At 37.6% G+C, this 55,724-nt stretch overlaps 3 protein-coding genes across 7 annotated transcripts; 1 reads left to right on the top strand and 2 right to left on the bottom strand.

Moving 5' to 3' along the window:
• Positions 1–3,652: 3,652 nt before the first annotated feature.
• Positions 3,653–4,597, bottom strand: LOC119231310 (olfactory receptor 1E5). The gene has a single exon (XM_037493068.1). It carries the CDS (start codon positions 4,595–4,597, stop codon positions 3,653–3,655), a length of 945 nt encoding a protein of 314 aa, XP_037348965.1.
• A 5,926-nt stretch (positions 4,598–10,523) lies between these two features.
• SPATA22 (spermatogenesis associated 22) lies at positions 10,524–34,706 on the bottom strand. Its single transcript, XM_037494442.2, has 9 exons — positions 34,600–34,706; positions 32,816–32,925; positions 31,743–31,871; positions 28,854–28,914; positions 28,618–28,719; positions 24,968–25,310; positions 22,841–22,970; positions 13,591–13,688; positions 10,524–10,814 (listed from the first exon to the last, which is right to left on the bottom strand). The coding sequence occupies exons 2-9, from the start codon at positions 32,856–32,858 to the stop codon at positions 10,623–10,625; spliced, it is 1,098 nt and encodes a 365-aa protein (XP_037350339.1). The 5' UTR covers positions 32,859–32,925; positions 34,600–34,706; the 3' UTR covers positions 10,524–10,622.
• Positions 34,707–34,763: 57 nt separating this feature from the next.
• Positions 34,764–53,566, top strand: ASPA (aspartoacylase). Of its 5 annotated transcripts, XM_037494186.2 has the most exons (9): positions 34,764–34,875; positions 38,104–38,247; positions 39,353–39,390; positions 41,383–41,649; positions 44,783–44,978; positions 46,419–46,512; positions 49,516–49,623; positions 49,836–49,945; positions 51,993–53,566. In XM_037494186.2, exons 4-9 carry the CDS (start codon positions 41,414–41,416, stop codon positions 52,188–52,190), a joined length of 942 nt encoding a protein of 313 aa, XP_037350083.1. In that variant the 5' UTR covers positions 34,764–34,875; positions 38,104–38,247; positions 39,353–39,390; positions 41,383–41,413; the 3' UTR covers positions 52,191–53,566. The 5 variants fall into 5 exon arrangements, with proteins under 5 accessions (XP_037350083.1, XP_037350082.1, XP_054545264.1 ...); XM_037494185.2 differs by lacking the exon at positions 39,353–39,390; XM_054689289.1 differs by lacking the exons at positions 39,353–39,390; positions 51,993–53,566 and adding an exon at positions 50,475–51,265.
• The last annotated feature ends 2,158 nt before the right edge of the window (positions 53,567–55,724 follow it).

Genomic DNA, 55,724 nt, shown 5'->3' on the forward strand with positions numbered 1-55,724 from the left:
CAGTGTGTCTCAGGGCAGCTCCAGGACCCTGACCCAAGGCCTGCTCCCCTTTATTCACTACTATGTGAGTAACAGCCTCTGAAGTCATCACCTGCATCTGCAGCATCCTTCTCACATCCCCCATTCCACACACCCCTGGGCATGAGGGACCCTGGATCCCACAGGAGTCCAGATCCTGGAGGAACTCATTAAAGGCAAAGCAATTACCCAGGACCTCTCTAGGACAAATTGTCACTGGGGCTATGAGGATTACAGTCACCCATCACACCTGACTATACTCTGGGTCAAGGTGGGGATGGAGAGAAGCTCATTTGTGGATGCTTGACCACTGCACGTTCAGGAGTGGACAAGAAGTAGTCCTGTGGGACTGGAGTCAACATTCTGGGACATTTTCTTGGGAAGGAGGATGGGTGAAGAATTCATAAACACAAGCAAGGGCCAGACAGTGAATATCCCAAAATACTTTGTGTGGAGATGTTATCCTGTTGGGCAACAAGAAGCCATCAGTGGTCTTTGAACTGAGTACCACCATCAAAGACACATATATCAGAGAGAACACAGGTTGGCAGAATCTCACTACAACCCAATTCCCCAGGGGAGAGAGAAACCTGCAGTTAACAAGGATCAGGTCTCTATGATGCAACCATATGCAGACATATAGAAAGGACCAGAGTAAGAGAAAAGGTAAACTCCCAGATCATGTTCAGTTCTTCCTGAGGGCAATATTGAAAGGAAGCCAGATGTATATCCAGCGGAGGGACATCTAGCTCCATACTTCTCTAGGAAATCCTTAATAGCACCCTGCCACCACCATCATCTCTACCACGGTCCACAAGCACCATGACTACCTAATTTCCAGCTCTCCTCACCCTGCAATCTATCTGAAAGCCAGAGTTAACATATATCACTCCATCTTATATTACCAATTCCACGTTTTCCTTGTCCACCATCTTAACTGGAGTTCTTTACATAGTAGTAGTACAATACCAACCCTCATTCTTAAAGAATTTGAATCCTCATTTGTGTCGCCTTTATTAACATTTATTATATGACATGAACATGGCACCTAAATAATCCCCAGAATTTCACACCTGGTCCTCCTCGCTCCACTTGTGTAGAATAACTCAATTTTCCCTGGCTAGCAATGACACTACCTCAGAACAGCAGTTCTGCTCTTTATCTGTTCACTTAAGGACCACAAAATGTCCATGCAGTAGCCTCCACTTCCAGTTCTGTGGAATTATTGTTAGATCCCCTCATGGCTTGCTTGAGAACTATATGAGATACTTAAGAACCAATTTAAGTTCTCTTGGCTCATCTCTTATTCTAGTCACAGCTTCAGTAAACAGATTTCACAGACTTTTGAAAGGCATTTTTTAAGTTGTTTTATTTTTTATTGAGTCAACAGTGGTTTACAACACTCTATAGATTTAGGGTATAGGATCAAAACTCCTTAGATAGATGCTACCATACTATTACTCAAGCACCAATAATCCATTGGACCCTCTTGCCATTTGCTACAGAGCCCCCACATTTGCCCTCTGGTAGCCTCAATTCTGCAGTCAATTTTTAGAGTTTCTTTTGGCTTAGCTGTGTCTGTTCCTTTGCTCTGTTTCTCTATATTCCACATGCAGTGAAATCATCTGATATGTGTCTTTCTCCTTCTGTTTGCTTCATTTAGCACCATCCCCTCCATTTCCTTCCATGTTGTCACAAACAGCAAGGTGAATTATATATGCATACCACCTCTTCTTTATCCACTCATCTGTCATTGGGCTCTTAAGTTGTTTTCATAATTTGGCTGTTGTGAATAGTGTTGTAATGAACAGAGAAGTGCATCTATCCCTTCAAATAAGTGTGCAAGGGCTTTTCACTTTGATGTAGTCCCATTTGTTTATTTTTGCTTTTGTTTTCCTTGTTGGAGTTGAGTTCCCAAAGACAATGTCTCAGAGATTTTTTGGCCTATTTGTCTTATATATTTTATGGTTTCCAGTCTCACATTCAAGTCGTTGAATCATTTTGAAGTAATTATTGTGTATGGTGTGAGACAGTGGTCTAGTTTCATTCTTTTGCATATGGCTGTTCAATTTCCCCAGCACCTTTTGCTGGAGACTTTCCTTTCTCCATTTATACTGATCACTCCCTTGTGGTAGTATGGACTTAATTCTAGGTCTCAAATCCATTGGTCTGTGTGTTTATTTTTATTTCAATACCATGCCATTTTGATTACCACAGTTTGTAAGAATGTTTAAGATCTATGAAACTTCTGTTCTTTATTTTGTCAAGATTATTTGATAAAATGGTGTCTTATGTAGATTCCATATATTTTTCAACAATGTTTCCTCTGTTTCTTTGAAGAACTGCAACTTTGATAAGGATTGCACTGAATCTTTATATTGCTTAGGGCAAGAGGCCTTTTTAACATTACCTCAATCAAAATAATTTAACTAAAAGCAATATTTAAAAGATTTAAAAGATTTTCAATATTAGTGTCACAAGGATGTAAAGAAACCAGAATTCTAACAGACTGCTTATAAGTATATAAATTGGTATGATCACTTTGGAAATCTCTTTGATAATATTTACTATATTAGAATATAGGCATATTCTATGACCTGACAATTTTGCCCCATGTATATATATGCAATAAAAGACATATATGAAAATATTCATAGTAGCCTTATTTGTAATAATGGCTCAGAATTCAAAAGGAACAAACACACTACTCTATGAATGAATCTCAAAAAATTATTTTTTGAGAGTCACAAAAAATACAAAAGAACATATATGATTCCTCTTTATATGAAGTACAAGAATAAGCAATGTAATCCATAGTGATAGAATTCAGATCAGTAAATTACAGTGTCAGGGAATGGATGGGTAATTGAGTGCATTTTTTAATCTTTAAAATGGCAATGATGCCCTTGCGGAATCATTACAAGAGTAGAGCAGGTAAAGGGTATAAAGTCTGCTGACAAATTCCAAATATCAAGCAGGAGAGTGACATAAGCTGTTAACCAGACTCTGGGTGCTACCCCAATAACTGATGGAGTAAACTTAGGTGCCCAGAGCTGAGTTAGCTCCCTAAGACACACTGAACTGCTGGAGCAATGTAAACAGACCGCTCACAGGCGGTTCAGGTGGGGCCTGAGAGCTAATGTAGACATAAAAATAAAACAGAAGAGATAAGGTTAAGAGATAGAATGATCTGATCCCTTACTCAGAGAGAGGTAAGAATATGTTCATTGTATTCAACAATGAAAAGTTCACTTGAGCAGAGGTAGCCAGGAAAGGGAGGGGTTTGAGTTTTAGTGTGCATTGACCAGGGAGAACAGATGACTATTTGAAGCAGAGTTTTGAATAAAAAAAAAAAAAATGAAGACATGATAAATTAGCTGTGAAGCTAATGGAGTCAGAAATATCATTTAAAAGCTTTAAAACTATGCTTCCTCAGGGTCTCCCCGGAAGAACCAAAAGGAAGACCTTCCCAGCGTGTCACTAGGATCCTCTTTCTTGTTCAACTGTGCTCCTCCACTTCATCTTTTCTACTGACTGGATAATTATTTAGTATGCCACTTAACAGAAAGTTGCAAAGTAACTTAGTATCAGCGCATCTACTGAATAAACTATGTAAACATCCCAAGCCTTATTGTCATAGGTAAAAGGGAGTTTTCTTTTTGCTAAAGACTCTTCCCAAAGCCCCTTTCATGTCTCTGTTCCGCAGGCTGTAGATGAAGGGGTTCAGCATGGGGGTCACCACAGTGTACATCATAGCCATGACAGTCTCCTTAACAGTAGAATTATTAGATGAAGGGATTAAATACAGACCAATGACTGTCCCATAGAACAGCGACACCACAGAGAGGTGGGAGCCACAGGTGGAGAAGGCCTTGCGGATCCCCCTGACAGAAGGGACCTTCAGGATGGAGGACACGATTCGTCCATAGGACATGATGATGAGTAGGAATGGAACAACGAGGATGAGGCCCCCCATGATGAATATCACCAGCTCGTTAACTCGAGTGTCCGAGCAGGACAGCTTCAGCAGAGCAGACATGTCACAGAAAAAGTGGGGGATCACATTGTCTGCGCAAAAACACAACCTGGCCATGAGCAGAGTGTGTAACATGGCGTGGAAGGTGGTCACAACCCAGGACAGCACCACCAGGGACACACAGAGCCTGGGGCTCATGATGCTGGTGTAGTGCAGAGGGAAGCAGATGGCCACATAGCGGTCATAGGCCATGGCCACCAGGAGGAAGCTCTCCAGGTCTGCAAAAAACAGGAAGAAGTACATTTGGGTCAGACAGCCGGCGTAGGGGATGGAAGGGACCTGGCTCTGCATGTTCTGCAGTAACTTGGGCATCGTGACAGAGGAGAAGCAGAGGTCAGAGAAAGACAAATTGCTAAGAAACATATACATGGGCGTGTGGAGGTGAGAGTCCAAGCGGATGAGGACGATGATGAGAAGGTTCCCCAGGACGGTGGTTAGATACATGGCCAGGAACAGGGCATAGAACAGGTTCTGCTGCTCTGGCCTGATGGGCAGGCCCAGGAGGAGAAATTCTGATATGACAGTTTGATTTCTTCCTGTCATGCTCTGTTTCCAGTATCTTTAGGAGAAAATAGCAGAGTCCATTAAAAACCTGAATAAAAATGAACATATTTCTTTGATACATATTCTGTTTATCTGTAGTCATGTATTTCACCCTCATTTTCTGAGTCACCATTCTCTATAACCAGAAATACACCATATCACTCAATCAAAGACACTTTCTAAACTTATTTTCACTTCTCAGTAAATAGCATCGCAATTAGTCACAATAGCGGCTCCTCCCTCCCGTCACTCGTCACTCTAATCTCTTAGCTTCTATGCTATCACACTGGTTCTCCTAATACTGTCCACTTCATTCATTCTCAATAACTGTGATTGGTTTCTTCCCCAACCATTTCTTATCTATTAGTGTTTCCTAGAGCTTTTTCCTAAACACCGTTCATTTATAATTCTACATCTGCATCCTTACCGGTGGCATCAATTACCATCAGACCCTCATGGGTAAACCTCTCTTACCTTCAGAATTGTGTAATCATTATCTCCCTGTCCCTCTCCCAATCCACTCCTCCAAGTCTCTCATCTCAATAAAAGAAATCACGTTCAAGTCAAAAACCTAAGAGTTTTCTTTCATCTCCTCCTTTCTCTATCAACCTCCTCTCAGTCACTATCAATATGCAATCAGTCAGGTCCTATAGATTCTGCCACTTAATTCTCTCTCTCATGCACTCATATCCCCAAACCCATGACCCACAGACATACCGTGTCTGTGCTACTCAAACAGCCTCTTAAATTCCTCTCCCTGCCTCCATGCTCCCCTTCTTTCAGTCTCTTCACCCTGGTATCCTACGATAAAAATCTGATCATCCTCTCCTTAAAGTCTTCTTCGACTACCAGTGCTCTTAAGAGAAAGGCAAAATTTCTTTTTTTTTTAATGTACCTTTACCAAATACAGAAAATATTGAAATCAGTTTTCAAATACAACAGGAATTTTCCAGCACAACCAAAAGATGAACTTCACTGTTGGTTACAAATTAGTATTACTTGCCAGGATACAGACATTCGAATTTTACTAGTACAGTTAATATTTTTCTATGATTTGAAGATCAAAGTTATTCAGTTAGTCAATACTTTAGTATTGCAGGTAAGATGTTCTAATGGGAATTCATTAAGATAAACCAATGTTAGCAGCTGTTAATCTGCTAAAGCTGGCATCAAATTCTAAACCATTTACATTTTGATAATTGACAGTTATCATGAGATATATGAGTTTTTATATCACTTATTTGCATTTCCACTATGAACTGTTACTATATTACTTGCCCATTTATAAATCACAGCATCAAAAAGCCCAAAGGATCTAAGAATTGAAACATGAAGGAAGGTTCACAGAAACAGCTGCAGGAGAAGCTGGGCTATGAATTTCCCGTCTTCAACAACTTAGCAACCACAGCAATGCCTGGGGCCCAGAGACTTTGAAGAGACACTAGAAACTTCAATCCCACCACAGTCATCAGGGTTCTGTCCTTACTTTACATCTATCCATTTCTGTTGCAATGAGCATGTCTGATCCTTAATTTTTCTTCTCCACATCCGTTAATGGAGATACTGCAAGGTCAAACTTTATTTTTGTCATTCAGGTATTCCATAGGGCGAATCCATCTTTCGCTGTCTTGTAAAAAATCCTTGAACTATCTTCATGTTTTGCCACAAAGAATGGTTCGGCTAATATTCTGGCCTCTCAGCCCCCAGCGCCGGCCAGACCCACAGCTAGCAGAGCAAGGAGCAGGAGGGGACTGCGGGGGCCAGAGGCTGAGGACCCAGACCCCTCGCAGCCATCACGGCGGAGAGCACAGAACTGGCCTAGAACTGCCTGCTGGCCACGGGAAGGTGGACTCTGGGTGCTGGAGCTGACAGGGACCAGGGGAAGGAGGAAAGCAGGTGGAAAGCCTCCAGCTCCAGAGCATCTGCACCCACTTCAGCCTCTTGGTTTCCCATACAAAATCTATCTCAAGGGCCCAAAAGGTGCTTTATGACCTGAACGTTAGCCACGCCGTATCTTCACTTTCCACTCCCAGTAACGCTGGGCTGAAAAGTCACCATTTCCTACTTCCAGCCTGTTGCACTTGTTCTTCCTCTGCTTGGCACTCTCCCTCTGCTTCCTCTTCACCTCTTTACTGTACTCTCCCTTCAGGTATATCACACGTCACTTACTCAGCTAAACCTGCCCTGTCTCCCCAGGTCAGGGGAGCGCCTGCTGCTGTTCCCAGGGTCCTGTGCTTGTCCTCCCCCATTCAGCTGAGCTACCCACCCCTTTCCTCACCCTGCCCCACTCGCCCTCCCCACCTGCCCCGGACTATGAGCTGCATTCAGAAGAGGCCCTGCCTCCCTATGACTGCAGGAGCACCAGGCCTGCCACAGCGCCTGGACCAGCCAATGTGTCCTAAGTGCTGATGGGCATTCCTCAACTTTAAAGACAGTGGGGTTGTAATTTCCTGTTAGTCAGACTATCTGTTCCTATTAAAACCTCCCAGAAAAAAAAAAAAAAACCTCACTGCTTTTTATTTTCTGAATGTAACACTATCTTTAACCTAAACAGGCAACCCAGTATAAACAGCTACGGTGTCTTTTTTCTCCTTGTGTTGATAGCCACAGGATTCAGCGATACTGCTGTGAAAAAAATTACTCTGAAGGAGATATTCAGTAATTTTGGGCAAAGGGGGCAAATAAAGGTCATTTCTATTTGAGAGCTTTCTCCAGTGCTTCCCAGGTATCATACCTCAGAGTTTGCCTTGGAACTAAGAAAGCTAAGTAGGAGCATCAAAAATATGGGACATCCTTCTGTAAAGAAACATAATTGAGTTCAATGTTGCTGGTACTATGCAATGAGCGACATTGTTAATTCTTGCAGGTGGATCAAATGCTCTGGTGGTAAAGTGAAGTAAAGCATCACATGAAGTTCCATATACTCCTCAGGATTTTCTTGCCCTGTTAAATGAGTGAGACCTATTTCTTGTGTCAAGAGTCTTATTACAGGGCCTCCCCAGTGGCGCAGCGGGTTGAGTACTACGCTGTGAAGCTGTTCGCAGCCCCTGCACCGCGGGTTCAATCCCGGCCGGCCAGCGAGAATCCCACATGGCACTGCAGACCTCTCCTGTCTCGCCCGCTGCTCCCCTCAGCAGTGTCTTTGGTCAGTCTACCTGTTCTGCTCCCTGCTCTGTCTCTGGTGAATTCTCTCACACTCCCATGCCTCTGACTGTACCCCAGTTCTTGTATAAATAAATAAATCTTTTTTTAAAAAAAGAGTCTTACTACAATCAGAAACCAGAGAGCCAACACTTATAGACCAGGTATGTGAGCTTCGGTGGCTCCATTAATGATATTCACTTCTTAGTAGCTCTCAGTCTGGACTGCACACAAGAATCACAAAGGATAGTGCTTCTAAAAACTTAATTTACATAATGAACTCCGAAAGGCCCCTGTTAAGTGCTCAGCTTGATTTACTAGGTCTTTTATGTTGCTTAAAATTCTACATTTTATAAACACAAATCTAACATTTGATGGTGGCAACTCTTCTGGTCTGTGGATCACACTTTGCAAACAGCACATTTTTAAAATATAGATTACTGCACCCTCTCCTAATAAATACAATCAGAATCTTTGAGAAGGTGGGTCTATCCAAGCTATTTTAAGTCCCCTTAACTCAAATATATAGTAAATTAAGAATCTCTTTATTAAAATACCTCACAGAGATATTGATACAACCTCATGATTGTAATAGTAAGCAACATGTATGAATTTCATTAGCAATAAAAATATAAGTGGTGAATATTATTCAAAATATTTCTAGAATGTGGAAAAGTTTTGGAAGGCAGAGAGGTGAGAAATGAAGGGACATAGCTGAAAAACTCTCCAATCTGGGACATCAAAAGCCTCAGGTTGGAAGGATCCCAATGGACCCGCTCACTCACCCTCTGCCCAACTTACCCAGCATGTTTCAGGGCAGCTCCAGGACCCTGACCCAAGGCCTCCTCCCCTTTATTCACTAACTACATGAGTAACAGCCTCTGCAGTCGTCACCTGCTTCTGCAGTCGTCACCTGCATCTGCAGCATCCTTCTCACATCCCCCATTCCACACACCCCTGGGCATGAGGGACCCTGGATCCCACAGGAGTCCAGATCCTGGAGGAACTCATTAAAGGCAAAGCAATTACCCAGGACCTCTCTAGGACAAATTGTCACTGGGGCTATGAGGATTACAGTCACCCATCACACCTGACTATACTCTGGGTCAAGGTGGGGATGGAGAGAAGCTCATTTGTGGATGCTTGATCACTGCACGTTCAGGAGTGGACAAGAAGTAGTCCTGTGGGACTGGAGTCAACATTCTGGGACATTTTCTTTGGGAAGGAGGATGGGTGAAAAATTCATAAACACAAGCAAGGGCCAGACAGTGAATATCCCAAAATACTTTGTGTGGAGATGTTATCCTGTTGGGCAACAAGAAGCCATCAGTGGTCTTTGAACTGAGTACCACCATCAAAGACACATATATGAAAGAGAACACAGGTTGGCAGAATCTCACTACAACCCAATTCCCCAGGGGAGAGAGAAACCTACAGTTAACAAGGATCAGATCTCTATGATGCAACCATATGCAGACATAGAAAGAACCAAAGTAAGAGAAAAGGTAAACTCCCAGATCATGTTCAGTTCTTCCTGAGGGCAATATTGAAAGGAAGCCCAGATGTGTATCCAGCAGAGGGATATCTAGTTCCATACTTCTCTAGGAAATCCTTAATAGTACCCTGCCACCACCATCATCTCTACCACGGTCCACAAGCATCTGATTACCACCTAATTTCCAGCTCTCCTCACCCTGCAATCAATCAGAAAAACATTGCTAGCATTTGCAACTGCATCTTCCATACCTCTACTCCATGTTCCTTTTGCCATCACTTCAGCTGGATGGGATTCTTTACATTCAACCTTCATTCCTCAAGTCTGAATCCTCAGAGCTATTGCTTTTGTTGGATTGCTGTAATTTTCCATTTACCTTTATTAAGGGGCAGTCGAATCTCCTGGACTCAGGTATATTCTTTCCTAATTATGTAAAGAAACTCAAATTTCTATTGTTAATTTTTATCAGTATGGTAAGGTAACTTTTTTAGTTGCCTGTTGGTTCAGTGACATAAGGAGCCCAACGTGTCCAAGAGCAATCTCTAGATCTGCTGAAGTAATCCTGGTAGAAGCTTTCCCCCGCTGAGAACTGTATCAGCATTTCTTGTGCCCCAAGTCCAATTCTCTCCAACATCATCTTTTACTCCAGTCACAACTGCAATAAACAGTTGTGCCCAGACTTCAACCAGCTTCATGCCTGCTCCACCTGCTTCCTGCCATAGGATTTTTCTTATTCCATGGAGTTGAATATCATGGAAAAACTCAACAATCACACACATAAGATTTGAAAGTACAGGGGAGCTAGAGATCCATGGACCAACCCTTAAATAATGGGTGCTGGGAGCTAATGGATACATGCTTCCCCTGTTTTCACTTAGATGTATGGCCCTGTACTATATCTCATCAAACTTTATTCACTCCTAGTAGTAGCTGACCAGTAGAGTGCTCTGCAGAGTATATGCTTCCAAAATATTTGAAATAATTAAATGAACTACACGGACCAGCAGTTCCAGTACAATGCTTTGTAACAATACTGACTGTGGGGGTCCTTATCTTATTCCTGGACTTCAGAGGTTATGATCTTTATTTCCCCATTAAATTGGATTAAATTCGGGGGATGACTCAAATGTATTAGTGTCTCATGTTAAATACATATCTATATCTATTATAGTGCACATTTTTGTCTGAAATGGCTGTTGAATTTTAGCAATTGCACAGGTTTTATAAAAACAGTAAAATTATTTTTCAAAAACTTCCACACTTAAAGGATTTAAATATTTTAATCCAACAAGTTAAACACAGAAAAATGGCAGCTATAAAACCATAAGAATTATAATTTAAACAATAACAGAAAATGCTTCATATTATTTAAACTTCCTTCAACACTATTTAAATTTCATTCATTACATTAGTATAATATTTCATCTCAGCATCTCCAATTTGAACAAATACTTGAAATGTTTTTTGTTCAGAAATGGTTGCCGGTCTGACAGAAACACACTTGAAAATATTCTTTTTCTGGTCATAGTGTCCAACACATCTATGAACTTGGCCTCTAATAAGTCTTGGAAGTGCACGATCCTAAAAAATATATAAAAATAATGTTTTTATTACTTCATCTGAATTTAATTTTTGTAATTAATATGACTGAGTCATTATGTATCACCCCCAAATTCCTCCACCTGATTTAGAGCCCCACAGCTGATAAGACCATGATAGCTAGGTATGTAGGGGTGCCCTATCACAGAGGAAAGATCTTCACTTGGATATAGTTTCTTACATGCTACTGAGTTGCTGCTTCTTAAAAACTGAATAATTCCCAATGCAATGGCAAGGGAATTGTTCACTTCTATTAGACTGCCAGAGTTCTGCTTTCAGAAGACAGCAAACTAGGTAATTCAGATCCACTCTCCAACTGAAAACTTAAATAGCTGGATGAAATATTTAGTTAAAAATCTCCTCATAGACATCAACAAGATATCAAGGTAGTGACAAAAAGACCTCATCTGAGAGAAGACAGAAGTTCAGAATGGGGCCTCATATTTGGGGATGCTTTCCCTCTGAGGTATCTCCCAATTTTAGGCAAGGCAGTTGACAGTCTAAGTAACTGAACAGAGCTTTTGACAGGTTCATAGGGTTGGGAGGGAAAAAATGGAATCTCAGGTCCCAAAGAAAAGAGATTTTGATAACCACACCCATCCACCCCAGACTTAGTGTTGGGACTGAAAAGGGTTTTGCCTTAACGGGACTAGTAAACCAGAAAAAAGACCAGCCACCTCCAAATCCTCTGGATCATAAACAAAATTATTTTGCAACTGCTTTAATTAAATGGTTATAAAAAAACACTAACTTTAAGGGAAAATATTGATAATTACTGAAAGGAATATATTAAAGTGTGGAGTTTCTGCTCCTCAAAAGCCACCATTAAAACTTAAAAAGCAAACCATGAAATATGAGAAAATATTTGCAATATGCACAATGAACAAAAAACTTATACCCCAGTATATATTAAAAAAAAAACTTTTATAGATCAAATCAAAACTTTTATAGATCAAATGATTCAGTAGGAAAAAAAGAACAAGAAACCTGAACAGATTTTACATAAGAAGACATTCAAATGGGCAGTAATCATATAAAGAGCTCAATCTGATTAGTCACAGGGAACTGCAGAGAAATGAAATAGCATTAACTTACCCACTAAAAATGGCCAGAATATAAAACCCTGGACAGAACTAAATGCTGATAAGAACACAGAGAGACTACAACTCTCCTTCACTGATTGTGTAAACTGGAAAATTCTTTGGCATCAATCACTGTATTAGAACACGCATATGCACTATAATCCAGCAATTTTACTTCCAGGTACATGCCTAACAGAAATGCATGTATATATGTATAACAAAACACATATAGAGGAATTTTCAGAGAGCATTATTCCTAATAGAAAAAAAAATATGGAAAGACCCAGACACCCACCAACAGGATAAAAACAAACTGTGGTATATTCAAACAACAGAATATTGTGTATATAATATAAATAAATGAACTATACCTACATGCAACAACATAGACAAATCTTAAAAATATCGTGTTGATTGAAAGAAACCAGATATAAAAGATGTACCATATGACATAGTTACATAAAATTCAAAAACAGGCAGAATTAATTTAGGATAGTAAACATCAGGATAGTAGTTACTATTAGGTGAGTAACAAGAGAAGGCATAAGGATGTCTGAAAAGATAGCAATACTTTATTTCTTAACCTTGGTAATGTTTGCTCTGTGACACTTCACAAAGTGTACTTTTCTATGTTATACTTCAATAGACTTTTTTAAAACTTATCAGTTTAGAGAAAAATAATAAACATTCAAGATATACAGAAATTACTGATATGACAATCATTATTTCTTTTCATATATGTGTCAGGTGCTGTCCATTTATGTTTTGTCATTTCATCTCCAAACAACCTATCAAATTGGAATTCATCTCATTTTACAGGGAAAAAATAAAAAGCTAAGCTCAGGGAGTTTTAAGTAGCTATTTAAAGTCATAAAGCTAGCAAATGGTGAAATAAAACTAAAATCCAATTCTGTTTTCAGAATTTAGGTCAATTTCAGAATTAAGGTCAAACTCTTTTACAAAGTACATAAGTTTTATAAGGTCTCCAGAATCCTTTGTGACCTCTAGCATTCTCTGTCATTCCAAAGTCTCGTTACCAAGCCTTTTCCCTACAAGCCTCTGCCTTCCCACAATATCAGAACCACTACCCTTACCCTGCCCCCATCACTAAATCTACCTTCTCATAATTATAAACTACTTGCAGTTTCCTGAACAATCCAAGCCCTGTCTTAGCACATATACTGCTCCCTCACCTTAGAATGCATTCCTCCCTACCTCTTCTAACCCTCAACGTACTTTGGCTTACTTTCCTTAAATGTCTAAGATAGGATGGGTTACTACTTCAAGTATCTTTCCCTGGTCTGTCCCATCCCTCCTGTCTACTTCTACAATACCCTGCACATACCTCTGTCACACCACATTGTAACATTTATGTATCTGTCTTTCTACCTGAGGTTATAAACCCCTTGAGACAAAGTCATTTACCCTTACATTGCACTTTATATCACTTATATGCAACACAGCACCTGGTACATAGTAGACTCTCCATATTAACTAAATAAATAAACAACTTTAACATCAGAACTAAAACCAAACAAAATTCTGAAAGTAGTACTCAATTGTTAACAGAATTTCTATTGCAATGGAATTATAGCCCACATTTATATGGTCTGTTGGGACCATATACAAAGCCTATCTTTGTATATAGGCTTTGTAAAGAATACTTTAATACTCACTATTTCATAAAATACACAAGGCAGAATATTTTTCCCATCTCTCATAAGAAAACTCTTCGAATAATTTGGGCCAGGAGTAACAGCTGAATCAAGAACACCTAAGAAACATTGAAACGGGGGAAAAATCATTGCTAGAAAAATTTAAATAAAATTTAACAGAAAGAAGTTGACAATGAAATAATTATTTCCATATCAAACTCTAATAGTTCTTTTTCTACTACAATAAGGAAGATTTTTTTTAAAGATTAATTTATTTATTTATACAAGCACTGGGTACAGTCAGAAGCGCAAGAGGGTGAGAGAATTCACCAGAGCCAGAGTGGGGAACAGAATAGGCAGACTGACGAAATACAGTCCTGAGGGGAGCAGCAAACGCGGCAAGAGAGGTCTGCATGCCATGTGGGACCCTCGTCCGGTGGATGGGGATCAAACCTGCACTGCAGAGGCTGCGGGCAGCTTCGCAGCCCAGCGTCCAACCGCTGCGCCACCAGGGGAGGCCCAGGAAGATATTTAAAGAAGGAAAAATAGAAAGATGTTTTATACTAAAGAAAACAAAATTTCTGACCCTCTTTACCTTAGAAACAGGTTTATGCCAAAATTCATACAACTGCCAACAGCTGACCATCTGAAGAATTTTTCTTAGAACATGTTCGATAGAGTGGTTAAATCCCCAGTCTACTCTACTATATTATAATACAAAAATACATGTACAACAAATAAGCATCATGATTTAAAGAAAAAAAAATGCACTAAATGAGAATCTTAAGTCATGCATACTTCTTCAACTTACAAAAGTGAGAAATAATTTGATTTCTTTCAAATGTTTCATCTATAAAATCAAGTAATAATTCATGTTTATCTTAAGAAATTGTCAGTAAGAGCATTATTCATTCCTATAATAACTATCTACCTCGTGCTGAACAATGCACATTTATTATTTGTAGGCCAGCCTCATTTCCCTTACAATGCTCAGACTCATATGACTGGGCTGGACCTGCTGCTCCCAAAGACCGCAGTGAACTGAGGCTGCTGCGCTCATCAGCACATCCCATTTCCCAATCACAGAGGCTGGTGTTTCAGGGGTGCGCTGGTTACCCAGTCAGAAATGATGATGTGACGGGGTCATTGGCCAGTTCCCAGAGAAAAGAAACTAAAAGAAACTATGTAAGAATGTGGAAACATGGTGTGACTATGCACAGTACAGAGAACTTTGATAATCATGTTGATACTATAGGGCAGAGGAATCTAATACAGAGACCACATTTAGAGACTTAAAATGAAATCAACACTGTGACAGGACAGGAAAATGGCTAAATCTCAAAAAAATAATACTGAATGAAAAATGCAAGTTGTATATTTTAAAACATAAAGCAATATATAAATGTATATATACTGTATCTATGTATATTTTACATATGTGCAAATTAAAAGCATGGCCCATAAAGATACCACCATGTTGTTCTCTAGAGAAGAAAAATGAGTAAGGGTTTCAAATGTATCTATAACATGTATATAAGAACATTTATTATTCTGTTTTTCTGTATATTTAGAATATTTCATAATTGACATGCTATTTTACTTAACTATGAAGAGAAATATGTTTTAAATCTCTATTTCTTGTTTATTGCCTCACTCTAGATAATTATATTCCAGAAACATTCTATAAAATTCCCCTGCTTTGGGGTCAGCTACATGCTGATGGTAGAAACTAGAATTCTGGTGGTGAACACAAAATAATGTAGTATATGCATATGTTATTTATAAGGCTATCCACTTGAGAGCTATGTAATCTTATAAATCAATGTTAATTCAATAAGAAAAAAATCACCAGGGACAATTGCTTTTAAGTCAGTGGTCTCAATAAAAAGGAAACAAGGGTAAATTTTTGTATAGTAGACTGATTTTGATCCCTTAAATTAGCTAAAATTTTTATAAAGTTATTAAAAAAAAAATGTAGAGTAAAAAAACTTCTCCCTTAGGCCTCCCCTGGTGGTGCAGGCGGTTGAGCACTGCACTGTGAAGCTGCCCGCAGCCTCTGCAGTGCTGGTTTGATCCCGGCCAGCGAGGGTCCCACATGGTGAGGCAGACCTCTCCTGTCGCACCCGCTGCTCCCCTCGACAGTGTATTTCATCAGTCTGCCTGTTCTGTTCTCTGCTCTGTCTCTGGTGAATCCTCTCATCCCTCCCACCTATCTGGCCTGTACCCCTGTTTTTGTATAAATAAATAAATAAATCTTAAAAAAAAAAGAACTTATCTCTCTTTTAAATATTAACTTAAATGACATATTAATTATAGAGTATTTACTCAAATTAGGACTCTTTACAAATATTATTTCAGACTATTTTAATTATGATTTAATTTATATGCAAAAGTATTACTAGATTCAGTATAATAGAAAGAATACTAGACAAAAAAAAATAAAGGAGACTTGGAATTCTAGATCAATTTGTGTTGCTAACTAGTTTCGTGAGTTTAGTCATTTATTTCAATTATTGTCCCATTTCATCATCTGCTTTAAAGTTGAGTTAAATTACCTGTAAGACTCTTAGCAGATTTAACATTATGAATCAGAACAATACTATCACAAATATCCAATTACCTTTTAAGTCACATAAATCAACAACACACCCAGGAACTAAAGAAAATCCTAGTAAACCATAATCTCCTTTAGCAAGTTTTTTTTTTTTTTTTTAAATATTAAATTTTATTTTTATATTCCCCCATACAATTGCAAACGCCCCATTCTGACCCCAATCCTTCCCCTCCCGCCCCCCACCCCCCAAAAAGTGTCTCTGGTTCATAGTTTTTTGTTGATTTTGATTTTCACTTTCTTATATTCATTTTCCTGGTCCCTTATTTAAGTTTTCTAGATTCCTGCTATGAGTGAGACCATCCGGTATTTTTCTTTTTCTTTTTGGCTTATTTCGCTGAGCATGATCCCTTCCAGTGCCATCCATGTTGCTGCAAATTGCATGTGTTTATCTTTTTTGAATGCTGAGTAATATTCCATGGTATATATGTACCACATCTTCTTGATCCAGTCATCTATTTTTGGGCATTTGGGTTGTTTCCAAAGCTTAGCTATTGTAAACAGTGCTGCTATAAACATAGGAGTGCAGGTGCTCTTTGGAATTGATGTTTCTGTGTCCTTTGGGTAAATACCTAGGAGTGGAATTGCTGGATCATATGGAAGCTCTATGTTTAGTAGGTCCAGAAATCTCCACACAGCTCTCCATAGTGGTTGGACCAGTTTGCACTCCCACCAACAGTGCACAAGAGTTCCTTTTTCTCCACATCCTCGCCAACATTTGTTGTTGCTAGTTTTTTTAATATGTGCCATTCTCACTGGTGTGAGATGGTATCTCATGGTAGTTTTGATTTGCATTTCCCTGATTACAAGTGATGTTGAACATTTTTTCATATGTCTGTTGGCCATTTGCATTTCCTCTTCAGAGAAGTTTCTTTTTAGCTCTTCTGCCCATTTTTTGACTGGATTATTTTCTTTGTTGTTGCTGAGTCTCATCAGCTCTTTGCAGATTTTTGTGATCAGTCCTTTATCAGTAGTGTTGGGTGCAAAAATGTTCTCCCAGTTGGTGGGGTTTCTCTTTGTTTTTGTTATTGTCTCTTTTGCTGTGCAGAAGCTCTTTAATTTGATGTAGTCCCAGCTGTTTATCTTTCTCTTCACTATCACTGCTTTGGGTGATGTGTCTGTAAAGATGTCTTTGATGTGCAAATCCCGTAGTGTTTCGCCTATATTTCCTTCTATGTATTTTATGGTTTCAGGTCTTATGTCTAGTTCTTTAATCCATTTTGAGTTGATTTTTGTGTATGGTGTGAGGTAGTGGTCAAGCTTCATTCTTTTGCATGTAGCGACCCAGTTTTCCCAGCACCATTTATTGAACAAACTTTCTTTGCTCCAATGCATAGTCTTTGCTCCTTTGTCAAAGATTAGTTGACCATAAATCTGTGGGTTTATTTCTGGATTTTCTATTCGATTCCATTGGTCTGTATGTCTGTTCTTGTTCCAATACCATGCAGTTTTGATGATTATGGCTTTGTAGTATAGTTTGAAGTCTGGGAGTGTGATGCCTCCATTTCCTTCTTTTTTTTCAGTAGAGCTTTGGCTATTCGGGGTTTTTGGTGATTCCATATGAATTTCATCAATAATTGTTCTATTTCTTTGAAGAATGCCATTGAGATTTTGATTGGAATAGCATTGAATCTGTATATTGCTTTTGGTAGGATGGCCATTTTAATAATGTTTATTCTTCCAATCCATGAGCAGGGGATGTCTTTCCATTTCTTTGTGTCTTCTTCTATTTCTTTTAACAGTGTTTTATAGTTTTCTTTGTATAGGTCCTTTACCTCTTTTGTTAGATTTATTCCCAAATATTTGATTTTTTTTGTTTCGATAATAAAAGGGGTGGTTTTTTTGATTTCTTCTTCTTCAGATTTATTGTTTGTGTATAGGAAGGCTACTGACTTTTGCGTGTTGATTTTGTATCCTGCCACTTTACTGAATTGATTGATGAGTTGAATTAGTTTTTCTGTGGAGATTTTGGGGTTCTCTATGTATATTATCATATCATCTGCAAATAGTGATAGTTTGACTTCTTCTTTTCCTATTTGGATTCCTTGGATGTCTTTCTCTTGTCTTATTGCTCTGGCTAGGACTTCCAGTATTATATTGAAAAGCAGTGGTGAGAGTGGACATCCTTGTCTTGTTCCAGATCTTAATGGAATTGCTTTCAGCTTTTCACCATTGAGAATGATACTGGCTGTTGGCTTGTCATAGATGGCCTTTATGATGTTGAGGTATGTTCCTTGTATCCCAAGAATTTCAAGGGCTTTTATCATGAATGGGTGTTGCACTTTGTCGAAAGCTTTCTCAGCATCTATTGATATTATCATATGGTTTTTATATTTCTTTTTGTTGATGTGTTGGATAATGTTGATTGATTTTCGGATGTTAAACCATCCTTGTGCCCCTGGAATGAATCCAACTTGGTCGTGGTGAATTATCTTATGGATACATTGTTGGATTCTGATAGCTAAAATTTTATTGAGGATTTTTGCATCAGTGTTCATTAGGGAGATTGGCCTATAGTTTTCCTTTTTTGTGTTGTCCTTATTCGGTTTTGGTATTAGTGTAATATTGGCTTCATAGAACGTGTTTGGTATTGTCCCTTCCTTCTCAATTTTTTGGAAGAGTTTGTGAAGGATAGGCACTAATTCGTCTCTGAATGTTTGGTAGAATTCATTTGTAAATCCATCAGGTCCTGGGCTTTTGTTTTTGGGGAGGTTTTTAATTACCATTTCAATTTCGCTGCTTGTAATTGGTCTGTTTAGGTGTTCTATTTCTTCTTTATCTAGCTTTGGGTGATTGTAGAGTTGTAGGAATTTGTCCATCTCCTCTAGATTGTTGAACTTGTTTCCATATAACTGTTCATAGTAGTTACTGATTATTCTTTTGATTTCTGCTGTGTCCGTTGTGATTTCTCCTCTTTCATTTATGATTCTGTGTATTTGTGCTTTCTCCCTTTTTTCCTTTGTGAGCCTGGCTAGGGGTTTGTCTATTTTATTTATTTTTTCAAAGAACCAGCTCTTGGTTTCATTGATCTTTTGGATTGTTTTTTTTAGTTTCAATTTCATTTATTTCTGCTTTGGTTTTTATTATTTCTTTTCTTCTACTGGTTCTGGGGTTTTTTTGTTGTTCTTTTTCTAGATCTTTGAGTTTCGAGATTAGGTTGTTTCTTTGAGTTCTTTCTTGTTTTTTGATGTGAGCTTCTATTGCTATATATTTTCCTCTTATTACTGCTTTTGCTGCATCCCATACATTTAGGATATTGGTGTCCTCCTTGTCATTCAATTCAAAGAATTTTTTAATTTCTTCTTTGATCTCCTCGTTAGTCCAGTGGTCTTCCAGTAGTGTGGCTTTTAATCTCCATGAGGTAGGATAGTTCCTTGCCTTCTTTTTATGATTTATTTCTAGTTTGATGCCTTCGTGGTCAGAAAAGATGGTTGGTATGATTTCAATCTTGGTGTATCTGTTGATGTTTGTCTTGTGCCCCAGTATGTGATCGATCCTGGAGAATGATCCATGTGCGCTTGAGAAAAATGTGTACTCCGTTTTTTTTGGGTTTAGTGTTCTATAGATGTCTGTTAAGCCCAAATGCTCTAGGTCCTTATTTAGAGCTTTAGTTTCTTTACTTATTTTTTGTCTTGTTGATCTATCCATTGTTGATAGTGGTGTGTTGAAGTCTCCCACTACATATGTGTTTTCTCTGATGTCTGTTTTCAGAGAGGACAACAGTTGTCTGATATATTTTGGTGCTCTTTCGTTTGGTGAGTATATGTTAATGAGTGTTATTTCTTCTTGAAGTATTGTCCCCTTAATCATAATGTAGTGACCATTGGGGTCTCTTTTTATTTTTTTGAGTTTGAAGTCTGTTTTATCTGATATAAGTATAGCTGTTCCTGCTTTCTTTTTTGGCCCATTTGCTTGTAGGATTGTTTTCCATCCTTTGACTTTGAGCCTATTTTTATCTTTTGTAGCTAAATGTGTTTCCTGGAGACAGCAAAAGGTTGGGTTTTGTTTCTTAATCCAGGCTGCAACTCTGTGTCTTTTTATTGAAGAGTTTAGTCCATTTACATTTAGAGTTAATATTGATATGTTAGCATCTGTATTTGCCATTATGTTTGTCTTTCCTTTGATTTTATTTATTTATTCTTTTAATAACTTTTTTTTTTTTTTTGGTCTTCTTTCGTTGTTATTCGTCCCTCTGAGGTTCTGGCTTTAGGATTCCTTGTAGTATTTTTTGGAGTGGGGGTTTAGTCGCAATGAAATTCCGGAGTTTCTCTTTGTCTGGGAAGGTCCATATTCTTTCTTCATGGAGGAAAGAGAGCTTTGCGGGATAGAGTATTCTTGGTTGGCATCTGTTTTCTTGGAGTCTGTTGACTATGTCCCTCCACTCTCTCCTTGCCCGTAATGTTTCTTCAGAGAAGTCTGATGTCAGCCTGATTGGTTTTCCTTTGAATGTTATCTGTTTCTTCCCTCTTGTCAGCTTCATTATTTTTTCCTTGTCCTGGATTCTTGGGAGCTTTACTATTATGTGTCTTGCTGTGTTTTTCCTTTCGTCGTGGAAGTTTGGTGTTCTTCTTGCTTCTTGTATATCAATTTTCAGCTCCTTCTTCTCATTTGGGAAGTTCTCTTCAATTATATCCATGAATATTTTCTCTGTTCCTACATCTCTCTCCTCTCCTTCTGGAATTCCTATAACTCTTATATTTCTTTTCCTCATGGAGTCAGATAGTTCCCGAAGTCTTTCTTCATTCTTTTTCCTTCGTACTTCTCTTTCCTTTTCTGTTTTGGTTCTTTTTATTTCTGTGTCTTCAAGATTACTTATTCGTTCTTCCATTTCATCTATTCTGCTTTCATTGCTTTTCCCAGAGTTCTTTAGTTCCTCCATTAATTCTTTGATCTCCTGCATTTCTCTTACTTCCCTCTTTAGGGACTCAATTTCCTTCTTCTGATCTATCACTTTTTTAATCATGGCAATTTTAAATTCTCTTTCTGGAAGGCTCAGAAGTTCTTCCAAGTTGCTGTCGTTGCAATCTGGGGAGTGGTTTTCTTTTTGTGGTGTGCTTCTTTCCTGAGGAGTTTTTAGGTTGCGTGTGGTTCTTCTACTCCCTACTGTCTGTTTTCTAATTTGTCGTATGCGTTGGGACACTGTGTTGCTCGGACTGACTGACATCTTGGGTGAACTTCTCCGCTCCCCTCTGGCTCTTCCAGGAGCCATCTCTGTCTTCTGGGGGAGCTTTCTGCTGGTTTTAGGCAGTTTTTACTGAAGAAATGTCCCTGTTCTCAAATGGCGAAGCGGGATGCAGTCCCTGCGCCTCCGGTTTCAGGCACACTCTTCTGCGCACCCGGTCTGCCCCGGACGTGGGTGCCTGCTCCCTCTGTGGGCTCAGACTGCTGGTCGGAAGGGGCCTGGCGTGGAATAACTTCCCGGCTGGCCACTGGGTCCTCCAGAAACCTTCTGCCCTTTTCAAGCAGTCTTAAGAAATGTCCTGTTTTATAGGGTGTTAGTGACTTTTTTTTTCCTGGTCGCTAGGTGGCGCCAGAGATCTCTCCTATTGTCCTTGGGGGGCTGTTTTTCGCCTCCCCCCACCCCGTGGGACAGAGAACAGAGCGGGAATGGTAGGGTACACCTCAACAGCTTTGGGGTGCTGTGTCTGCCTTGTGCCCCACCGTCGTGGAGAAACCACGCCCCGAATTTTCGTGCCCCGGGTCTCAGTTCAAAGCCCTCAGTTCCAGGACGCGGGCTGTAGCCCAGTTCAGTGGCGCGGGAATGGCGCCTTTTGCACTGCTCCCGTGCCCGGGTGCCTGGTTCCTGCTCACTCAGGGAGGGACCTTCACCTCAGTGAGGACCTCCGTGCGTCTCCCCGCAAGCCTAGGTCGTCTCCCCGCAAGCCTAGGTCGCAGGCGCGGGGACCTGGGCAGCCGCGATCCAGGTCTGCACTTGATTTTCAAGCGCGCCGAGCACGACACTTTCCCGCGCCAGCTTACCGGCAGCCCGGGCTGTGTGCGCGTCTCCCGGGGTCTTTGTTCTTCTCTAATGGCGCCCGGAGCCGTTCGCTCACCGCTGCGGCGGATCCTGCAGGGTTCGCCTCAGCTCCCGTTCACGGGGTGTGGTGGCTGCAATAGTTCCTTTCCACTCACAGTCCCGCTTGCTTCGTCGTTTGTTCTTGTGGGCCGTTTTGGTTTGTTGTTTCCTCCTCTCTGCCGGTCGGAGAGTGCCGCCTCTGGGGGCGGGGGAGGGGAGCAGGGTTCTGCGCTTCCCTCCCTTCTAGTCCTCTTTTATGGCCACTTTCTTCTTCGGGCAGTTCGCTGGCGTCACCCGTTTATCTTCTGTGTCCCAGTTCTCACTGGGACCTGCCGCTTTTCCTCCCTATTCACTTTTTTTAATGGGAGATCTTACTCGCAGCGTCTCCTCGCCGCCATGTTCAAAATAATGACTATCTTAGCAAGTTTTTAATTTTACTTTATAATTCTTCTAGGTATTGACATTTAAAATTATTGTCCATTTTTTTAGTATTTACATGTATTTATATGTTTTACATCATTGTTCATTTTTGTACGATGTTTGATTTCTCCTCTCAGGTGTAGTCCCCATAAAAAATAATAATAAATAAATAAAACTATTGTCCAAATTTAACTACCAAAGTATTTTTGAAATATTACACCTACCCAATATTTCAAAAAGAAGTACAGCTTTCTGTGCGTGTTCATGCCAGTACTTCATGCTTTCAATAACTGCAGATATAATTCTTAAAGAATTATCTTTTTCTTTAAACTTTAAATGATATGATGAGGTTTCCTTTTGAAAAATTAAAACAAGGTATTAAAAAAACTTTTATTTTTTCCTCATATACTTTTACTTTCTATGCAAAGACTAAGTTCTTATAATAGGCAATGTATAAAATATGTTAAAAGAACTACTGAAATTTTAGTTGAGTTACTTCCCTAATTAAAGGCATAATTAGTACTTTACTGGAGGATAAATTAGTATGCACTTGGAAAAAACCAAAAAGAGAATTATTTGTATGGGTATCTATTCACTACTTCACTTATTTGTCGAATATTTTAAAAGATTCATGTGCCAATCCTATGATAAACACAGATCAATAAAAGACAATTCCTTTCCCTAATGTGCTCACCCTCTAGTAGGGAAGCCAGACACATTCATTCATTCCTTCCAAAAATATTTATTGGCACCTGCTACATGTTAAATATAGCTACTTAGGAAACAACAGTGAACAAAATAGACAAGATACACACTCCCAAAGATTTTTCCACACTAATGGGGGATTCAAAAAATAAGCAAATAAATATATAATAAAATATCAGGAATTGATAAAATTTATGCATTAAAAACAGTATGTTGTGGAATGAGAAACAAGGAAACAGGAAGTATAAAGGCCCTAGAGGAAATGCATCTGGCATTTTTACATATATTAAAATATTAATTTGGGGGGAAGGGTATTTCCATTGTAATGGTGCAGCATGTCAAAGAACATTTAATGGGGCATTTTCTTCCCTAACAATTCCCTTCCCTTCTCTTCCCCTTTGTAAGCAAGGTTCAAATGCCTCCTATTGAGGACTTCTCCCATGAGTCACTGTTACTAAAATGACTATGTCAGATCATTCTTGCATGCAAGGAAATATGACTGAGAACCACTGTAATACATACTAGTCACATTTCCAGCAAAAAAAAAAAAAAAAAATGAAAAGGCTGCTTACATGTATATGGGCAGAACAAACAGGGTACTTAAGCATACAAAAGGGGAGGAAATAAAATTAACAAGTCTGTGAAAGTTGGACTCGTGGAGGATTTATATCATGCCTGTGACACAATATGTAAGCAAGAATGGAAAACCCAACTTCTCCCCACCATTTGATGTCCTGCCAGGGACTCCCACCATGGAATTATGTATTATGTAGGATGATCCAGTATTCCAGGGCACAAAAGAAGGGCAAAGGGTAAAGAACCTACTGGACCAGGGGGCAAGGGAGGGATGATAGCAAACAATTAGCATAAAATATATAAAAGACATTTACAAAGAACAATCAGAGCAAGGAGAAGACAGACCAAAGTGCAGATATAGGGAAGAATATAAACCTAAGCATAGTTCATTAGAGTGTAAATCATATTGAGAATTGTGAAGAATCTGAAATGGTAAGAACACTGGAGAATTAGAAGAATATGGAATATGAGGCTGGAAAGGTAAAGCAAGATCAGATTATAGAACAGAGGCCACCAAACTATGGTGTGCAATCTAAATTTTACTTGCTATCATCTGTTTTTGTAAACTTTTACTGGAACACAGCCATATCCGTTCATTTACGTATTGTCTCTGGCTGCTTCCAAGCTACAATAGCGGAGTTGAACAGTATACATGAATAATAGCAAGAGAGAGAATATGGCCCACAAAGCCAAAATATTTACTATCTGGGCCTTCCATAAAATGTTTGTTGATCCCTGCTACAAAAAGAAAAAAAAAAAAAAAAACACCTTGGAATGACATATGAAGATCTTGGAGATCTGCAAGTAATGGATAAGCTGCCATCAACTCAGTAGTTCAGAACCCAATTGGAAACCATAAATCAACTATAAAAAGTAGTAGCAATTCACAGCCTCTAAGAAAATATTTTGGAAATTAACATTCATTGACTCCAATGTTATTGCATACTTGTGCCAATCAAGTTTGCATGCCATGAGACTGATTTCAAATGCTCTGATCTCTGTAACTTTCTAAGTATTTATCTCATATTTTAATGTAAATACAAAAATGTAAATAACACTTCAAACTTTACCTTGAGAGTATTTTCTTCTGGAATATCACCCAACATTTTCTTCTTAATCTGATTTTGTTGAAAATTGGGCTTAAATGCTTGCAATGTACTGTTTTTATCTACACCTCTCATTGTAGAGACAGACATTTTTGATGACTGTTTTTGTCTGAGTACTTCAGTTTCTCTCTGGTAAGGTAAGTTAGGAGGTTCAGATTGTCTTAATTGCTTCTGTTGCTGGGATCCCAAACTCACTGGACAGGAATTTATTTCATCATTTGCCACTAGATTTGTTCTTTTGCCTTGAGGTCTAAAATCATTTCTATCCCAAGGTTTCAAGCTGGTATTTTTGTTGCCATCTCTGAAGCTATAATAGTTTTAAAAAATTAGCATTAGTTTTTGTTTCTATATATTTTTCCTTAATTAAAAGAAGATTAATGAAAATGTGTATTTATGTGATAATTTACGGTTTACAAACAACTTAGTAAGGTAATTACTGACTTGCTAGAAACACATACATCACTACAGCATATTGCACATGAGAAAACTGCATTATTGAAGAAGTACTTGACCAGTCATATAGCAAATTACTGACAATTCAAAACCCAAAGAACTCTTATCTCCAAACTCAGAGTCCAGTGCTATAAGGTATATATTTTAAACTATATAAGTTTTCATACAGTAGTGGTTGTCTCCTAAGAGTAAGACTTTGAGGACCGTTGCTTGCTTCTTTATACATTTATTTTTTAATTTTCTAAAAGGTAAGCAATAAATTGTCAAATATTTTAAATCACAAAGAGGATATAGACAAAATACATTACTCTTTAACTAAAAATTTTATAGTTTTACTACGTAGTTTGAAAGCCCTGCATTAATCCATTCCAGCATTTTACTAGCTACATTAATGTAAGTTAGTTATCACCTGATCAGAACTTGACACTAATGAGGCCAAAATCAAAAGCATTATTTCTGAGCAGATTAGTGAAGAATTCCACTGGAAAAATCTAGTAAAAGTCACAAATTATTTTTTTCTGAATAGTTTTCCTGAGAAATAGCATAAGAGGGAAAATAATAAAAACCATCCCATGTTACAGAAAAAAAATTCCAAAAAAGGCCTAGGTTCCCTAGTGACCAAAAACAAGTCCAGATTGTATGGGGCCTAAAGCCTGTATAATTTGGAAAGACTTCTTAGGCAAATTTAATATAAAATTAGGAAAGAAAATGAGAAAAGAAATCAGAAATAATTGCAAAACTTTCATAGTTTATAAAGACCACAAATACCACAAAATCCAGGGAAAATTATAGTAATAACAATCAATAACAGTAACTATTTTATTAATATTATTACAAGTTATCTGCCTGATATACCTCTATAAAACTTTTTCCTACATTGATCACAAGTTTATATAACAAGTTTTATTTCCCACAGAAAGAACAGAAACAAAATTTTGTCTTTCCTCTCATAGCTGTGGAAATTATTTTTATTATTCATCGTCTTTAAAAGTTTCTTTCACAGGCCTCCCCTGGTGGCGCAGCGGTTGAGCGCTGGGCTGTGATGTTGCCTGCAGCCTCTGAAGTTCTGGTTCAATCCCTGCCTGCCACATGGCGCGACAGACCTCTCCTGCCACGCCCACTGCTCCCCTCAGCAGTGTATTTGGTCAGTCTGCCTTTTCTGTTCCCTGCTCTGGCTCTGGTGAATTCTCTCACCCTCCCGCGCTTCTGACTGTACCCAGTGCTTGTATAAATAACTAAAATAAATCTTTAAAAAAAAAAAAAAAACTTTCTTTCACAACTCCTTACTGGTAACACTTCTGCAACTTCCTCCAATATTTTTGCCGAGTAGATCCTCCTAGCCTAGAGACAAGCCCTGGGAAACTCTGGTCTTGCTAGGTTTGCCCCAAACATAGATGCTGCCTCTGCAGCCAATCCCACTCAGTCAAGTCCTCAAATCTCCGCCTGACTATGAATTCTAAATTGTAGTGGTCCTGAGGAGGGCAGGGATCAGTCTCTCCCTCAGGCCTGACCTATGTCCACATGTTCAATGAGATCCCCAAGAACAAGCTGTTGTTGGGCCAGGTATCCCATCAGTCATGCCTATGGCCTCAACATCAGGATATAGGGGTGACCCCTAGCACTTCACAAAGCCTATACTCTAACTGCCATTTTCTTCTCCGGCCCATGGAAGAGAACATGCCTCTGAAGGGAACAATGCAATGAGAGCCCTGAAGTTTAGGCATCATTAATTTCATGGTTAAATTTCCTCTGCAAATGAAAACTCCTAGACTCGCATATCTAACAGAACTATACTCAATCACTTACAGTTCAGAGCAGTAGGAAAGCAAATAACAGCTCCTTAAGTATGGTAACATATGAAGTCAGTCAAAAGTAAATATGTAGATATAAGTTTCTACATTTCATTTATGTATATACTGTAATTTATTTAACCCTTCCCTAGGATTTTCATCTAGATTGTTTAGATTGTTTCCAATTATTTGTTACTATAAAGAGAGTGTTGGTGAATATTTTATACAAAGATTTTTATCTGTATAAAACTATCTGTATAAAACTCCAACTATCTAATAGATTGTCTCTCATTTCAGATTGGAATATACAATACTGTCTGTCCAGATTACAATCTGTTACCTAATTTTCTATCTAATTCCTTTCAGAATGGACTTTCTTCTAGTACTTGCAACTGGGACTATTACTCTAAGGGCCGCCCCCAAATCCCTGAATAGCCCTGGTTTCAAAAACCCCTTGGTCCTAAAGAAAGTGATAGACTGGTCCTGAGGAAATGAGCAAGAGTCATAAAGTTTTTAAATAAAAAACAATTTTTATTTAAAAATATTGTTTTGATGTATTTGTTTTCATTTTATTAAAAGTTCCCCCCTTTAAAAAATGGTATCTTTAATAAGAATGAGGGTAATATTAACCTCCAAGGTTCTTGTAAGGAGTATTAAAATAACATTATCAAAGCACTAAACAGTGATACAGGATATGTATTTGGTAGAGTTTTACCAATACTTTGTTTCCAAAATTATCTCTTGCAGTAGTTGCCACTTACCCAAGAATACTAAAATGCAACCCTCAAAAAAATTCATGTCCTTTTTCTATCCATTTTTCCAGAATTTTTAGATATTAAGTGTAGCACCTTGTGGCAGTGACCAGAAGTACACTCACCATTCTCCTTGATGGCCTTGTTCATTTTTGAGCCCCCTATGCATAAGCATGAGCAGATGCATAAGCATTTTGGCATCTATTCTTCTTTCTTATTCAGTTCTATTTATCTTGGAGCTCTCCTTCCCAGTATAAGATTGAGCATTCCATTTGGTTCTTAATTTTGAAATACAGCCATCATTAAAATAGCTATTCCTGACTACCTAATATCAACTAGATCTTTAATGATCTATAGCAAAATAATAAATTCATGATAAACATTGGCAGAAATTTCATTATAACATTAAAAATTCTTTGGAAACATAATCACTGCCAAATTTACCCAGGTTTTAAATAGAATGCTCTCTTAACTTTCATAAAACACAGATAGTATGCCATAGTTAGCTATTAAGTAAAGAAATTTCATGAATGCAATTCTAACAAAGGAAGAAGAGATGGAAGAAGGATGGAAAGGAGAAGGATAAAAAGGAATATAGAAAAATCTTAAGCAGGCTCACCTCCAATCACTCTTGCTTCTTTCAGTATTTGAAAGTATCATAATAGATTTAGACTCAGAATCTTGACTTCTCAGGGGTTGAGAAACTGAGTGTGGTGTTTGCCTTCCAAAGAAATATGTTTTGTGTTAAATATTAATATTTTCCAAATTAAGAAATGTAAAACACATGTTGAAGAGTAGTATCACTCAGTAACAGACATGTGACCAGTGAATACTGGTGTGTATTTTTCCATATACCTTGAGTTCACTGTTTTCATTACAGGTGGCAACTCTGGACTCATAACTTCCCAGGTCCAATCTCAGAAGATATAAGTAACAGAGAAAATGGTAAGATAAGTAGCATTTTTTAAAAAATCATTTCATACTTTAATTTGCGTTGAAAGATTGAAAAAGAAAAGAATTTGAAAATATGAACCCATTCTTCAATAGCACTTTGCTGTGGAATTTGTCACAGCCTGTCTTATAATTTCTTCCCTACTATATTTTAAGGAAACAACAGTTTAATATATATCTTTTCCACAATGGAAAAGCACACATACAATATCATAGCCCAAAACATATACATTCATGGTGCATATGCATATGTATGCAAGCATATATGCATGTGTGGAAGAGAAAATAAAAGTTTCACCATCTGAGTTCTCTTACCCTCCCGCACTTCTGACTGTGCCCAGTGCTTGTATAAATAAATAAATCTAAAAAAAAAAAAGTTTCACCATCAATTCTTATCCTTACTATGTGTAAATATACCCTGATATTTTATTCTACTCTATTCTATTTCTTTTCTTTTAATATTGGTTGTTTCCCAAGTTGAATAATGGATCAAGATAAAAATTTAAAAAACACTAATCTAGTCCTATCTCTTAAGCAATATAAGAATTTTATATCTCTAACATAGTAATCCTGGTCAGAGTTTGGAAAGAGAACACACATTTTCTATGGAGCAGATTAAATTGTCATTATTGTTCAAAGTCAACATTCATGCTACATGCAAGAATATTTTACATGGGGAAGAATTTTTTAAATGGAAGAGGATGACCAAATAGAAGTCCACTTATGTATATCCATGTGAAATTCTTATTTTATTTGTAAAACTGATAAAATATGAAATTCATTCTTCAAATTTCTCAAAAGTGGAAGAAAACAAAATAAATAAAGGTTTAGAAGTAGATTAAACTCTTTGGCTGCACAATGGATAAAAGTAACAAGTATTGATATAAATAAAGATATTTCAGCTATAGGGCCTCCCCGGTGGCTCAGCGGTTGAGCGCTGGGTTGCGAAGATGCCCGCAGCCTCTGCAGCGCAGGTTCGATCCCCAGCTGCCGGGTGAGGGTCCCACATGGCGCACAGACCTCTCCTGCTGCCCGCTGCTCCCCTCAGCAGTGTACTTCGTCAGTCTGCCTGCTCTGCTCTCCCCACTGGCTCTGGTGAATTCTCTCACCCTCCCGTGCTTCTGACTTGTATAAATAAATAAATAAATAAATAAATAAATAAATAAATAAAAATAAATAAATCTTTATAAATAAATAAAGATGTATAAATAAATAAATAAATCTTAAAAAAAAAGATATTTCAGCTATTTAAAAAAAGGTGAACTATTGCTATTTGCAACAATAAGGATGGAGCTGGAGGGAACTATGCTAAATGAAGTAAGGCAGGAGAAAGACAAATACTAGATGATTTCACTCAAATGTGGACTACAGAGAAACAAAACAAAGGTACTGAACCAAATAAACCAAATAAGCTAAATCAAATAAACCCTAGAAATATGACTGCAGAACTGAGGGTGAGATGTGGGGTAGGAACAAAGTGGAAAGGGAACCCAAAGGTCTATGGTACAGGTCTATATATGTGCTTTGGTGGTGGTTGCAGTTTGGTGACTTACATCTGAGGAGATGTGAACCTCTTCGCCTGAATAATATACAATACTGTAAACCAATGTTACCTCAATTGAAAAAAAATCTTCTCTTGAAATCTTAAAAAATAAAGTACTGAAAGAAAAATGACTAGATTTTAAATTTCTAGTCATGTTTAAAATACTTTTTTAAGTGTGCCCCCAAAAATATATGTAATCGGCATAAACCAGCAATATTTCAGAATGTTTGCTTGTCCATGCCTTCTTCCAGAGAGAGTCTATTAAGACCTTTCACCACCCACCACCATTGGAGTCAATTGTTTTAACAATAAAAAGCTTACTCATAAAGCTAAATGCAGATTTGGGCCTCCCTGGTGGCACAAGGGGTTAAGTACAGCACTGTGAAGCTATCTGCAGCCTCCGCAACCAAGTTGGATCCCTGGCCAGCCAGAGAGCTACCCACATGGCACAGCAGACCTCTCCTCACTCACCCACTGCTCCCCTCAGCAGTGTAATTCAGTCAGTCTGCCTGTTCTGTTCCCCGCTCTGTCTCTGGTGAATCCTCTCACTTCCCACACCTCTGGCCTGTACCTCAGTTCTTGTACGCATAAATAAATGTCTTTTTAAAAAAATAAATAAAGCTAAATGCGGATTTTAGTGAGCTAACTTAAAAGACAAGCTGAACCAGAGGGATTCAATCTATAGAATATGAATCTAGAAGCACAGAGGACAGTCAATGATGAGCTCTGAGAACTAGAACTAAAAGGTTACGTTAACTCATAGCAAGGGCAATTTAGTTCACATGCTAGTTGAAGCTATATGGAAGCCAAATGGATGAGAAAGTAAATCCAACAAATGAAGACTCAGTTAAAAACTAGAAATCTGTCATCTACCCTTGCTAATATCTACTTCCCCCCCATTTTTCCTGTGTACCTAATACACTTAACCCTATTCCTTAGGCAACATTAGTTTCTCCATTATGTACCAATGTCTATGTCACAATATCCAAATGTATTTGGGGGGAAAAAAATACTTACAACGTAGGTTATTACTTCATTAGAACAAAGGTGACAAATCTAAGATACTCCATTGAAATGCTAAGCCACCCATGTAGACAAGGAAACTAAAACTACTTTATTGGAATGTTCAGAAAGAGCCAAGTAATCCCTGTATTTGGATAGTGAAAAGAATCACTTTCTACCAATTATAGTAGCAATTTTCTATAATGCAGTAGAGTAGTTCTTTCCTGAAAATTTACTCATTTTCTTACCTGTTGGTAGAGGAGGAAAATCATAACTCTCAGAAACAGTACTGATACCTGGATCATTTTTAAATGGATTGGAAGTTAATGGCTGTCTATTCCTCTTTTTCTGATTGAACAATGGTACAGGCAAACATCCTAAAATTAATGTACCAACAAATTAGTTCTTAACAGGCAAACAGGCCCAGTTATATAATAATTACTAGTATATAATAATACATAACTTGGATTTGTCTACTTTTATATGTTTATTTTATCTTTATTATGGATATGTTTCTAGACTTGATTTTTTACATTCTTTTAAAGATCCTGAATAGATTGTCTTTAAAACCTCCTTTCTTATTCAACCTTAACAGAGCTTTAGTTACCTTGTTTGGAAATAATGCCCAGCTCCTCCCTTATCCCTCAACTCTTTCCAAACCCAATTTTTATTTTCCTTATTTCCCTCATTGATTGCCTATTATCATATCAACTGTAGGGGATGCTTCAAGGACAACAGAGGTAAGGGAGAACAAACTTTGACCCATGTATTCCAAAACCCTAACCATTCTTTGGACTGTGATAGCACATGCTTTTGGGCTATGGTTCTCAAACCTTAGTTTGAGTAGTATTTATCTGAATGTATGCTTAACATGCCCATTCCTAGACCCACTCTCATAGATTATAATTCAACAGATTAGGTTTAGAAGCTAAAACTATGCATTTAATAAGCACTCCAGGTATCTGTAATGCATATGTTCTGCAGATCATGTTGAAAAGTATTTATTTTAAATAAGTGAAGTCATAAATACAAATAAAGTAAAATCTATTTCCTGTTCTCAGCTTAAAGGCACAGAACAACTCAAACACATCAGGTTTAGATTTGCAGAAAGAACACTAGAGTAAATCCAGGAAGGTGTGGTTTGATTCTGCCACTAAACATTTTACCTCGAATAACTATTTTTATTTGCTTGGACCTAAAAAGTAAAGAAGCTAAATTATATGGTCAATCTTTTTAAAAGTTCCTTCCATAATGCTCCATCTATCAACTATATAATCTTTAAATGATATATACAAAAATGTTTAATTAAGTTGTTAAATACCTGCTGTACTTCGAGTTGAATTTTCATTCAGATTTCTCTTCATTTCTTTCAATATCAAAGTCTTTAATTTTTTCTTTAGCACTCCAAATTTACCATGTGAAATTTTTTCACTAAATGGTCAAAGAAAGAAATTTATAACTTATACTGTATCAACAGCAAAATCAACTTCTCAGTTTAGTAATTACTGAAATCTTAGTTTAAAAAATGGATTAAAACCTGATAATGTTAATACTTATGGAGTAATGAATAATTTGCTTACTGAGTAAGAACTGCAGCATAACCCATTTTTCCAATTCTGTTCAAAATAAGTTTGGACTAGGGTGCTGTAACCCTGCTGCCTAAATATATATGGATTTCCACACAGTCTATTTAATTTATTTCAGAATCAAGAAACCACAGTGTGAATAATTCCAAACAAATCTATAAAGATGGAAATGGATTATACCACTGGAAAAGTTACATGCTTATAAAGCCAAGAAAGAAATATACACAACTGAACTAGCCATGTGAGAACATGCTGTGTCTCAATATAAAACATTGTCCCTGGATTATGTAATGCCAAAGCCAAAGACCTCACTTAATATCAGGAATGACTGTAATAAGTTCCCAGTCCGTTTCTGTAACTCCAGTAACTGAAACCAAATTTTTCTTTCTTTTATAACATTTCCATTGTAACTTTTTCCATGTTCAAACTCCTAACATACTTCCATTCCAATTTATTTCAACACACACTTATCCACTGCATGAAAAACCAAGATACACTGAGATACCTAAATAAGATAATTTGTGCTCCCAAATTTCCCAACCAATGAGGTAGGTAGATATGAACACAACTAATAATATAAATCAGACTGAAGTATCTATCAATTTCCAAAAATCGCTTACAGAAATAAAAGGACTGCTTCTTTGTTTTGCTATGTGGGCTTTGAAGCTGGATACAGCAGGCCCTTTAGAAAATTCTCGTGATGTCATTCTCCAAACCAAAATAGTTTTTCTTATCACAGAAATACTAAAGCAACTAGAGGGGCTTACAAGGGTTACTATGTTTCTAAGTATCATGCAAACAAAATAAACAAAAATACAATGAGGGGCTTCCCTTGTGGCACAAGGGGTTAAGCACCGCACTACGAAGCTATCCTCAGCCTCTGCAGCACGAGTTCAATCCCGGCCAGAAATCCACCCACATGGCAGAGCAGACCTCTCCTGCCTCGCCCGCTGCTCCCCTCAGCAGTGTATTTCGGTCAATTTGCCTGTTCTGTTCCCCGCTCTGTCTCTGGTGGATCCTCTCACCCCCCCCCCATATCTATGGCCTGTATCCCAGCTCTTGTAGGCATAAATACATAAATCTTTAAAAAAAAAAAAAAATAGCGCTGGAAACTGTTTACAGAATTTATGTTTTTTTTTTTGAAAAAAAAAAAAAAGGACAATGAGCTGCCCTGATCACTGGGCCTGGTGGCAGGGACGTTGAGTTGCCCCGACCCGTGTTTCCAAGTGGACCCGTCCCTTAAGGCTTTATTTAATTGGTGGCATAGACGTGCAAACCGTTTTTTCTCCATTACACACACACACACACACACACACACCCCACCCCACACCCCCGCCTCACCCCCACCCCAAAGCCCTGCCTCAGCTGGAGGCACGAGGCCTATTTCAGACCCGCTCGGGGGCGGGGCCTTCCAGTCACAGTTCCTGTTCTCTCCAAGATTTCTACCGACTCAGAGCCTGCACAGTTTGATAACCAGGAACAATACGCAACCCTCCCTCCTGTCAACATGACGCGCAACTTTAACTCTCAGCTTTTCCGGCTTCCATCAATCGCCAACCGTCGCGAGCACCGTCCAGTCAGCGCTCACAGACCTTCCCGCTTCGAGAAAACACGCGGGAAGTCAGGTCGTGCGCATGCGCGCCTCACTCGCGCAGGCGCAGAGGCAGCCAGCTCGCCCGATGGAGCGTGGGCGCCATGGCGTCATCCCTTCTCCTGACAGCCAGGGAAAGACGCTTGCGCCCTGTGTCGGGATCGATAACCTGAACACACCTACATTTACCTCTCACACTGTGAGGTACGTGGCGCAAGGATGGCTCGAGGGGCAAGACTCGTCTGGTTTCTTGCCCCACCGTCCTCTGACCGAGCCTGGTGAGAAAAGTCGAGGACGGGGGCCCAACCCCTTTCCACACGCTGAGGTCGTGTCTCCAGATTGTAAGACTCTGGTGGCGCGCTGGAGTGTGTGTAGAAAAGGATGACTCAAAGGCCCCTGGCCTCAAAACCGAGGTTTGCTTGTCATTAGGGCTTTGCCTGGTGCTGCTGAGTTTCTGAGTCAAACCAATGGGGCTGGAGCATTGCGGGGAAGCTAGTGGGACAGAGAAGGCCTGGGTGTAGCTGACACCCTGGAGAGCCAAGAGCAGCCAGCAAGGGAAGCCAGTGCTGCCCGAGCTCCTGGGGGGATGGGAGGGAGCGAAGCACACATGTGTCAGAAACCTGAGACCCCCGGAGAGGAGACTGAATGGTGCCGTGACCCCAAGCTCTGGCCCTTGGGGCGCTAGCCTGTCGCTTCCTATCCTTCTGATCGTGGGCAAGCGCTTTATCCTCTCTAGACCTACATTTTCCTCCTCAGTAAAGGAGCGATAACAGTATTTACTTAATTGTCCTTAAAGTATTAAAGAATGAGCAGTCCTAGCAAACAATAAATGCTTAAAAAATATTAGCCATTATTGAGTAACAGTAGCTGCAGTTCATTGAGTGCTAATTGTAAACCAGGTATAGTAATTCTAGTTTGGGGGGGATTCAAAGACTATGTTTTGTTGTTACCATCTCATCTGACCTTTTGAAGGTCTTTGGGAATCTTTTGAAGGCTGGAATAAATAAAGGGAAGAGGTGGAGAAGGCACAGAGATCAAGGGAAGGTTATCAGTAAAGACCTGAACCTATGAGACCATGAGATAATTATTAGGTCAAACAAAGGCGAGTATTAGGAAGTAGTTCTAGAGGAAAATTAAGCCCAAAGAGCAGAGAACTTTCACCGCCACACTAAGGAATAAACCTAACAAGAATGAGGATCTCCGTTTAATTTGACAAATACCTTGAACAATATATTTTAAAAGACTTGTATTCATCATGGTTCCAGAGAGGAGTTTTGTTGTTGTTGTTGTTTTTTAATGTTTTTTTAAAGATTTGTTTATTTATTTATTTATACAAGCACTGGGTACAGTCAGAAGCACGGGAGGGTGAGAGAATTCACCAGAGCCAGAGCGGGGAGCAGAGCAGGCAGAAGGACCGAAGTACACTGCTGAGGGGAGCAGCGGCTGGCAGGAGAGGTCTGCGCGCCATGTGGGACCCTCCTCCGGTGGCCGGGGACAGCCGGGGAATGAACCGGCACTGCAGAGGCTGCGAGCAGCTTCGCAACCCAGTGCTCAACCGCTGCGCCACCGGGGAGGTCCTGTTGTTGTTTTTAATCAAATGAGTAAAAGCTTCAGGGTAACGTATTTATATGACATATACTTACATATATACCTGCACACCTGTACAACATCTCTCTGATATCCCCCCAAAAATAGATTTCTGATTTAAAATATATATATATATATATATATATATATACCTACTAACAAACAATATCTTTTGCTACACCTGTAAGGAATGCAGACTTGAGCTATGTGGAATTTCTAGTAGCAATTTATAGACTTTTTTTTCCAAATGAGCTTGGTAATATTTTCCTTGTATTTTTCCCTACTACCATCCCTGTATCTCTTGTTCCTCTCCCTCCCCCAGCCCTCTTAACCTCAGAGCCCTTAGGATATTTATTGATGTCCACTGGTCTTTGAAAGTGTTATACACTATCAAATTGTCTGCTATGTAAATGTTAGGTAATTTTTTTTTATCAATCTGATTTTGCTGCACATAATTCTCTCAAATTCCTTTCATTTTGTTGAAATTTCATCCTTTCTTATGGCTATATAATACCCCATGGTGAGAATATACCACATCTTCTTGATTCAATCATTGATTGGTCAACATTTAAGCTGCTTCCATGCCCTACCTATTATAAATCATGGTGCTATGAACGTTATGGAACATATGGGTTTTGTGTTTATGGAATTGATGGGTTGTATGGTATATCCATTTTTAGTTTTTTAGGATAAATCCAGATTTTCATAATGCCTTTCATAATGGCTGCAGCAATTTACATACCCACCAACAGTGTAAAATAGGTTTCTTTTTCTCCACATGCTCTCCAACACTTTATTGGGAGTCTTTTTAGTATGTGCTACTCTCGCAGGTGGGAGATGGCATTTCATTGTGTTTTTAATCCATACCTCTCCTATTAGAAGCTACAATGAACATTTTTCATATTTTTTTGCCTTCTGTATATATTCTTTGGTGAATCACCTGTTCATATCTGCTGCCCATCTATTAACTGTTATTTTTTATTGTTGAATTGTATGAGCTTTTAACGTATTTTGGATATTAATCGCTTCTCAGTTGTGCAAATGTTTTCTCCCATTCAATAGGGTATATATTTATAGTCTTGTATTTTCTTTCACTGTGTAGAACCTTTTTTTTTTAAGCTTTATTTTATTTATGCATACAACAGTTGTGGAGATGGGAGTGGAGGGTGAGAGGATTCACCAGAGACGGAGTAGGGAGCAGAATTTACTGAAGAATTTACAGAAAGATTTACTCAAATACACTGCTGAGTGGACCAGCAGGTGAGACAGGAGAGGTCTGCTGTGCCATGTGGGTCAGCTCCCTGGCCAGGAATCAAACTTAGGCCATAATGGTCATAGCACTGAGCCTTAACCCCTAGGCCACCAGGGAGGCCCTGTGTAGAAGCTTTTTCACTTGAGGTGATCCCAGTGGTTTTTTTTTTTTTTTAATTCTCTTGCCATAGGGATCAACTCACCGAAAATACCTTTATTATTGATATCCTAGAATGCATCAGCAATGTTTCCCTTCTTTGTTTTTCTGTTGCACACATATCTAAATCTTTAATAAATTTGTGGTTTATTTTTGTGTATGGATGAGAGAGCAATACAACTTCATTCTTTTGTATGTGACTTTTCAAGTTTCCCTACACTGTTTTTTAGAAAAATCTTTCCCCTATTTTTATGTTCATAACTGTTTTATCATCAATTAGGTGCTAATACCTACAAGGGTTTATTTCTAGGCTTTCAATTCTTTTCCATTGATCCATCTATCTATTTTTGTGATAATACCATATTGTTGTAGTACTGTTGCTTTATAGTAAAATTTGAAGTAAGGTAACATAATATCTTCATTTCCATTTTTTTCAGGGTTGTTTTTGCAATTCAAGGTCTTATGTGGTTCCCTATAAATTTCAAGATTTTTTTTCTGGAAAACTTTTTCAGTTTTTTCTCTGAAAATATTACTGGTATTTTAATGAGGATTGCATTCAATTTGTACATCGTTTTAAGCAGGTTAGTCATTTTGAGTGTATTGATTCTCCCCGTCCATGAGCATGGGATATCCTTCCATCTCCTTATGTCACTATCTAAATCCTTTAGTAACATCTTAAAGTTCTCGTTGTATAGATCTTTTACTTCCTCTGTCAGGTGATTCTGAGTTATTTCTAAATGTAATCTTTAGGATTTTCTACATATAATATATTACTGGTGAATAGTAATAGTTTCACTTTCTCTTTACTAGTTGGCATCCCTTTATTTTTTGTTTTCATCTCTGACACTAGGCAAAGCCTCCAGTGCTAGGTGAAGTCACTGAGTACAAAGATTTTCACCATTGAGCAATATATTGGCTGTTGGTTTGTGATATACAGCCTTTATTATATTGAAGTAGATTTTTTCTATTCCCATCTTGTTTATAGTTTTTATCATTAATGGGTATTGAATCTTATCAAATCATTTCTCTGCAGCAAAACTCGTTTGCTGTCTTGTTCTGGTTATCATTTCTTCCCACCTGAAAAGTTGATCAGGATAGAGGACTGCAATAGGGCCACAGGAGAAAGAGAAAATTAAAGTAGTGAAAGTAGTTTGATTACATGACTGCTAGATAATCACATTGTATATGAGATACCTCATGCACAATTGGAGAGAAGGCACTCCTTATCCCCCAATCATACTATTTTGGAAATAACCACACCTTAAAATTTGTTTCCCACAATGTTTCTGCCATCAATATATTGAACCCCCTTGACTATGAAAAATTTACTCTCTCTTTGTTTTAAACTATATTACTACAGTAATTTACTAATAAATCAGCCACCAATATTCAAAAAAAAATACTGTAATGCTGGAAGTTATAATTCTTTTAAGTACTTCAAAAAAACATTTAATATTCAACCTAATAGTGAGATAGTGACAACTAGAAATAGTTCCACTTTGTATACTATCAGTTCTCTATCTCAAAAAAAGAACTAATAAAAATTTATATGTGGGGTCCAAAATTTTAGAGTACTTTGGGAAACAGGGAGTTAAAAATCTTTTGGAAGTTAAGTTGGTATAAGAGTATGAAAAGCCTCCATTGCTCTAAGTTCTAAGGAAATGCTCTCTTTTTACTCTAATAAAGCTTTCTGGAGAAGACAAACTCTGTACACAATAAACAAGGTAAGTATAGGACAGAATTACTGCAGTTCATTAACTCTCAAAAAGTTATTCATTTTGACATGCAAGGGAAACTTTATGAATGTTAATTGTACTTCAAAGTGCTGATCTGTTAGAATTCCATAAAACAAGCTTGAAATGCAAGTCATTTGTGCCAGCTACAAGTAAATAACTGAAACAGCATTTCCAGACAGACTAGGGCAAAGGACAGAACTAACCACAAATTGTTAGAAAAGAAGCAAAACATAATCCTGTTAATGATCCACCATAATTATTGCTTTTAAAATTGAAGTAACTAAACAATACAGCTATCATTTGTTTATATTTGTACTTGTTTTCATCATAGACAATGAAGTGTTCAGTGTACATTAATGTGGGTAGAAAATCAAAGGCTACAGGGGCTTTTTCTTAGTAACTTTAATGTGTAAATTTAGATTTTATTATTTTGTTTTATCTGCATTATAATTTCTTAAAGGGAAATAATAGGAATTGGTTTACTAAATACTATGAAGCATTCACATTTTATATGTATTTTGTATAAGTGTATTTATAATACATGTATAAATACATGTATCATAAATACATGTATCATAAATACATGTATCATGTATTTTGTTTGTATGCTTGTTTGTTTCTGGAGCACACTGTAGTGACTGTTTATGTAAATTCTAAAAGAACAAAATTAAAATTTTGAGAAGACTAAAAATAACAGGGAGCACTTTACTGTTCTGTGAAAACCACTAGACTTAGAATCAGAAAACCTGATCCCAGGCCTAATTTTCTTGTGTTATATGTGGAACCTTACCCAAATTATTTAACCTTGCTTTCCTTTACCACTGAAATGGGGGTTCGATACCTAACCCACCCTATCTTACAAAGTGATTATATGAATAAACTGAGGTGACATGCTATAAATTAAAATACTCTGAAATTGTAATGAATAATTCTTGTTATATCCTGTCAAATAATCTAGCATTACTAGTACATAGTATTTCCTGTTGAACATATTTGACTTTCTAGATGACTGAGCATGAAATCAAATCAGATTTGCTTGTAATCATCTTAGTATTCTGCATAGTTTCCTCTAACAAGACCCCCTCTTGAGTAACACATTCCAGTGGAGATTTCCTGCTGCCAGTAAGACTATGTCTACATAAATTCATAAAATGTAGCTGTATATATTTAGCTGCCCCAAGACATTTTCACTCATTGCAAAAATTTGAAATTACTAATAGTTGCTTTTCTTTTAGTATACAGAGGCCAAAAGTGAGGAAAATTCCTGAGGAAGCCAAAATAGAATTACCAACAATTTCATGAGAAAGAAATTTAAGCATGTTCCAAAGTATTTTTTTTAAGTCCCATTCATTGTTGATTTGGTCCTTGTGTCTCTGGCCATGAAAAAGCATTCTGACAGAAAGTGCTGGTTCCAGAGTGGGTCTCTGTGGATCTGCCTCTGGCAGGTTATAGAGATAAGATTTAAATGTCCTCAGATAATGAAAAATTCCTGAATCATACAGAGAAGAAATGTTTTTGAATGCAAGTGGAAATGTAAATATTGAATAATAACATGCATATTATGGCCCATATCCTTATTTTTATATTTTTGAGGATTAGGGATGTATAAACATATTTTTATTATTACAAGTAGTTATGAAAGCACCCTTAGGTGACATTCTAGCGGAAGGGAAAACAGGAATTTTGTATTAGTTGGAAATGCTAATCTGTTATTGTATTTAGATCTGCTGACCATTTGAGGGAGTTAGAAGTTAAAGTAAACAGCAGAATCTCTTGTTGATCTTTGCATATTTTAATCCAAATATGGTAAAGGGCAGGACTAAAGAAGGAAGTGCCCATATAATAAACAGATCTCAGAACTTGTAACAGAAAATTAAAATATATTCCGTGCAAGAACTCTGCACTTTGCACTTTGGTTAAAGTCTCATTGAGACATAAATCTTTCTTAAGAAATTAAGTTTTCTTTGCTCTCTTTCTCAGTTGCAGAAATTAGATAAAACTACTTGACAAAATGACTACTTGTCACTTTGACGGAGATCCTATAAAAAAGGTTGCTATCTTTGGAGGAACTCATGGGAATGAGCTAACAGGAGTATTTCTAGTTAAGCACTGGCTAGAGAATGGCGCTGAGATTCAGAGAACAGGTCTTGAGGTAAAGCCATTTATTACCAATCCAAGAGCAGTGAAGAAGTGTGCCAGATATATTGACTGTGACCTTAATCGAGTTTTTGACCTTGAAAATCTTGGGTAAGTCTGCATCTTGTATTGTGCGCATGTGTGTGTGTGTGTGTGTAAAGTGGACTGTGGGAGAGAACATGTAAATGTATATGCATGTGATACTAGTACGTATTGTTGCTAATGTAAAATCACTTTCACTTTTAATCATACTCCATTATGAATTGCACAACACTCTAAACCAAGCGTTCACATGATATTTTATAAACTTTTAAAAGCACCACACTGTTCTTAACTGGTTTTCTTTTTAAATGTATTTTACAAAGACTGAAGCATAAGTAACTAAGTTTATTACTTTTTTGCTTTAAATTGGTGTTTTACCAGTGTGCTTGCATACAAATGTATTATTAACTTTCTAGGTTATTCACTACTTTTTTATTATTCAATTCTGTTTATGGTAGTTTATAAAGTTCTAGTCAAGAAAAATGCGATGTTCCAATTATGTCTTTAATGAAAGAGTGACTAAAAACCTATCATCAGAAAACATTAAAACATTCTGTGATCTGATGAGTAGATGTATTTAACTCAGTGATGAATTAATGAGAGGTGAAGGCTGACTTATTTATAACACATTATATATACAGTCATAACACCTAGGTATGTCTTTATTAACTATTTTTGCCTTTGATTACATCATTATAGGTACTACTATAGATATATAGGCTTCTGAGTACTTGCTTTTTAACTGCTTCTTCTCATTTACCTAAAAATATTATTAAATACCTACTCTTCTCAGGGCACCGTAGGAGTTCAAAACTATGTATAAAGTGGTTTCTACACTCCAGGAGTTGGCAGACTACTAGCTATAAGACATGCACAGATATGCCTCTCACAGTACTGCTTTATGTGCTGATTTTCTATTAAATGTGATCTGAGTTCAGAGGTTACCTAAGTTAAATCTCACCACAAATCAAAGGATGATTACTATATAGTACAAATATATCTTACTTTATGAAGTAGATGTTTTTCAGAGCAATTATATGTTAGTTATATACCTTGTGTGGTAAGTCACAGTTTTACTGACATTTTTTTTTTCATTTTTAGCATAAATTTTGATTTCAGAAATGTTTTATTGTCATGACTCAAGTTATGTTGACACAAGTAATGTTTATCCACCTAAAATAGTTGCTAAATAATGTTTATATTACAAGTAAGAATTTGTTGAAAAATAACTCTCTTAGTTGTTGTTTGTTGAAAAATAACTCTCTTAGTTGTTGTGTTATCTTCCCAAATAACCCTGAAATGGACTAGGGTAAGTTTTCTTTTTATGACTACTCAGTGGTATATATTTCAGTGAAAACAGTCTTTTAAATTAAATTCTCTTCCTATATGTTACCTTTAACACTGTTTAGAAGCTAGACAGTTCTCTCAGGGCATTTATGAAGATTTATGACATGATAAACTACCTTTTTCAGTCCCTCCTTTCCCAAATTTGTTCCTATTGCTGTATTCTGCATCTCAGTGATGTCACCATTAGCCACCAAATCCCCTATGGAAATTATCTTACAACTTTCCCTGTTCCCCCACATCTGCCTAGTGGTTTGTAAGTCATTCAGTTATTCAGGTACTGAATAATTGCAAGTGTTTCACAAAATCAAACTTTCTCTCAATTTTCACTGCCCTAGTTATTTCCTCTTACTATATTTTTAAAGAAATACCAGAGCAACCTCCTAATGACTCTTTCTGCATCTTCTTTTACTCTTCCTGACATCAGTTCTCTGTATTATGGCAGCTATAGAGGGATCATCCTAACACAAATTTATCATGTCTCTTCCCTGCTGAAAATCCTTCCTAAATCCCCTATAGATTTAAATAACTTCATATAGCTAATACCACCCTTTAGGATCTTCCCTCTACCTATTTTTTTGGCTTTATCTCTTTGGATTCTTCCTGTGGTACTTGGAACTCCAGACATGATAATTCAAAGTCCCATTATCTTTGAAAACTTCAAGCCTTGACTCTGAGAAACTGAGTGACTACTGGTGTCATTTGTTCACATGGGGAAGAATTAGAAGCAAATCAATTGGTGGTGAAAGGACTTATAGGGTTGTTTGTGAATTCATTTTTTAAGTGTGTGTGTGTATGTGTGTGTGTGTGTGTGTATATATATATATATATATAAAACATATATATGTTAGGGACTATGTTTAATTGCTTATAACAGAAACCTGAAAACAGTGGCTTGAACAAATAGCGTTTCTTTTCCATAAATAATGAGTTCAGAGGTCAGGAGTCCAGGGCTGCTACAGCAGCTCAGTGATAAATCCTCAGGCCTTTCCACCTTACCACTAGACCATCTTTAGCATGCATCTTTTGTCCTCTTGATTTTTGTTTCTTAGTCCAAAAAAATGGGTGCTCCAGCTTCTTGATTGCTTTCCAGGTAGGGATTATTCAGGTGAAACTGTAGGTCCCTAGAAGATACTAGAAAAAGTAGTCAGGGCATGAAAATAAATTAAATTAGAGAGAAATGAAGTTGAATGACTTAATGAGGAAAAATCTGTTTAAACCATCATCATGTATGGTTAAAAATGTATCCTAACCATTGTGGGAGAAGAAGAGTGGGCAGAGAGGGATTCATTTGAGAAGCCAATAAAAAGCTATTACCCCTCATCCACATTTCACTTTTTTTTTCAGCGTTTACAGACTTTTGTCTGCAAAACTTGTCCGTAGACCATTAGTGATTCCTGGACTTCAACTAGGAATCCCTAATTGGTTTGTGTGAGCACCTACATTTAATTGTTTTAGTGCATTAGATCTAGCTAGAGTATACAGTATATATAAATGCATTTGATGGTCTGGTCCCATAGTAGCCCAGTACATATAAACTACTGAGAAGCTGATGGTTAACTAATGAGTAGATTTTATTCAAAGTGGAAGTCAAATGGTAAATTCTGTTTGAAATGGCCTTCCTGTGACTAGCCATATAAATGATTATTTGCAGGTATGTCAATGCAGCATTATATGGAATCAAATGGAGGTAAAAATGTAATTTTTCACTTATAAACTTTCCATATGTTTCCCTTCCCTCACAGATTTTTCATATTAATGATTTGGCAACGGGTTCCTTATACACTGTGTTCTTATTGAATATTTATGTTATTTTAGCCACAGATGTTATTAATATTTTTCTTTCTGCTAATAACAGCAAAAAAATGTCAGAGGATTTGCCATATGAAGTGAGAAGGGCTCAAGAAATAAACCATTTATTTGGCCCAAAAGATAGTGAAGATTCCTATGACATTATTTTTGACCTTCACAACACTACTTCTAATATGGGTTGCACTCTTATTCTTGAAGATTCCCGGAATGACTTTTTAATTCAGATGTGTCATTATATTAAGGTAACGTCAATGTTATTTATTTATAAGTTAGCATAGAGCCTGTACTTTTTAAGTCAAATGCGGATATGAACAAGAAGGAAAGGGTTAGGAGGAGTGCCCCAGAGAGATGGGGAGTGTTAAGGAGCACCAGAAGAGAGTCAGTGGCACAGGCAGAAGAAAAGGAAATGCATAAAAGAATAAATATGATGAATAAAATAATAAAATATGTGATTCTTATGTCTTTGAAATTATAAATCTCTTATCCAGACAGCCATCAATCACAGGCTAGTTGGTAAACCTGGGTAAAATGGGTACCAAAATTTAAATGATAGGGTGGAAATACTTCAACTACAGTTTTAGGAAGCTCAAGTAACAGGCATTTAACGCTAACTAAGGATCAGTGATTAAAAGATTGACTCTTTAGTACTACCTTTTTTGTCATTGATTTAGGTACTTCAGTAATCACCAATCTTTCAGTACCTCATACAACAAATAATTGTAGTATGTACTTCATACAACAGAAATCTAGAAGATGAAAACGGTAGCCATCCAGTGTCTATAGCTAGAGAAAAATTGCTGGAAAATACCTACCAAGCAAAAACAAAATAATGACTTATATTCTTATTTCTGAATAATAGATAACCTTCCTTCCAAAAACCTAGTATGATTTAGTGAAAAGAGTTTTAGCAATGTAGCTAGAAGCAGCTGGTTTCAAATCCTGGTTTTGTCATTTACAAACCTCGGACAAGATGCTCAGCTCCCAAAACCTTGCTTTCTTCATTTTGTAAAATTGGTTAATAACACTTAACCTCATAGGACTATAAAAGCCATAAATGAGATAAATATTTAAAGTTTTTAGCCTAATATCTAACAGATAGTAAAGGTTAATTTTTGTGAAATGCTGTTGTTTTTGTTTCCCTTGAGTGTTTAATAACTAGATAGTAATTCTGGGAGGAGATCATAATGCAGCTATTCTTTTACTCCTTAAAGGGAGAGCTGAATGCTTTGGTTACCAGGCACCAGAGAAGCCTGACTTGCATTGTCATCAAAACTGGGAGGCCTGTTTTGAATTCTCATTCAGATAAGTGGGGGTTGGGGAAGTTCCCCAACATATGTAGAGACCTGGACCACAGAAATAGAAACTGACTTCTTTAGGATACCAAGACTAAGCTAAATAGTAAGTGTAACAAATATTGGGAAAAAAATACAAAATCCATTCAGAAGGAAATTTTATTTCATACTCTTTGATCTGGATTCAGAAAATCATTTACTATACATTTTACCCAGAACACTATTCATAATTCAAATATACAATAATAATATTGGGTCTTAGGGTATGTTTCATAAAGCTAATCTTAGTTGATAAATTAAAATATACTGAAGGTATTATTGACTCTAGCAGCAAACAGAATAAAAACATGGTCTTTGCATAATAAAAAAGATGTTTTAAATTCTTTTCAGACTTCTTTAGCTCCATTGCCTTGCTATGTCTATCTTATTGAGCATCCTTCCCTCAAATATGCAACCACCCGTTCCATAGCCAAGTATCCTGTTGGTAAGTCCTATTTCCCATTATCACACTGAACAAACTATGTCCTGGATGAAACACTGATAAAATTATTTTTAAAGAATATTTGTTTGTTTATTTTCATTGATGTAACATTGGCTTATAACACTATATATGGTTTAGAGGTATAGGTATAGGTTTAGAGGTATACACCCTTCAGATGTATGTTACCACACCACACCCTCCACCAACACACCCACAGTCCCCCACCATAGACCCTTGTGCCCCTTCCCACTTTGCTTCCCCTTCTCCTCTACCTCTGGTCACTTCAATTCTGTAGTGGGACTTCTAGGGATTGTTACTGGCTTTATCTGACCGTTTGTTTTGCTTCTCTATATTCTGCATATAAGTGAAACTATCTAGTGTTTGTCTTACTCCTTCTGATTTACTTCAATTAGCATTATCCTCTCCATGTCCATCCTCCAGTTGTCACAAATGGCAAGAGTGTCTTTTCTTATAACTGAATAGTATTCTGTTGTGCATATGTATGTATATGTATGTATGTATATATATATATATGTATATATACATATACATATATATATATATATATCACATCTTCCTAACCCTCATCTGATCTGACCTCATCTGATCTGACCTTGAGCACTTAGGTGGTCTTTCTAACTGGGCGATTGTTAATAGTGCTTCAGTGAACCTAAGAGTGCATATATCCCTTTGAATTAGCATTTTCATGTCCTTAGGAGTAGAATTGCTGAATTAAATGGTAGATATATTTTTAATATTTTGGGAACCCCTACATTATTTTTCTACTATGTTGGATAGTAGTGGTGAAAGTAGACATCCTTATAACAGATATTAGTGGAAACTTTCAGTTTTTCACTATTGAGAATAATATTAGCTATAGGTTTACATTTTTTTACCTTATTATGTTAAGAAATGTTTCATCTATCTCCAGTTTTTTGAAGGTTTTTATCCTGTATGGAAATTGGATTTTTTTTTTAAAGACTTACTTATTCATGCATATAAGAACCGGGGTACAGGCCAGATGCGCGGGAGGGTGAGAGGATTCACCAGAGACAGAGTGGGGAGCAGAACAGGCAGATCTACTGAAATACACTGCTGAGGGGAGCAGTGGGTGAGCAAGGAGAGGTCTGTCACGCGTTGTAGGATTCTCGCCAGCCCAGCCAGGATCGAACCGGCGCTGCAGAGGCTGCAGACAGCTTCACAGCGCTGTTCTCAATCACCTGCGCCACCAGGGGAGGCCCGGAAGTTGGATCTTATCAACTGCTTTCCCTGCATCTGTTTTTACAACCATATAGTTTTTCTTTCCTTTTGTTAATGTGGTTAATCTACATTGGTAGATTTTCAGCTGTTGAGCCGTCATCATCTCCCTGGAAAATATCCCACTTGATCATGGTGTATGATCCTTTTAATGCATTGTTGAATTCAGTTTGCTGAGATTTTGTTGAGGATTTTTGTATCTATATTCATCAGGGAAATTGGTCTGTAGTTTTCTTTGCTTGTGTTATCTCTTTCTGGCTTTGGTATCAGGGTAATATTGGCCTCATAAAATGTATTTGGAAACATTCCCATTTTCTGTTTTTTGGAAGAGTTTGAGAAGGACAGGTTATTAGTTTGTCTTTGAAGGTATTGAAGAACTCACTAGTGGAACTCCCTGGCCCTGGGCTTTTGTGTTTTGGGACATTTTTGATTACTGTTTCCATGTCCTTGTTTGTAATTGGTCTGTTCAGGTTTTCTTTCTGATTAAGTCTTAGAAGGTTGTATATTTCTAAGAATTTGCCTGTGTCTTCTGGATTATTCACTGGCTTAGAGTTGTTCATAGTAATTTCTTATGACCCTCTGTATTTCTTAGATGTCTATTGTAACTCTCTTTTGTTTCTATTTATTGAATTTTCTCCCTGTTTTTCCTTAGAGCCTCGCTAGAGGTTTGTCTATTTTGTAACCAGCTTTTGATTTCATTAATCTTTTGGATTGTCTTTCTGATTTCTATTTCTAATTTTTATTATTTCCTTCCTTCTACTGGTTTTTGATTTCATTTGCTCATCTTTTTCTTTTCCTTAAGGTGAAAGGTAAGATTATTTATTTGAGCTCTTGTTTCTTGATTTGAACCTATATTGCTATATACTTCCCACCTAGTACTTTTTGTGCTGTGTAGCGTATGTTCTGGTAAGGTGTTTCCTCGTTTTCATTTGTCTTAAGGTATTTTAAATTTCTTTGATTCCTCATTAACTCAGTAGTCATTCAGTAGTGTGTTGTTTGCTCTCCACATATTAGAGGTTTTTCCTTCTTTTGTGGTTTATTTCTAATTTAATACCATTGTGATCAGAGATTTCAATCTTCATGAAGTTATTGACACTTATTTTGTGTCCCAACTGGTGGTCTATCATGGAAAACATCCCACAGGCACTTGAGAAGAGTATGTATTCATTATTTTTAGTGTGCAGTGCGCTATAAATATCTGTTGAGTCCTTGTGGTCTACCATATCAGGATGAGTTGTTATGTTAAGAGCAAGAATGTTGCTTTAGGGTCAAATGATCGTCATGTTGATTTAAATTCATACCTTATCTAGACTAGATTTCCGTGGCTAAATAGATGTCTTTCCTACTGTCGAAGTTTAATGATAGGCTTATGATAGGTTTTGTTTGTGACCATGTGTTATTTTATTGAATATAAGTATAAATTTGTTTACCCCTCCTACTATATTATGGTTTTTAGATATTTTAGCACTGTTGAAGGATATTTAAAGAAAAAAACCTTACTACATTAACATACCTGATAATTTTCCATGGTCTCTCCCAGTCTTTATTCATTGTGCATATAACTTGTACATGTAAATGTTCTACTTTATTTTTTGCCATACCATTTTGTTGCAAATATTTTCCATGATGCTACATGCTCTACCTTCTTAATAATTTTTAATTATGGGATTCTACATATTGATATATTCAAGTCTTCAAACATGTATTATATTGTAATAATAAATGTGACTCTCTTCTCTTCTGCAATAGGCGTAGAAGTTGGTCCCCAACCTCACGGAGTTCTGAGAGCAGATATTTTGGATCAAATGAGAAAAATAATTAAACATGCCCTTGATTTTGTACATAATTTCAATAAAGGTAAGTAATTTCAATGAATGGAGTTGTTTCTCTAATTGTAAAAGTATGTGTGTGTGTGTGTGTGTGTGTGTGTGTGTGTGTGTGTGTGTTTTCTCCCTGTAACAGTCCTCATTTTTTTGGTTATTGTTCTTCCTTCCTTAAAATATTAACTTCCCTTTTTCAGGAGGTTTTTTATTTTGTCATCGCTATTATACATATTGTTTTTGCTATAGGAAAAGAATTTCCTCCCTGTACTATTGAAGTCTATAAAGTACTGGAAAAAGTTGACTATCCCAGGAATAAATGTGGAGAAATTACTGCTATTATCCACCCTAATCTGCAGGTAACATTTATTATTTTTTAAAATAGTCAAAATGATGATGCCTTATATTTGACTAGAGCTTTACAGCTCATAAGGCATTTACATACTCAGTGCATTTGATGCTCTCAAAAACATAGCAATATAGATTAGATATTCAGTTCTTCACTCAACAGATATTTGTTGAGCATATCCTGTGCTGGCTGTGGGGATACATCCATAAACATGGTCTCTACTCTCATGGAATTTATCATCTAGATAAACTAAAGTCTAAACTGTAGCCTAGAAATTAAAATAACCAGATACCATAACAGAATAGTGAGGTGGAGGAGACATGGTCACACACAGTCTCTCAGAGAAGATAAAATTCCTGCCCACATGTAATGGGCAGGAATTATTATGTCTGTTTCGGAGGCTCAGAAGTGAAATCCTTCCTATAATAATATAGCTATCAATGGCAGATTCAGAGCTAATGCTTTTTGCACTTGACCTAATTGCTGCCTGTGATCACCACTGAATAAGTCAGAATAAAATAATCCGGACTTCTTTTCAGAACATTTTCTGCCACCATTCCCTGACTGCTCAGAACCCTGGTAACTGCTTCTTATATGGTCTGATCAATAATGGCACGGTGAAGGAGAAAGAAAAGGATCTTGGGAGAGTATAGAAGGCTTAAATCTGGAACAGACAAAGATAAAGGCAAAGCAGGGAGGAACAAAGTTTCCATCCCCCCCAGTCTGAGGACCCTACCCACCTTCAGGCCTCAGAGAGGGAGGATATCTGGTACATTATCAAAGCTGGGGACTTTTAACCCTTTTTGAGACATCCCAGGTAATTATAATTTATAGCCAGCATTGAGAAAATGGCTCGAATGCAATGTTTCTCAAACTTTAATGCTGCACATGTAAATCTCTGGGGATCTGCTAGCATGAAGGTTTTGATTTAGTAGGTCTACAGCAGGAATGAAAATGTGCTTTTCTAATAACTTGCAGGTAATGCTGATATTAGAAATACAAAATCTCAGGGCCCCACCCCAGCCCCACAGAATCAGAATCTGCATTTTAACAAAATCTCTATGTGATTTGCAAACATGTCACAGTTTGAAAATTAATGCTCTTAAGGTCCCTGTAGTGTGTGAGCACTCGTGTTTTCACATTCAAAGGTTCAAATCCCTGGTACAGACAGTTTCAGATAGCTCCATTTTTAACCACATTATGAAGACACATATTGTGATAACAAGTCTTGTCCTAGGCTTTAACCAGTCATCCACCACCCCTCACCAATCTCCATCAGAAAAGAACTTCCTGGGCCTCCCCAGTGGCGCAGTGGTTGAGAGCTGGGTTGCGAGGCTGCCTGCAGCCTCCGCAGTGCCGGTTCGATCCCAGGCTGCTCCCACCGGAGGAGGGTCCCACATGGCGCGCAGACCTTTCCTGCCGCCCGCTGCTCCCCTCAGCAGTGTACTTCGGTCCCTCTGCCTGCTCTGCTCCCCGCTCTGACTCTGGTGAATTCTCTCACCCTCCGCGCTTCTAACTGTACCCAGTGCTTGTATAAATAAATAAATAAAGCTTTTAAAAATAAATAAATAAATAAAAGAATATAAAAGAAATTTAAAAAAAAAAAGAAAAGAAAAGAACTTCCTTGTATGCAGGCACAGCATTACTCATATTTATGTCCCCAACAGAGAAATTTCTTGCCCACATTAGAGTCTTAATGGATATCTCCTAAATTTTGCTGAGCAGAATTTAACTCCAGCAAGCAAATGAAAAAGAATATACACATAGGGAGATAATACATTTAGTTTTTCCTTTTAACATTATAAATCTCTTTGATAACATTCAAGGCAACCTTGGTATTAAAGAAAGCTAATGTATCAGCTATAAAAATTAAAAGGGAACTCTTAACATCGCTGCCAAAATAACTCAATATCCATTTAGTCAGATTACCACAAGTGTCTCAAGGCATCTCAAGAATGCAATGCTGTCATTTGTTAGTTGTATAGACATTGACATAACATTTTTAGAGTGAGAGAAAAGCCAAATATAATTTATGTATTTTAATTGTTTCCTGAGAGGATCAAGACTGGAAACCATTGCACCCTGGGGATCCCATGTTTTTAACTCTTGATGGAAAGACTGTTCCATTGGGCGGAGACTGTACGGTGTACCCTGTGTTCATAAATGAAGCTGCATATTATGAAAAGAATGAAGCTTTCGCAAAGACAACTAAATTAACACTCAATGCAAAAAGTATTCACTCCTCTTTACATTAGAAGTCACTTCTAGCTTGCTGCTTATCCAGTATCTTGAAAAACTCTACTAGATTGTAAGCTCCTGGAGAGCAGGACTGTGCCTCACTCAGCTTCACATCCCCTGCACTGAGTCTAGTGCCTTGCACACAGTGAGCATTCAGGTGAATTTCTTGAATGAATAAATTAATGAATATTTTTAAAGATATCATACTTTATGTATGTAGCTTACTTGAAGAAATGCATGTCTTATTTCTGCATAGCTTTTTATACATGGTACTTTGATAGTTTAATATTCTTAATACATAGCCTTTAAGTTCAAATATAAAAATTGAAAGAGATACTGTACACCCCAAAAAAGTACTACTTTGGGCAGAGAATTAAGTGTGGTATGTTTTCAAGTAATGTGTAAATGTTATTAGAAACTAATGGTGCAGACTTAACTCTTTTTAAATTCTATGCTATTTCATATTTGAATTAATGATGATATTAAGTATCCAATCAATAAACATTAGTAATAGTTGTGATACCCATAGGAGATTTTTAAATGTTCTTTTGAAGATGAAATGTGAATGACAAATGAGGGCTGATTGTTAATGTACCATCATGAATAAATGAAGAAACTCTGAATGGTCCTTTGCCCACAAAGCGTCTCCTCACTAGCGTGCCCTCTTGCTCCTAATGTTCCTTCCCCACGTGGCAAAGGCGTAAGAGGCATATTCCTCACAGCTGTCACTTCTCATTTTGAAAGAACACACTTGCTCTCTCCCCAGCCGATATGTGAGGATGTCCCTGTGCTCCAGCAGCATAGGTGGGAGCTCCAGCAGCAGAGGGCAGGGGACACTAGTGGAAATATGACCCATATCCATGTCTCTGGTTTGCAAATACATTCTTTCAGGAAATTTCCCTGTGTTCTAAATACGCAAGTCCCTCACCTCCCATGATTCTTCTTTTCAAAGGTCCTTGGGCTGAAATGCTGCTTTCCTCTCTTTCCAGCCCCTGCAGGAACCCTCCTCTAGGGCCAAAGCAGCCAAGTAAGGGGCATTTTTATCCCATGATTTGGACCCCAAAACACTCATGTTAACAGTTTCAAATGTATTTACCAAAATCATACTAACATTTTCTGAACAGATATAGATATAAACATTTTCATTCTTCCAGAGCATGCCCCATTAAGCCAAATTTTATTCCTTATTCAGTGTTCTCTATTGTACAATTAAACTGTTTCTAATTATTTCAGCACTTTTGTGGTACTTTACCAAAATCATTTTCACTGCAATAAAGTCTCTTCCTTCTGAAGTCTGTTGTAAAAAATTATCAGTTTTTGTATTTACAAGCTTTACCCAGTTTCCTGGGTATCCCACTGTGAGTGTTACTTGATGTTTTATGTCTAAGTCCAATTTTTCTGGGTCAATTTTTTCCAGATGTAAATTTTGGCAATACTTTGTTCTTCTATCAAATTTTAGCTACAAAATTTACAATGTGCAATTTTCCTCTCATTTTATTTATATTTGTATTATTTACAAATAATACAAATATATTTATATTTGTATTATTTTTGTATTATATTTTTATATTTATTATATTATATTTTTGTATTATATTTATATTTGTATTATAAAAATACAAATACAAATATATTTGTATTATTTCTATCAAGTCTAATTTTCTTTGACACATTTATAGTCACCAGAGCATCTAATTAAATGTGATTTTTTAAAAAATATAACATTGCTATGTGACTTTAGCCACTTTCAGTCTCACTTTGGTTATTTCTAATAATCTGCAGACTCATTTTTCTCAATTACTAAATGTGGGTTAATTGTTTGTAATAATAGTGCCCCTCTCCTGGGATTAGTGTGAGGATTCAGTGGGCCAGTGCATGTGAGCACTTATCACAGTGCCTAGGACAGAGTATGTACTTAATACATTATTCACATTCAGATTCTTGCAAAAGGCCCTTTAAGATCTGCCCTTCCCTTCCCGCCAACTTCTTTAGCCTCCTCTCCCTTTGGGTCAACTCTGTTCTGGTCTGTTTCCTGTTGTTTTATTTCTATATACCTTCACACAGGTTGGTCCTTCCACCTAGAATTTTCTCCTTCCTTCTTCCATCTTTCCCCTGCTCCTCAGAACTTTAGCTAATTCCTGTCTTTCCTTCAAAATGCAACTCAACTCTCATTTCACCCATAAGCTGTCCTGACTTTCCCCTTTCTCCCTCTCTGCTTCCATCCCATCTTGAAGACATTAATGGTGTCTTTCTGAGGACCTGCATTCTAATAAGAGCCCAGTGAAGGTTAGATGAGTAAATGAGTGTGCTCAAACATCCTTTCTCTACTGAAATGTCTTAACAGTCCACCAGTGCTCTGCTTTCTCTTTGCCTTCTTTCTTTCCCAGTCACTTCCTAAGAATTCCCACCACTCCCAAGCAAAACTCAGTGCACTCTACACTCTGCAGAGTGTGTCCCAACAGATGGCAGACGGACATACACCCTTTAAAACTTCCAACCCCATTGCAAAAGCAGGCAAATGTTCACATTTGAAAATCGCCCTAAACTTTGATATGAAATCTCAAAGCCTCACTATGACTGGATAGATCCTGCCTGCTCTGGCCTCTGCCCACCTCTCCAGATTTCTTTACCCTCATGCTGCCAGCAACTGGGCCACATAGATTTCTCCTTCCTCAAATGCACCTGCTCCATACTACTGTGGCCTTTACTCACAATGTTTCTGTCTTGAAACCTTGTTTCACACTCACACTCCCATTACCTGCATTATTTTTAAGTGTGACTCAGGCAAGGCTAGATCACCTGTTAAACAAATTCATAGGCACTACTGGGCTAGCACCAGTTAAATTTAGAGAACCTGGGTCGTGGCCCAGGAAAAAACATGACCTTTCTCTGTTATTCCATCTCTCTTTAAGTCTCAATTTCCTCACCTATTAAATGGGGGTATAACACTCATCATAGCAATAAAACTTTGTTGTTAAAAGCACCCAAAGGTGGAAGGTAATTTTTCACAATATCAAGAGCTATAAGAATATTCATTTCCATGGACCTAACATCCCACCCTTTTCCTATCCATCCACCCAGAATGTTTCCATGAATGGCACATTCCTAGATTATAGGCTCAAGTATATTTGAGCTGGGATGTGGATTATGTATGATTCCCATTTCTTTGCCACTCAAGAAGACGCATCCCAGTGAAGGGCATTCTGGAAATCATCTGAATTAAGTATATAATTCACCAAATGCAGCACATCACTTAATAAATTGTTTGCAAGTTCTACAACTCATTCAGACCCAGCAATGTTTTGGCACTCAGGTTGAGAATTGCCATCCTTATGAAATAAAAGAATGGAAAAAAGGGCACATACACTTAGGAGTTGTGCAATAATCAGTCCTCTGATCAGCTCTTTCATATCCATTTTCTCTTCGCCTGCTCATGAAGAGAGTCCTATGAAGTAGACAAAAGAGGGATTTATACTTTCTGGTCTCCAGGTAGAGCCATGGTTTTATATCCATGCAAAATTAGTTGTGAGCCTGCAGGCATGGCTACATAG

Source organism: Talpa occidentalis, unplaced genomic scaffold, assembly GCF_014898055.3.
Source record: "Talpa occidentalis isolate TD23 unplaced genomic scaffold, MPIMG_talOcc4v2.1 talOcc4.7, whole genome shotgun sequence".
NCBI lineage: Eukaryota > Metazoa > Chordata > Mammalia > Eulipotyphla > Talpidae > Talpa > Talpa occidentalis.

Excerpts from the sequence above, each read along its gene's own strand:
- LOC119231310 (XM_037493068.1), bottom strand. The coding sequence starts at position 4,597 with ATGACAGGAAGAAATCAAACTGTCATATCAGAATTTCTCCTCCTGGGC.
- SPATA22 (XM_037494442.2), bottom strand. The coding sequence starts at position 32,858 with ATGAAGAGAAATCTGAATGAAAATTCAACTCGAAGTACAGCAG. Across the intron at positions 31,872-32,815 it reads TTCAACTCGAAGTACAGCAG|GATGTTTGCCTGTACCATTG; the intron begins GTATTTAACAAC and ends CATTAATTTTAG. Across the intron at positions 22,971-24,967 it reads CAGAAGAAAATACTCTCAAG|GAAACCTCATCATATCATTT; the intron begins GTAAAGTTTGAA and ends ATTTTTCAAAAG.
- ASPA (XM_037494186.2), top strand. The coding sequence starts at position 41,414 with ATGACTACTTGTCACTTTGACGGAGATCCTATAAAAAAGGTTGCTATC. Across the intron at positions 44,979-46,418 it reads AGATGTGTCATTATATTAAG|ACTTCTTTAGCTCCATTGCC; the intron begins GTAACGTCAATG and ends AATTCTTTTCAG. Across the intron at positions 46,513-49,515 it reads CATAGCCAAGTATCCTGTTG|GCGTAGAAGTTGGTCCCCAA; the intron begins GTAAGTCCTATT and ends CTTCTGCAATAG.